This window comes from Leiobunum rupestre, chromosome 4 (assembly GCF_980474605.1).
Source record: "Leiobunum rupestre chromosome 4, qqLeiRupe1.1.hap1, whole genome shotgun sequence".
Classification (NCBI taxonomy): Eukaryota; Metazoa; Arthropoda; class Arachnida; order Opiliones; family Sclerosomatidae; genus Leiobunum; species Leiobunum rupestre.
Window position 1 is genome coordinate 9,128,345 of NC_143387.1, and position 72,089 is coordinate 9,200,433.

Here is a 72,089-nt window from a genome sequence, read left to right on the forward strand (position 1 = left end):
TATTTAATTGTGTTTTTTACCCAACCAAGCATTTATTTGAATAAAAGTGGTATTTATTTAAATAACCAATAGTTAAATAAAAATTGTTAAATGTTTAAATAATCGAAAGTGAACAAGCCTATTTTTTAAATAAAACAAACAGACTTTAGAGTTGATAAGATTTGTAAATATCATTTGAAACTAATAATTTTCACGCTTTATTTAAGTCAAGCAATTACATTTTTAAAAATGAAAGAAGTTAAACAATATAAAAATTTGTAAATATTGTAAATATTTTTAGGTAATAAAGAAATTAAGAAATGTTTTAATTAAAATATCTTTCATTTTCTACTACATTTTTAAAAATGAAAGAAGTTTAACAATATAATTATTCTAATATAATTTCAAAATCAGGTATTATTTAAAGTACAAATGCATAATTTAGTGAAGCAATTCTTATTTAAATACTTTTATTTAATTAATTTGTGTATCTGAAATGTATTTATTGAAAAATAAGTGGGTTTTACTATTTATCACGGTTTTTTATATATATATATATATATTGGAATTGTTACAAAAGGTTCTTTTAAACGTAACTTAGTACATAAATTTATTTTGGAAGTTCAAAACGTATTAAGAGCCCTTCAGAGTACTATAAAAGGATTTCATTTACAAACTAAATTAATATTTTCTTCAAACTTTCAATTCGTTATAATTCGAATTTAAATGAAAACATCATGGATTATAGGTGCGTAATCTACTATTAGACCGAACGGATAAAAAAATACTTAAAGTAAGTGGTTTTACTGATAAACTCTAAAGGAATTTTGGAATTTTCTAGAATAGCAAAGTAAAACTAAAACGTAAACCAAGTTTAAAACGAAACTAATAACTGGGAGAAAGGTTGAAGGGCTCTTAATACGTTTTGAACTTCCAAAATAAATTAATGTACTAAGTTACGTTTAAAAGAACCTTTTGTAACAATTCCAATATATATATATATATATATATATATAAAAAAACCGTGATAAATAGTAAAACCCACTTATTTTTCAATAAATACATTTCAGATACACAATTAATTAAATAAAAGTATTTAAATAAGAATTGCTTCACAAAATTATGCATTTGTACTTTAAATAATACCTGATTTTGAAATTATATTAGAATAATTATATTGTTAAACTTCTTTCATTTTTAAAAATGTAGTAGAAAATGAAAGATATTTTAATTAAAACATTTCTTAATTTCTTTATTACCTAAAAATATTTACAATATTTACAAATTTTTATATTGTTTGACTTCTTTCATTTTTAAAAATGTAATTGCTTGACTTAAATAAAGCGTGAAAATTATTAGTTTCAAATGATATTTACAAATCTTATCAACTCTAAAGTCTGTTTGTTTTATTTAAAAAATAGGCTTGTTCACTTTCGATTATTTAAACATTTAACAATTTTTATTTAACTATTGGTTATTTAAATAAATACCACTTTTATTCAAATAAATGCTTGGTTGGGTAAAAAACACAATTAAATAAGTTAAAATGATATTCTTTTTACCAACGTTTTTTAAATTGTAGTATTTACTACCTATATTTGCATTTCAGAAATCTATTTTAACATATTGAACGCCAAGAAAAGAGGCTTTTGTAGTATTTACTACCTATATTTGCATTTCAGAAATCTATTTTAACATATTGAACGCCAAGAAAAGAGGCTTTTGTAGTATTTACTACCTATATTTGCATTTCAGAAATCTATTTTAACATATTGAACGCCAAGAAAAGAGGCTTTTGTAGTATTTACTACCTATATTTGCATTTCAGAAATCTATTTTAACATATTGAACGCCAAGAAAAGAGGCTTTTGTAGTATTTACTACCTATATTTACATATTGGAATGTAATTTAACGTATTGAAGGTAGAGTATAGAGATTTTGTAGTATTTACTACCTACATTTGCATTTCAGAAATCTATTTTAACATATTGAACGCCAAGAAAAGAGGCTTTTGTAGTATTTTTCCTCCTATATTTACATATTGGAATGTAATTTAACGTATTGAAGGTAAAGTATAGAGATTTTGTAGTATTTTACTACCTATATTGGCATTTCGGAAGTATATTTTAACGTGTTGAATGTAGAGTATAGAGAGTGTTGTAGTATTTTTCTTCCTACGTGACTACACCGGAAACGTCTCTGTGTTATTCGCTTTAGTAATCAAGCCGACTCTGAACATATGTTTTACTCTTTATTCTACGAGGTTTAAACATACACCATTTCAGTACATTCTTAACTTATTCCATACGCTATTTAAAACACATGCGATAAAGATAACGAGGAAACAAGTTAACTCTGAACATATATGTTATGCTCTATACGTGAAGGATGTTGTAAGCTTAAATTCATAATGGTTAATGTGTAGTATTTTTCTACCTTTTTACATTTTATAGTATTTCTTTATCTATATTTGTGTATCGGAAATGTATTTTAACGTATCGAACGTAGAGTAAATTTTTTTTTATATTTTCTTTATATATTTGTGTATCAGAGTTGTGTGTTGTCGTATTAAAAGAAGAAAAAGGAACTTTTCATAGTGTTATTCCACCTATTTACATATCGGAAATGTATTTATATTTTACCGTATTTAAAATATAGGTAATTGTTTTTATTGGCTTGACTTAAATAAAGCGTGAAAGTTATTAGTTTCAAAATGATATCTACAAATCTTATCCACACAAATTTAATTTAATTTTAATTTTAGTGTTTTATAGTATCTTTCTGACTATATTTGTGTATAAGAATTATATTTTACCGTATTTAAATAGTAATAAAAGCGAATTGAAAGTTTGAAGAAAATATGAATTAAGTTCGTAAATAAAATCCTTTTATAGTACTTTGAAGGACTCTTAATACGTTTTCAACTTGAATAAAATTAAAAACAATAATCTAAGATACCCTTTAAAGTTAAATTCCTTTAGAGTTTATCAGTAAAACCACTTTAAGTATTTTTTCAATCCTTATACCTATATTTACATATTGGAATTGTTACAAAAGGTTCTTTTAAACGTAACTTAGTACACTAATTAAGTATTTTTAATTTACCGTAATTAAAATATAGGTAAGTGGTTTTTATCTTATTTTATACCTACGGAAGCGATAAATAAATTAAAGCAATAAATTTTTGGAGTTTGGAGATGGGTGGGAAAAAAAATAAGGCTCTTCGTTTTTCCAACTGCTTTTCTGATGTACCCAAAAATGGACCAAAATAGAACAAAAGTACCCTTAAAACGACCAAAGTCACCATTTTCGGCCCTATGTACCCCATTTCGGACCAAAAGTACCCCAAACTGGACCTATTAGCTTTATTGTAATGTTAAACTCCCATAGAGATTCCCCTAAAAGAAAAAAACTTGCGGTCCAATTTTGGGTACATGAATTATTTCGGAGAGGGAATCCATGTTTTAAATTCAAATTAACCGCGCGCCCGGGCAATCCGCGCCTCCCAGGTAATCCACGCCTCCCAGGTAATCCACGCACGCGCGCGCTATCTTCCTGCCTAGGTTATTAATCATACAACTTACATAATTACTACTTATTTCGTACGATAAAACGCGATCGAGATATTCGTTTTAAGAAATACTCGTGAGATTGGTTCAAGTTTCAAGCATACTACAATGATTTTAAAATGAAGTTTAAAAATATTTCCATTCTACTTTAACAACGAATATTCCATGACGTCAAAACACTTCAATTCAAATTAACCGCGTCCCCCGGGGTAATCTGCGCACGCGTCGCCTAGGTTATCAAATTTTTACATCATTTCAACTTATTCCGTACGATAAAACGCGATAAGATATACGTTCAAGTATCTTTCGAGATAAGCGTAGATAAATGAACAAGTTGGCCTGGACACAATATGTTGATATATGAGAAAACAAATCGTCGCGAGAAATACCCTAAATACATTGACTTTTCGACGATTTAACCCCCATTTCACCCCTTAAATCCCGGACCCCGATCCCGAACCTGACCCCGTCCCCGGGATCGTTGCCATACCCTTACTTTCCTTCTACTTACCTTAGATTTTTAACAATATAGTAAAGAACGAAGTGCTGGCAAAGGTTTTCGGAGTTTAAAACTTAACGGGGGAGTGCTGTCAAATCCTTACGAAATTTCACTAACACCCTCGTCGAAATTTCGATATTACAATCTCTGAAAGTATTTTTATGGGTAGAATCCCCTGCCATCTTTGGCACACCGAGTTTTGAAGTTAAAAATACCTGTTGCTGAACCATTATATAGAAAATTACCGTTACCCGGATCCAAAGGGTGTGTTAATAGTTGAGTTATGTTTTCACCTGAAACGTGCTTATCTTCATACCAAACTGGGAGTGGTCTACAGATTCTAAAGGGTGTTTTTAGATTCAAAATGACTAAATATCCTTTGTTTTATATTCTTAATTTAACCAAACTTACCCCCGCGTGTCAGTATAGAATTGAATTTTCCTTTTTCTCAAGGATTCGAATTTGACTTGGTATACGGATAATCCAGAATTCACGCCATGTTTCCACAACACAGTGTTGGTGTGGACCCCCTGCGCTGTTCTTTGGCTGTTGGCGCCGGTACAAATGATTCTCTTGTTAAAGTCAAAAGTACTCGCCATCAGCTGGACAAGGCTATACTTAGCCAAAATTGTAAATATCAATTTCTATTTAATGACGAAAATTTGATCATACTGTATTTTATACATGAATATAAATATACTTATATTCAGGATGCTTACTGGTTTCTTATCAGAAATCACACTACAGCCTAAGATAAGACAATTTCAATTTCGTTTTTAAAAATTAAACCAATTTTCTTTATTAACAGTCTTCACATCTTTCACGGAATTCTAAGGCTTTGAGTTTTTGGAAACACTTAAGCTCAAACAAATTAACTTTTTTTTCCTTTTGACAATGAATTAATGATTAACTTATTCTCATTAAATTTAATTTCCGTTTACATACCAACCAAATTTAACCTAATTTCCTATATAAAGGTAAAGTTATTTCATTTAACATTTAAAATTTATACTTATACCTAAGCTAAGACCAATGGTCTTAGACCTAAGTGGCCATTTAATTTCATTCACCTGGTTGTCGTTATGCTATGCGAATCTCGCTTAAGAGTTAAATTTCTCAACAGATAATCGTGGTTTTATCATCACGAATATTCTATAAACTAGAAACCCTCGAAATTTTATATAAAGTAAATTTTTACAGCTAAAATAAATTCAAAAGACCATTACCGTCAATAGGGATTTGAGGCAGGTTTGATTTCCAACTGATAAAATTATTTTTGAAATGATCAAACTTTATCCTCTCAGGCTTATGCATTTTAAGGTGGGGTGGCGGAGTGGTTAGCACTTTCGCCTCGCAGCAAGAGGAGCCGGGTTCGATCCCAGCTTGTGGCACTGGGTGAAAACTCGGAACAACTCCTTCCGCGTTGAGTTTGCAAGATCTCTCCCCACTGGTTTAAAGGGTTTTCCCCCGAGTTCTTCGGTTTCCCCTTCCATAAAAACTTGTCGAGGTTAACGGTAATAGTTAGTGTAGGGAGCTGTTGGCTCGGTCTCGTGGCATGCAGGGCTTGCCACCACCCTCCTACGCATTGTAACCCGGCCACCTGAATTAAAGGCTTCAAAAGTCGCTTGATGACTTAGGCCTAAGGTGGTGCCTTGGGTATTAGCCTAGCTGATTATTATTATTATTAAATAACAAAATTTTTCCATTTTTCCAAAGTTAACTGTGATTGTTTTTCTGAGAAAAATGCTAATAGTTTAAGTATTATTCTTAAAACGAACCCAGTGCTATATTATTTAGTAATATGATCTCAATATGATCTCAATAGCCAGAAAGATCCGAAAGTGTAAACGCAAATTACAAATAACGATTAATGTTCCTTGATGAACTGGCACGTTCCAGAGGGTGACACTATGAGCGCAAAATGAAGCGGAAGATAAAACAATTCTATTTGAGACTTCGTACGATAAGAAGTAGCAAAATAGCAGATGACAGAAGCTCTGGCGACGTAGCTCCAACTTCGCTTGTTTAGGTTTTAAATTCAAATGATTTACGGTGGAGTTTTCCACATTCCAATGGTTGAATCGCGTGTCATTAGCATTCTTGATCTGCATTGGGAGACATTCCAGGGTTTCATTTAGTTCAGATTGGTTCGAGATCCGTTTCAAGACGAGCTGTACTCGTTGAAGAATGTCATTCTCCAAATACTAGTAAGCCATTGCTTAAGCCACGGCAATGAACACTTACATTGTTACCAGACCACCGGAATTAATGGCTTTAAAAGTCACTTGATGGGTTAGGCCTAAGGTTGAATCGCGTGCCATTAGCATTTTTGATCTGCATTGGGAGACATTCCAGTGTTTCATTTAGTTCAGATTGGTTCGAGATCCGTTTCAAGATGAGCTAGTTAGCCATTGATTACGCCACGGTTATGAACACTTACATTGTAACCCGGCTAATAGCTTTAAAAGTCGCTTGATGACTTAGGCTTAAGGTGGTGCCTTTCGTATTAGCCTAGCTGATTATTATTATTATAACAGATGAACCGTCAGGTTTAGGAAAACTTGTTGATATTGATTCGCTGTTGCAATTATACTAAGTGTACATACGGCCCAGAAATTATATACCGGTGCACTTGGGATATAAATTAATTGTACATCTACTTTCGGACATATTTCAGAGCGGCCCAAACCAAGGGAAATAATTGTTGAAATTTTTTCATTTTGTAAAATAACATGGTACCTATTTTTGAAAAAGGTATACAGGAAAACTTTTTCCAGTTGTTTTCTAAAACTAACAAAACTATATTATTAACCTGCTGAAATAAAGTACTGTATAAAAATATTTACCGTTGCTTATTTGGAGTAATATGGTCCTAAAATTACCCTTAAAAGATATAAGAACATTTTTTAAGAGATAATTGAAATAAAGTGATTTCGACCATAAATTATGAAATAGTTTGTTTATATTGTGGTATACTTTATCTTTTTTATTCTACCGACTCTAATAGTTTTTCTATTTTCTAGGCAGTAGTTTTAATTTTGAAAGTGGTTTGCTCAGCGCATTTAATATACTCTTTATATGGAAATAATGGTTCAAATATCGAAACACTGGGATTAGTTTTGAAAATTGGTACATACGTAAGTGTCAATTAAAAATTGGGAAGAGCCACCAGTGAGTCAAGGCCCATCGTACGGTGATCGGAAAATGCGTTTCTAATTTTGAATTCCATTTCCTGATATTGCATTGAAGCAATGAGATAATGAACCAGTACATGTCTCAAAACAGGGTCTTTGGCAAGAGATCACTAATATTCAATCACCCTTATGGATTTTTGCATCCGATAGACAAAGGCGTTTGTATTTTAAGCTGCAATTATATACAGCTTTAGGCCATTTGTGACATTCATAAAGAAGTAAGACTCACACATTTAAGGCAATGCCGCTGGACTTAATGATGATGTCACCAGTAGAGCACCTCTGCCACTAACATAGACTTATTCTTAGCTTAAATAACATTTTCCTAAACCCTAAAGTAGCGCTATAGAGGTGGGAACTGGTCTTCTAATAAAAAAAACCAGTTGGAAAATACCCACCCGCCTCGTCGTTAAAAATGCCCCACCCGAGCCCGACTTCCTAAAATCACTAACATTTATACCCACCCGAGAAATCTCATGGATGGTCGCAAGTTGCTTATCTATAGAGTTTCATAATAAATGTATTGATACCCATTTGTCCTTTACAAAGACTATATATTTTTAAGATTAAAGTTTTGGATACGTTTGAGCAGATAATATAAAAATATATATAAATGAAACTTAATTATGGATCTCACATCTTTATGTCATCCAGAAAGAAACATTAATTGTCCTTAGATCCAATATCGGGTTTATCGGGTACCCACCCGCTTGTTACGGGTCATTTTGACTGTGGCCTCAAACCTCCAGTGTTCTTCACTCTGTTTTATTATGATTCCTAGTAGACCTAATTATTATTTTGTTATTAAGGTACTAATCCTTGTGCAACTATTGCTGGAAAGAAACCGATCTTTCAACCTGTCAAATGTTCTCATTTTTTATTGGTTTATTTCAACCGTTTCGGAAACTATTACCATCAGATGGCGCATAAAAAGTGCGATAGCGGAGGTGAGTTTTGAGAGATTTCTAACCATAACGGAGTATCTTATCGTTAAGAACAGCAAAGACCGACTGTTTGTCAGAAAAGTCTTGACCTACCTATCCTTTATCAAATAACATACAAATTGAACTCGTTTGTGAACCAAATTGGTTGATTAGAATAAGAATATATTTACCAAAGAAATTTATGTGTTATCAATCACATGTACATGGACAGTGACGCTACTGCAAAACAAATTATTTGGTGGTCAAGTACTCCTAAAGAAGTTATACAGATATTCAAATATCAAAGTTGGATTTAATCAAGCAGATATTGTTTATATGAAAAAGTGTTGTTAATTTTCCGGGAAAATAAAATGCAGAAAATTTTCCGCAAATCGGAAAATAAAAAATTTAAATATCAATTACTTTTTATGGGTTTTTAATGTTTTTGACTTTTTATCGATATAAAATGTCTAATATCAGTAACATACTACAAAACATTAATAGTGTTACATTGTTAATCAGTTTCAACTAAACGTTTAGTTTTACTTTTAGATTCTATAAAATTAGGCGAAAATTCCGCTTTATTTAAATTTGCAAACAATATATTAGACCATAAGTTTATAATAAAGCTTTATTATAAACTTATGATTAGACTAATCATGAAACGAAAACTTTTTTTTCGGAAAAATACGGAAAAGTTTCCGACTTACAACACTAATATGAAATAATAGTTTATTTTTTAACTTATTATGAAGATATTAAAATTCCCTTCGAATTGTAAAATTTAGAATCCAAAACAATTTTAGCGAATCGGCGATCTTATTGATGAAATCTATCAATTTTATCTTTGACATTGTTCAATTTCAAAGGGAGTTATTAAGAGGGATAAATTAATTAATTTAGATTAATTTGTTTTTATCTTACAAAAACGGTTGGATTTAGAACTTTTATGCTCAATTAAGTGATATTGGTGATCCTGGTCAATATATATATATATATTTATATCAAAAATAATGTTATTATATTTGTTATTTTTGATCGACGTTAAAGAATTGTAATCAGCCAATGGTAACGTTGTATCATTTAGTTGATAAATAAAACGATTTGATAGATTTAAAACTTTTAAAAAAATTATTTAGTTTTTATTTTAAAACTTGTAATTTAATTATCCTTCCACGAAATAAATCATTAATTTAAGAGCTGGAAATTTGTGCTGTCTTCATGAATGTGTTTTTAATTTTGTATTACAGAATGTGATAGAAGATCGTATCAGCTTCTCACTTTACATGATCCACTATTGTTTAATTTTAACAATGTTGGCGCTCTCGTTTCTAAACGACAAACAAACTTATTGTATTTATAAATTACAAATCGATGGCTCAGGTACTTCAAAGGTAAAAATATTCTTAAAACACTTTCTTAGGTAACGCGTTCTTATAAATCACGTTGAGAAGGGAAGCCAAAGCTTAAAATTTCGAGCGTCGATTGCCCTAATTATTGTAATAATAATTATAATCAGCTAGGCAACACCTTAGGCCCAAGTCATCTAGCGACTTTTAATGCCTTTAAATCAGTATACTGGGTTACAAATAAAAATTAGCACGTCAATAAATTGTTAGAAATAATTCGCTAACAAATACTTCGCCATCATATCTATTGCGTGTGAAATATGAATCTATTCCTCCTACGTAGTCAATTTGTCACCACATTCAATGCCTTCGACAATAGGGGTTTCCATGAAGGCCACTTTCCCTCCCCTCCTACGCGCATGCGCGTGAGTCAAGTAATAGGTGTTTCTATAAAATAAAAATAAATAAATGTATAAAATGTTTTTCACCGCGTCACGAGCTTCAGCTTTTTAATGCTTTATTGGCACGCGCGTTTCGCACGTCAACTTCAAATACCAAAATCTTTATCGACTCCAGCGCACGCTCTCTATCTTCAATAACCTTAGCTTAATGACGTAGAAAAAAACATTTACACGTGACGTTACGTACTTTATAGAAACACCTGTTAGTGGTATTTGTAAGGCTAAAGTTGGTAGCATTACATTTCTTCCAGGAGGCGCGTGTCAAATTCAACGTGCCCTTCTATATTGAAATATTAAGCAGCGCGTGCTTTTAAAAAACGCTTTTACAAGTATGTCCTGGCTCTCTGAATTACTACTTCTAGGCAATCGTTGAACAGGTTTAATTTAAGCATCTTTCGATAATATTATTTTACTTACAACACCCAAATGAGAGACTAGGCTTTCATTGGTGCTAACGTCAAAAGTCTCAAGATTGTGATTACCTTGATAGTTCGTAATTTCATAATAAAATTGGTAGGCTTTAGATGGGTATTTTGAGTTTTGTAGAAGGCAGATCAAAGCGAACGAAAATGATACATAAATGGAAATTAAAACCTTTTAATAAAAACGTTACGATAATCTTGTTAATAGCAACTATATGTGAAACGGTTTGAATATTTTATATTGAATTTATCGTAATTGATTGAACTCAGGCAATAAAAAACTATTAGTAGTTTTGCAAGAAAAGAAGTGTTGACACGAACTTCAATTATTAATTGGATTAACCTCGAGGAACGTTTTGTTCAGAGAGAAACTCTTGGGTGCTAGGGCGGTGGGAGGGCAAGCTTTAAGAAATAAATTTCTCAATTATTGCAACAATCTCGTGTTATGTTACTTTTGACCTTTAGACAAATTATTAAATAATATTATCTTTACATTTTGTCAGTAGCAATCACCGGAAGCAACGGCCTCAACTTTCGCCATACTGACTTTTTCTTGGCTTACTAAGTAATTTAGTTTGATTTCAATAAATAACCCTAATTAAAAAAAAAGATTTTTTAATTTACAAATCGTTGTTTCAGATTTATTTGGAATGGCTGGAAAACGCCCTTGGAGCCATCTGAAGTATTCGATCTACTGCACGCAGAGAAAACTTTCACAGTCAGTGAAACATTTAGAAAGTTTTGGAGGTATTCTCCAACAGAGCACAGGTATTTATGTAAATATTTCCTGAAAAGAATAATATTTAAGTGGTGACCAATAAATATATTTAATGAATTCAGAATTACACTATAAAAATTGCTATATCTCTGCTGGTGGCATTTGAATTAACCTTGGATCACACTATCCAACATTTCAGCCAATGTTGTTGGTGAACTCACATAGTCAGTTTTCAACTTAAGTTCGGAAATTTATTCCGTTAAAGGAAAACCTATTTCACCGTAAGAGCAGTTAGTGTGGGGAGCTGTTGGCTCGCGTGGCGTGTAGGGCTTGCTACCACCATCCTACGCATTATAACCCGGCCACCTGTTTAAAGGCATAAAAAGTCGCTAGATGACTTGGGCCTAAGGTGGTGTTTTGGGTATTAGCCTAGCTGATTATTATTATTATTATTAACAATAAATGGAGATAAATCTAAAGTTATCTAAGCAAAACAGCTGTAAAAGTCTAAAGAAAACATGTGCATAATTTACCATTAGAATGAAAATTCAAAATGTCTCAGCAAGGTTTATAAACTCTTAAAGCGACTTAATCAAGTGCAAAGTTAAATAAAAATGAGAGAAATGTGCACTTTCTAATTCAGTTTAGGTATTGAAAAAATCTTATTTTTTAAATCCGATTTGAAGTATGTTTAAGAAATAGCTTTTAAACTTCATAATCTTAAATACTTTGGAATTTTTTTATCGGTTGTGAGGCTTTGATAACATTTGAAATCGCGGTGATGTTCTTAATTTAACCAAATTAAAAACATTTTAGTTCATTTTTACATTATTTTATTAATACTTAAAACATGTACCTAATAAAAGTTCAAATCCGTGACCTTTCCTGTGTTCTGTTCTTAGTTTTAGTGACTAATAGTCAAATTAATTCATTTTAAATTATATGATTTCCTTTAGTATTTCCCTCGAAGAAAACGAAATGAAAGATTTGCTTGCTGAAACCAGGATTGAAAAGAGAATCACTTCGAAAGAACGCAATCCCGGAATTTCATCTTCGTTGTTCCGAGCGTTTCGATTTCTGCTTTTTCAAACCATTTTTCTCAGAGTGCTCGCCGATGTCCTGCTTTTTGCAAATCCACAATTTATTAGGTTAGCATAATTAAAAAATGTTATTAGCAATCGCTTCGAGCTTTGACAATCCCAAATACTTATATTTAATTTCTATGGTCGTGTGTTGTTGAGTGGATGTAAAAAATAAAAGATATTAATCAGATGATTTGTTGGGAATTAAAATAAATTGATAAATTTCATTCGAAAAATTTTCAAGGTTTTAAAACAACATCATTTTTTTTCAGGGTTGGCAAAAAACCGGCTTTTTTTTAAATTGAAAAATCCTGTATAGTTAAAACCGCCTGTAACCGGTGGTTTAAACCGGTTAAAACTATTCATAAAAAATGATCAAATTCCTTATATCAAGCCCTAATTGCTCAAATTTCCCGATTTAAAAATTACGTTTTTGCGCGTGACAGTACCTTTACATTGTGAGGTATAGCAGACTTATTTACCCGCTTTTATACCCAAACATGGCAGCGTATTTTCACGCGCAAAATTAATTTTAAGATACCCTAATTTCTTATATGTTAGCTCTCATTACTTGCGACAAAAAGTGAAGGTTAAGTTTTGTCAATGTTTCTAATTAATTTCTCAATTTTTTTTATAAAAAAAAGTGGTTTTAACCATGGATTTTTATTTGGTGGTTAAAACCGGCTTAAACCAGGGTGGTTTAATCCAGTCTGGCTGGCTCTTGCCAACCCTGTTTTTTTTTGGTCTTTGACCTTTTCGGAAATTTCTTTGTCATTTTTCCTTTGACCTTTTCAGTAGAATTTAGAACAGAAATATTGCAAATATGCATTAGCCAACATTATTATATTTTTTTAAAATCATGTGAAGATTATGAAACTAATAAAATGGCAGATTGCAGTAGGGTTTTGTCAAAACTTTAGGATTTTGTACCAAGGGATTGATATTTCGAAAATTTCGTACGCTCAAAGAAATCGATATGCAGCTATGATTTTACAAAAGCTACGAAATCATTAAAATTTCCACGGAATCCACCTAAATTAAAAAAAAATACATAAAAAATTACAAAATCCAGGAGCATTCTTTTAATGATTTTGAATGTTTAAAACCTACAAAATCCACGATAAATTAAATTTTTTTAGAAAGCTTCGAAATACAGGATTATTCGTCCAGAGATTTTGAATGTTTAATACCAACAAAATCCACCGAGTAATAAAATACCGTGGGTAAGATTTTTCCGGGATATGCAAAATTTTAAAAAATTCAACTGTATTTAAAAAAAAATGCACGGGTTTTTATTATTTGGTTAAATTTTCACTGATTTGGTTTCACAATCAAACCTTCTTTTTGATTTTTTTTTGTTGCGTTTTCGTTCAAATAAAAAAAAATCCCGCAGGAAAATCTACAAATCATTGAGTAAAACCATAGAAATCCACGAAACAAAAATACAAATCAAATACTTATGTTCTTTAACAGAATACTGATTGAGTTCGCATCAAACGAAGAACCTCTGTGGAAGGGCATCTTCTACGCTTCTCTCATGTTCCTCGTCAATGTCGTCCAGTGTCTCATTTCCGAGGCCAGTGTGAGAAAGTCAATTAAACTTGGATTGCAATTGAAGTCAACTTTAATGTACACTCTCTACCAAAAGGTAAGATAATATCAACGTAAATTATTAGTATTTGTATTTGTAAAGTATATATCATTTTACAAATTGAGTTTTATTTTAATAAAATGTGTTTATTTAAAAATATTGAATCTAGCGTATTAATATTTCCGGCGTTGCTATTTGCTCTCGAAAATTGGGGTAAATAGGCTAATCCCAGCCTCTACTATTTAGCACCGATTTTATCCCCGAAAGTAGGAGGTAAATAGCCTTAGCCCCAGCCTCTACTTTTTCCCACCGATTGTATCCCGAAAGTAGGAGGTAAATAGCCTAAGCCGCAGCCTCTACTATTTATTACCGATTGTATCAATTACTACTGCGTAGGACTTTTTCCTGGGTGTTAAATCAACGTGCTTTTAATCCCAGATGTAAAGAAATGTATTACAGACAATTAGCCAATGATAAGCTTCGCATTTTCTGACGTCATGCGTGCCGAGATGTCTGGAAATTCGCCGAAAAACTCGATTTCCACCATTTCGACTTCTTTTTATAATAATTCAAAGACCACTTAACAGATTTTGATGAAATTTTCTGTACTTGCTATAAAATGTTTGCTCTTTCTAATGAATCAATAATTAGCCATAGCTAAAATTTCGTGCAACCAACACTTTAAGAGTAGAGCCTAAACCCGAGTTTGAGGCTGAAGTAAGAACATTTTTCAGGGTGTCAAACGCTGTTTGATGCGCGGGGTCCATTGCCAAACCGCGTCTTTATGCAAAATAAAGTGAAGGGGTTCCGCGATGGCGGCGAATTTTCGTATGAACCGTCTGTAATAGGAAGCGGTGCCTAAAAAACCACGCAATTATTTAATGGTTTTAGGAGGGGCTTCATCGCGAATAGCGGATGTTTTAGCGGGGTCTACAGTCACACCTTTTTCATTTACGATATACCCTAAAATAAGAGCTTCGGTTTTTACAAAAGTGGGTCTTACTACCTTTAATTGTTAAACCAGCGTTGCTAAGGTTGGTAAAAACCTTCCTGGGGGTAGCCATACGCACGTTGAAATTTGACGAAATAATAACAATATCGTCAAGATAGGCGCTAACGCCCTCGTGACGCAAAGGTGCTAACAATTTATCGACCATTCACTGAAAGGTCGCTGGAGCCGTGGTGAGGCCAAACATGAGCACCTTGGGGCGAAAAAATCCTCTGTGTGTAACAAAAGCGGCCTTATCACGACTCTGAACATCAAGCGGAATTTGCCAATAACCGGAGTTCATGTCCAGGTTCGTGACATATTTTGGGTTTTTTAAGGAATCGAGGATGTCGTCGATTCGAGGTAAGGGGTAAAAATCTTTTATCGATATATTACTTAAATGGGTATACTCAATGCAAAGACGCGCACCACCATCCTTCTTACCGACAAGTACACAAGGAGAACTCCAATAGGAATTACAGGGTTCGATTAGATCGTTTTCGAGCATTTGGGTGATCATGCCTTCAATTTGATTACGCTAACGGGGGAGTAACGATATGGGGCGCAAGAAACTGGGTACGCCTCACTGGTATCAATATAGTGGGTGATAGTATTAGTAATGCCAAGGGTTTTTGCAAAAAGGTGTTTAAATTCGTAACGCTAGTACGCTCCTCGTCAGTGATTTGGACCAATGAAAGAGCTGTCTTAATATCAGCTTCGTCGGTTTCACAATCGACAGCTGAAACGCTAACCGCGGGTGAGGGGTGATCAAGAAAGTGAAGACAGAAAAAGGCCCAGGGGCGGCGATATAGGGTACGCAGGGTACGCAACTGCGTGGGGGCGCAAGAGGTTTGGGGGCGCATTTTTTCGAGGACTATTAAGTGAGTAAGTTTTATAGTTGGTGCCAAAAGTAGGTAAAGACTGGTTTAAATTTGATGTAGTTCAGTATTTAAACACAAGTAGTTTATTTAAATGCGTTACGAGTTTTACGCTACTTCATTTTAACTTACTCTTCGAAGAATTAGTTCATAACGCAGGGTACACGCCGGAGACTTTTTAGATTATCTAGTCGCGTTACGAGATTTACTCTACTTTACTTTACGTTTTACTACTAGGAATTAGTTCATAAAGCAGGATACACGATGGACACATTTTTACTCTATGTTACATTTCTATGTTGGAGAGCTTAATAAGGAGACGGGTTGTTTAAATTTAAAAGTAACATATAATGTGATATTCGCAGTGGCGGCACCAGGATACTTAATTCTTTAATTTGGGGGCCCCCCTTTACATACACTACTTAAACAAAACTGTGACCAAACCGGTTTATTATTAATAATTTACAAAAGAAATGTACATGACTGTTTAAATGTACTCGGAAGTTATTTTTTTAGTCGATGAGCATAACAATGCACATATGGGCAACATCCTCCAACAGCATTCTCCATTTTCACTTACAATTAACCTTTTCAGTTTACATAGACCCACGTAGTGGCAAATGCAAGAAGCTCATAAACTGCTGGATTTTCGTCTGCTAAGCAGACACTTTATTGAAAATTCGTCTGCTTAGCAGACGAAAATCCAGCAGTCCATGAGCTTCTCGCATTTGCCACTACGTGGCTCTATGTAAACTGAAAAGGTTAATTGTTGCAAAAACACTTGCTAGTAGCCACGTTTTATTTTATCTTTATTATGGAAATTGGAACTCGGAGAGTCGGAAAACCGCGCAATTTATCATCTGTCTAACGATGCAACACTTTTTGAAGTAGCTAGTTTAGCAACTACAACGAATCAAGGCTGTGTTCGAAAAAATATTAGAAATCACTGTTCAGTGTTCGCAACTTAAAAACGGCAGGCTTTTAATTCGGATTTTGATATTTCTAGTTTCGCAAATCATTTTAGGGGGCTGTTCGAGGCCCCTTAATCTAGATTTGAGGCCCCTACAAGCGAAATAAAAGTAGGCTGTAGATTACGTAGCCTACCCCTGGCGCCGCCACTCGATATTCGATGTAGTTTTATCTAATTACCGTCACATTACCCTACATCATTTTTGTCGAAACAAATTTCCAAGCCTTAGTGTATTAACTTTGAGTCCGAAACTGACCTTTTTTGCTCCCCAAAATCCTGAAATTTTCGACAAATTTCTCTCCTCCGTAGGCAAATCAAAGCTGTAGTTTTATTCCTAAAATAGAAGGAACTTATGTGGAGGGATTCTGTTTACTTGTAGAAGTTTTCAAACCAGAGGTTTTTAATCATAATATTAGGCTTATTATTGAAATAAAAATATTTTTTTTTTACGCGCGCGCTAAGAAGAATTTACAAGGAGCCTTCGGTTTCATATCGTTTTCTACTACGTAGGCTTGTGTATGCCTATTTCAATTACTACTACGTAGGACTTTTTCCTGGGTGTTAAATGAACCTGCTTTTAATCCCAGATTAAAGAAATGTATTACAGACAATTAGCCAATGATACGCTTCGCATTTTCTGACGTCATGGGTGCCGAGAAGAATTTTAGAAGTCTGGAAATTCGCCGAAAAACTCGATTCCCACCATTTCGACTTCTTTTTATAATAATTCAAAGACCACTTAACCGATTTTGATGAAATTTTCTGTACTTGCTATAAAATGTTTGCTCTTTCTAATGAATCATTAATTAGCCATAGCTAAAATTTCGTGCAATCAACACTTTAACAGAAATTCTTTTATATTGTTATCGGTAAAACTACCGGAGCAGTTAGGGAGAGTAACGGGTTTTGCCCACGCGTTGGGCACGACCACGGCGGGGGGTGCTACGTTACGCTGGTCTTGCAATAAAGCGGTCAGTTGAGCAACCTGGGTCTGAAGTGCTAAAATAGCCGCGGCATTAGGGTCAGCTTGGTTGGGTGTTGCGCTATTAGGCATATTGGCACACAACTGGGAAGGTCCCCTGTTTTCTAAATCCCCTATCACTATTTTGAAGAGAAAATTGAAGCACTCATGGCAACTATAAAGCTTTCCTAACTGGGGAGAACAACCGCGTGTATGCTTGTCCCTAAAATCAGTCGTGAACCATCAAAAGTGCAGAACTACCCAAAAACAATGAGAGCATGCCAAAACGGACAACTAAATTAAAATAATAAGATGAGGGAGCGTAAGTCACCAACCAACCAGACAAAAGTTATAAACACTCCTAGCGTAATTAAAATCATGAGACGTTACTGAATGAAACAATTGGAAAACCTAAGCAAACATTATCTATAAAAACTGGTAACGCGCAATTCCTAACATAATACGACCAAAAAAGCTAAGCCTATCGAGAAAAATTATAAATTAATTATCCGCGTCCTAACGTAACATTGAAAATTACAGTCCAAAAAAATCAGTAAAGTAAGACCATTTATTTAATGGGGTTTTAATTAGATAATCCGAATCCAAATCCCAAAAGTTAAAAATTTTATCCCTTTTGGGAAACGAGTGGCAAGGCACTCTGGTTAAAGAAATTGTTCTTCTTACGGTTGAATCTCGATGAGATTAGTTTGATGGGTGGGCGTCCGAGGCTCTTCTCCGAAAGGTGCAAAGCGCGGAACATTCTATTCACGGAGTTGAGCCGAACTTAACGTTGAACTGGAACTGGAATTGGCTGCGAAGCGGAAACCGCCGGTCAGCTTCTTGACCTCATCGTCGAGCGGAAAGCAGGAGCTCAAGAGAGCGAAACCCCGCACGTGGCCCCACAGGCGGTCAAAGGAGACAAAGGCCACTACAGGTCCACATTAGTCCTTCCCAAATTGGAAAGCGTTGAAGAAGTTCGCAAAAAGGTATTGCGGGGGGTTACGAATTCGAGAAACGGGAACCAGCCACAGGGTTAAAATATAAGGGGGTCATTTATAAATGTTCTATTGGTAACGGAACGTTACAAGCTAAATTTTTGTCCCGCGACTACCAGATTTCAATTGAACCTCTAATTATTCCCAATTCAATGGTTGTATATTTCAATGTCATCACTCGCGGTTCTAGCGTTTGATCGATGCTCCTGACCACGAAATCTAGGATTGATATTACCAGTGTTGTTGAAGTCTCGAACAACTCGAACAACGCTGGTGTTTATCAGTTTACTTGTAGAATAGCGTCCTGTGAATAGTGTTTGAGAGAAATAGCCTGATCGAGTAAGTTAAAACACCCTTTTATATATAAAATCAATATTTACACTATTAGTGGCTTCGTGCTAGGGACAGCAATTGTTAAACCAATTTCCCCAAGCTAGAATAATTTGGAAAATACCTTTAAAAACATAGGTACAAACATAATCCAATTTTGAACTCCTATGGGATTAAACAATTTATCGCGAAATATTTTCATTGGCGTGTCTAAATATATCATTTTATTTAGTTTTGAAAGCCACTAGTGTATTATTATTAATTAATAATACATAATTAATAAGTATGCCTCCTTATTCTTGTGAACAGCAACCTTTTATGGTAGAGTTTTTTCGTGAAGGTAACAGTAAGCCATTTGATAAGAAAACGCTGTCCTTAAATTAGACCCAATGATCACAATGGTGTCCGAGATGTTCGCGACTTCACCGTCATTGCTTCCCAGTGACCCTCCATCAAGCATTGCCCAGCGACCCTCCATCTATAGCAGTTCATGATGGGGATCTGGCTCAAAGATTTGACTTTTATAACTTTCTCATTAACAAAGTTTACTGATAGTGTCTGATGAATGTTCTTTCTAGAGAAATTAGCCAAAGTGCAGTTTAGCATAAATGTCCGAGCAGTTTTACTTAAGAGCGTTAGCAAAGGCTCCAAAGCCTTCTCACTAAACCTGGTTGGCCGTACAGTTTAGCAAAAACGTCCGAGCTGTTATACTTAAGAGCGTTAGCAAATGCGCAAGGCCTTCTCACTAAACCCGGTTGGCCGTGCAGTTTAGCATAAACGTCCGAGCAGTTATACTCAATAGCGTTAGCAAATGCACAAGGTCTGCTCACTAAACCTGGTTGGCCGTGCAGTTTAGCATAAACGTCCGAGCAGGTATACTTAAGAGCGTTAGCAAATGCACAAGGCCTTCTCATTAAACCTGGTCAGACAACATCGGTTCCTGCAGCACATCAATAACGTCATATTGTTGAACATATAAACGCAGTTTCCTCAGCGATGGATTATTCGAAAGGGTTCTGTTCATTGACCTACAAAAGGTCAGAATTGAACCCACTGACTTCTTCCTCGGAGCCTGTATATATGATGTCGATCACCAATCTTTGTAATTTGTGCGATAGAATCAATTATGTTCGCCGTCTCGGAACTCCTGTTGTGATCTACAGGTTATTGTGAAAAATACGTTTTCATGCCGAGACTTGCATCGCAGCAGGAGGAACAATTATTGAAGCATAAATATCTTGAGCTTTATTTCGTTAAAAATGTTTCATGAAATGCAAATAACATAATTTTTTTAAATTTTTCATGACGTAATATAATAGTGAAATTATGAAATTTTGGACAGAATGAAGTTAATTTTTAGGTTTTAGATGATGACTTACACATTCTTACCAAAACATTATGTATACCACCTTCCTATGAAATTTGCTTTTCAAAAAGGTAAAAAAAAATTAATAAATAAATAAGGAAAATTGTATAATTTTATGAAAAATTGTTTTTAAAAAATAGTCCTGACAGATTAAATTGAAAGAAGCTGTATACAATTTTCGTAACCAATTTTCAGTTTAAAATTTCCAGGGAATTTCAATTGATTGGTACCCTATTCTATTCAATGTTTTCTTTTTCCATTGCAGGTTCTTCGTATTTCGTGCACGAATAGAAAGAATTTAACTGTGGGGCAAATATTAAACACTATGTCCGTGGACGCATCCAAGTTTGACTTGCTTGTTAAACAAACGAATACGGCTTGGTCGTCTCCTTTTCAAATATCCATCGCCTTCTACCTGTTGTGGACCGAGATTGGTGTCGCTACCATCGCCGGGTTACTTATTATTGCAATTACTATACCTGTCAACACTGTAGTGGCCAAGAAAGTTAAAGTTTTACAGGTCAGATGGATATATTTTATTAATTGAAGTTTTCTTGTTAATCTTGCCACATCATGCCGGGATTTATATCTAGTTATTTTAGACCAAATTCTTCACAATCTAGCTAAATTAAAAAAAAACCTTTTATAATAATATGTTGTTTAAAGGGTATTTCATACGTTGGTTAGCATTGAAATGTAGATATTTATAGAGCGGCGGAACATTTCGAATAGATTAACAATGGTGCTGATTTTTAAGGGATATCCGTTTTAAAGGGATTATAATTAAACTGAACTATGATTTAAGGGTTTCGCACCACCTATTGGACATGTATTTTAAGATAATTGCCCATTTTTAGAATTTTCTTGACGGGAACTATGTTATAACGATGGAAGATTTAAGGGAAATATACTTTAAGATTTAAGGGAAGTTTGTTTTAAGGGATCTAGGCTTCAAAGGGTCTAGTCTTTAAGGAAACAGATCTACGTTTTCTGCAAGATACTTTACCCGAATAAAGTGAAGACGGGTCGTTAGAAACTAGACGGCGCATGTGGCTCGCGCATGACGGAGCTCCAGCTCATCGTAGTCGTAAATTAGTAGCTCATCTGTATGCAACATTTCCTTTGAGGTGGATAGGTTGACTTGGGGCAGTTGAGAACCAACAAGATCTCCAGATTTAAAACCAAGTGATTTTCCTAAAGAAGCTTAAAAATTAACTTTTGATACTCATTATCAAATTTTTCGCTGATAAATTTAAACTACTGAATAAAATGAAGAAAACAAATTTTAATTTTAAAACTTAAGCCCGACTAGTTTTAGCCGAGTGATTTCCATTTATTTGAGTTTTAAATAGACAATACAAAAAGGAGAAGGGCTAAGTCAAAAAGATGACTAACGCCGTCATCAGGGGTGTGACCCATTTACACCTGATGACGGCGTAATAACTCGGCTGAAACTAGTCCGGCTTTACTTTTAATAATAATAATAAAAATCTTCATTTTATTCAGTATTTTTGTACAATTAGCTAATACATTTTAATTAAAACTACTGAATTTAGGCAAACAATTTGATTGATGCAAGAATATTGTTCATCAGTTTTAGGCTGTGTATTCCATATATCTGAAAAGACACACTAAAGGTCCCATGCTCATTTTACATTATCTACTCATTGGGACTTATTGAACCCTTCCCAGAATTTTTTGCAATCTTATCCGTAACACTCAGTACACATATATGATATGCTACTGCTTTGCGGAGTTTAAAATAATTCAACATGAAATTTAATCAATAAACAAATGCAACAGTAGAAATATAGAAGGTTTATTTATCCCTTTACCAAAAACATAATATTATTTTTTCGTCTGAAAGGTTTGTTCGATTTTAGATTGAAAGCAACATTCTTAGTTAAAATCTCTCGTAACTGCTGCATCCATCTTAATTTCTGTGTTTCAGCACAAATTGATGAAAGTCAAAGACAAACGATTGAAAATAATGAGCGAGATTCTGAATGGAATCCGGGTCTTGAAAATGTACGCTTGGGAGAAATCCTTCGAGGACATCATTTTGGAGTTTCGCCAGAGAGAAGTCGGTATTCTCCGAAAGCAGTTATATATTCAGTTGGTGACAAGAACTCTGGTCGTTATAACGCCAATCATGGTTTGTCCTATTGATTTAAATATTAGTAGTTGATTTACATTAGGAAAAGAAGGTTTGATAAGAGCACCTGTTCTTCACTTATAAACTGTGACGTTTACATTTTAGCGGTCCGTTATAATGCAATTGAATTGGCTAAAATTTAATCGAAAACAGCCCATTTATATATCACTTTCCCCAATTAAGTAACATTTCTTAAATTCAAGATAATATTTCCAAATTAAAATTAATTTACTTACCCAATCGATAGCATCATTCTTCAAATGAAAATTAATTTTCACAATTGAAAACATTATTCCTTAAATTTAATTAATTTAATCGATTTAAAGGATAATTTTTAAAATTAAAATTAATTAACCACATTGAAAGCATAATTCTTCATTTTGAAATTAATTTAGCGTATGGAAATCATAATTTTTAAATAAAAATTAATTTGCCCAATTGAATTCATAATTTTTCAAAATTAAATTTATTTACACTATTGAAAGCATAATCCTTCAAATGAAAATTAATTTACCCCATTGAAAGCATAATTATCCAAATAAAAATTAATTTATCGAATCGAAAGCATTAGTTAACCAAATAAAAATTAATTTTCAAAATTGATGTTATTATTTTGCCAATTAAAAATAATTTACCAAATTTAAAGCATAATTCTTCAAATTAAAATTAAATTTACCAATTGATAGCATAATTCTCCAAATTAAATTAAATTTACCAATTGATAGCATAATTCTCCAAATTAAATTAAATTTACCAATTGATAGCATAATTCTCCAAATTAAATTAAATTTACCAATTGATAGCATAATTCTCCAAATTAAATTAAATTTACCAATTGATAGCATAATTCTAGTTATTTTAGACCAAATTCTTCACAATCTAGCTAAATTAATTTATCGAATCGAAAGCATTAGTTAACCAAATAAAAATTAATTTTCAAAATTGATGTTATTATTTTGCCAATTAAAAATAATTTACCAAATTTAAAGCATAATTCTTCAAATTAAAATTAAATTTGCCAATTGATAACATAATCCTCCAAATTAAATTAAATTTACCAATTGATAGCATAATTCTCCAAATTAAATTAAATTTACCAATTGATAGCATAATTCTCCAAACTAAATTAAATTTACCAATTGATAGCATAATTCTCCAAATTAAATTAAATTTACCAATTGATAGCATAATTCTCCAAAATAAATTAAATTTACCAATTGATAGCATAATTCTCCAAATTAAATTAAATTTACCAATTGATAGCATAATACTCCAAAATAAATTAAATTTACCAATTGATAGCATAATTTTCAAAATAAAACTTAATTTACCCAATTGAAAGCTCAGTTCTCCAATTTAAATTACATTTACTTAAACAATACATAATTTGCGAAATTAAATTACATTTATCCAAACAATACATAATTTGCGAAGCTAAATTTAATTAACTCAGTTTAGGTTCATTAAGAATCATTCATCCCGTTTTTATTCAATTATCGTAAATACCAGAAATTTACGTTCCACATTGATAGATCATTTGACGAGTAGGCTTTTATACCTGATTTCAATATAAGTATTTTTATTTATTAGGTTGGCTTGTCAAGCTTTGCACTCTTCTTATTGATGGATAAAACCAATGTCTTGACGCCCTCCAAAGCATTTGTGTGCCTCATTTACTTTAGCATCATGAAAGGCCCTTTAAATGCGTTGCCAGAAGTTATAAGTAAATTTATAATGGTAATTAAGTGTCTTAATTTTTATTAATAATAAAACATGTTCAGCGATTTGCCTAGAAGTAGTATCACAGAAATCAAAATACTTGTATAAGCGATAAAGTTTAAATATTGCCTTACAAATAAAACTAACATAAACAAGTGACTCACGCATGTGCGTATGAGAGGAAATTAACAGAGGGCGGTATTCCTCAAACCGCCTCTCGCCACCTCAAACCGCCTCTCGCCAAATAGTCGACACCAGAATCATCATCCAAAGTAAAACCTCAAATCTTACTTAAAATTCAATATTGTCCATTTCAATTCTTTCAATTACAAAAAACCTCTAAATTGTGTCAGAAACGCTTGATTTTTCAATGGTAATGAAACATTGAGAAAATAGTCCATCAAATTTGAGGTTCAATATTTTTCAAATTTGAGATTGTAGCTGAAGTAATTGCAGATATTTTCAAAAATGTACCCAATATTGGTTATGCTTAGGGGAAGGGTGAGGGTTGGAAAACTTACTTTATACATATTTTCGTAAGTCTATGATTATTAATATTTTTGAGTTCATTTTCCTCAATCCAATTTTTTTTTAACTTCATTCTTTTTTATGTTTTTTTAAAGGCACAGGTGTCTATTCAAAGGATAAGTAAAGTTCTGTACTCGAAAGAATTTGAAGATTACACATTGAAGAGGAACATCAATCAGTACGGTAAGACATCAGGAAGACATTTTATAATAATAATTTGTGGTAGTGAAGGTAATATATAACTTACAATAACTTTCTTTATGTACGAAATTATCGGAGTAATTGAAATAAGGTTCAAAGCGACACTTCTTAAAATCTTTGAATTTGGGATTTTCGTTAATTGAATAATTAATAATATCTTCTGCGTGATACACTTTTTTAAAATTTAAACTTATAATGAGTAAACTATTTTTACTAGACTGCTCTAAAAGCGTAAAATAATTGTTTTTATTCGTTATGAGAAGGGTGCTCCTGAATTACAAATAATCCTAAAATATTTAGTAGTTTTCCACATCAGTATCTAACAATTTTCACACTCAAATATTTTACACTTCTGTAAATATGTTTTTCTACGTAGACATTGTCGTCGAAGAAGCAAGTTTCGGATGGGGAACAGGGATGAAACCCACGTTGAACGACATCAGCTTTTCCATTCCGAACGGATCGCTGGTGGCAGTTGTTGGGCCTGTTGGCTGCGGCAAATCCTCCCTCTTAGCATTTCTACTTTGCGAGATGAATAAGCTTCAAGGAGAAGTCACGATTCAAGTAAGAGCGACATTTGGCATTTTTTTTAAAAGCTAGAGGGTCTCGACAATATTTGAAATATAGTCGCTGACCGATTGTGACCCAGCAAACAAAAAATAGTCCCATGGATATCCAAGAAGTATCAGGTTAGGATATCGCGATATCCCTAAGATGAGCTTAAGATCCAAACTGTGAACTATTTGATGTACTGGAGATGCCAAAATGTCCGAAAGAAATCGAGTTGCGCTAAGTAGGTTGGCCTTGGAGGCTATCTTACGAGACCGTTCCTTCCAATCCAACGCTTAGGGAACCCAACACTGAGATATTTCGCAACATGAAGAGCGACTGTAATTAGCCAGAGGAATGTCGTCTAACACATAAGCTTTCGTTTTGAACGAACACTAGGTAGTTCGGTCCATTGAGGAAGAAAAAACTTGCCAATTACACGATCAATAACTAAACCTGCCCAGATGTTAAGTCTAAATTGCACGTGGTGGTGAAGATGAAATCCCCAGTCAGGATTTACGTCATTCCACGTGTGGTGGTTTTGGTCGTTAAATGTCCCATCTCTCGATCACGAACATTCATCGGACACTAAGAGCTGATTGAGAATATCAGGTTTTCCGTCACAAATGAGGCTAAGCCAGTTGCAAAAATCAAATAGACGTTCCATATCTCCATCATGAAGAGCTGGCTAGGAACGGATGGAAGTGATGACTGCGAAGAATTTTCCCACATGATCCCTCTAGCGCTTGCTGGCGGGTGTACTACAAAATAGACGAAGTACAATTTCGTCCATGTTGATGTTTACCGCGGAATCTGGGATTGCCATTTCCATTCTCGTTGAAGTCGCAAACAGCTCTTGGGCTTCTGTTAGGATAGCGATCTTGAAACCAATAGGCACACACAAAGAAATTTTACACATTTTTAAATAAGGCTATTGCCTCATATTACCAACATAAAGTTGTGAAAATCGGTCTTTTACAACCAAACCAACTATATTTCTACATTTTCAAGTATGCTCTACATTTTTTTATTCAAAGCTTTCGTCCATCACCCACTGGTCAAAAATATATTTTTGAAAAACAAGCAACTCTTTTTCAATTTTTCTGAAGTTAAATTAAATAATTCCCGACTTAATACGTCTTTATAAAACATTTTTCTATTGAACTTTTGGCCAAACACCAGTCGAGTCATACATTTAATTAGAGTATATCAATATTATTTCACCATTGACACTTAAGAGTTAGAATGCAACCATATTGTAGGGATGCGTTTTTCGTTTGCAGATTTGGGCACAAATATGTTGGAAGGTGATAGCGTATTTAAATGTAAACTATAATTAATTTGATGGTGTGAAATAGCCATTCGGTTGTAAATGAGATTACTTTATTAATATGAAGGAAACCTTAATTAACACATTTAAGTGGCTAATTGATTGCAAAATGGTTTTTACTAAATCCAAACTAAAACTTAAACTACAGGTAAGATCACTGTAAAATGTTATCAATTGTATTCATAAAATCTATACTTAAAAGACTGTCCGTGTAAAGGTAATTAATCAGTTATTTTGAATTCATCCTTGTCCTTAATTTTCCTATAATACAGCAGTTACTTACTCATTAATGAATATTAAACAGCTTATTTCATGATCAAATTACAAACAAGTAGCTATTATTAATTTGACCTATAATTAAAATCATTTCTCTAATTTATTTCACGGAAGATTGATATTTACCCTCAGATTGACAAAAATATTTTTTAAAGGAATGCATTTTTGAACTTAGGGCACCATTGGATACGTTCCGCAACAGCCGTGGATTCTGAACCAGTCATTTCGAGAAAACATTTTGTTTCTGAAGCCGATGGATGAGAAAAGATACCAGGACGTGATCCAGGCCTGCGCGTTGGAAGTCGACTTGGAAATGATGCCTGCCTACGACCACACTGAAATAGGTGAAAAGGTAAATGCACCCAATATATATTCCGATCATTAAAATTTCAAATACAGTTATTTTCTTAAATTATAATATTCGTATTAGTTGTAGATAAAAGTAGAAAGTGTTTACGTTGATATGATGATTACAGGAACTTTAAAACAAGCAAAAAATACCAAGCAAAAATAATCAAACCAAACGTGCAGAATATGATTTTTAAAGCCTGCATTTGCATCCAAAAATGTAGGCTTTGTCCCTAACAGCCTTTCCCTTTACTTCCGAGTGTTATCTCGTTGTTTTGGGCCATCGCTGCTGGGGAAGGTAGGGATGACTCACTCTCACTCGCGTCGTCCACTTTTGGAATTCTCCGAAAGTGACGACCTCTGACCCGAAGGGTTAAGAGCAGGGTAAAGTTACCGGTGACGCTTACTATTGCACCACAGTGAGTGCGCAAAGTTTTCTTGCCAGACTTTCTTCTCCAGCCAATTAGGTTGGAGACCGGTAGCGTCACCCGAGGGGCTCGCTATATAAGGGACGTCGGGACACTGCACCAGCTCTCTTGGTTACGGACTCCGACCGAACCAGTTAAATCTTTTATATTCTATCTTCTAGAGAAAGTTTAGTTGACATGCTTTGTTACCGTTGGTAAATAAATATATATTATTAATAAAGAGTATTTTATAGTTTGACTCTCGTACATGGTTTAGACATAAGCCTACAATTTGCAGGCTTCACAGATTATATTAGAAAACGGGGTCCTACTTGGTTTTTTAAACGATTATAATGTTTTATAATACGCAACGATTTCGAAATAAGAAGAAGTTAAAAAACGCGCGTTCAAATGCATTCGTCCTCGGTAAAACATTTCCTCTTTAGTGTCTCTAAATCTGTAGTCGATAAAAGCAACTGAAGAGATGTTAATATTATAAATCAGTCCTTACTAATTAATTAATCTTTTATTATTAATTATTATAAATAAATAATAATCAGTTATTATTATACCCAAGGCAAAACCTTAGGCCCAAGTCATCTAGCGACTTTTAATGTCACCTGAATTATTTCAATGGATAGACCGATACCCACTTTGCACACTGCCGTGGGAATAAAGTGTCTAAAATTTCATTGATTTATCTATCACAATCCCTCGAAACTAACATTTTAAGACGGTCGGCCGAATTCCATTTTTAAAACCATGTTGCTGGTCAATGATTTCATTTGTTTTATTACAAAAACAATGAGGGTAAATAAAAATTTATAATTGGAAAAATGTAATCACGCAAATAAGAATATTGCACCAAAAGATCTTTCACTTTTGATATTTTTTGACAGTCGTGCCCGCCCTCCGCTGAAGTGGTCTGACAAAGAGGCTGATGAGCTTTTACTTAAAGTACAACCGGCCTATGCTATTCTCCCACATGGTTTATTATAGTTGTAGGATAATATTATATCAGGCTGCCCAAAAACAATAAATCCTTCTGTTTTCTTACAATGCATTGAACGCGGCGACAATTCTTTACTTAAACTATCTGATTCAATAAAAATTAATTAAAATCTGATTTTGGTATGTAATTTTTTACAACTTAATGTTTAAAGTTTTGTTCGGCATATTTTTAATTTTGACTTTATACGTTTAATGCAGGGAATCAACTTGAGTGGAGGTCAGAAACAGAGAGTGAGTTTAGCCAGAGCTGTGTACTTGGACGACGATATCTATCTGCTGGATGATCCTTTGGGTGCTGTGGATGCTCACGTTGGTAAACATATCTTTGACCACGTTATAGGCGCAAACGGACTGCTCAGAGACAAAGTGAAATTCTATCTTAGTAGCACTCAATTTGAAAAGATACCGACCATTTAAATACCTTTTTTATGTAGACTCGAATCCTGGTAACGAACAACTTGACATTTCTGCCACAATTAGATCAAATAGTTTTCATGGACAGCGGCCGAATTGTCGAGAAAGGATCGTTTAATCAAATCATGAACACTGACGGCATTGCTCGCGACTTTTTCATGAATCATATGGATGTGAATTCAAGCAGACAAAAAAACATAGAAAACTATGAAGAGCCACGCTGGTATGTAATATTTATAAGCGGTTATCAAAGAACCAAATGTTCTAATGGGAAACTACACTACCGAATTAAGATATATCGTTTTTTAGAACCCATTTTCCTCAACAATTTTAATTAAATTATCCCACTTTCTCTTTACACTTTTGACTTAAAGCTCTTATTCAAAACTTGCTTGTAGTAGACTTACTGAAATCACCCCGATGGTGTCATTCTTCATTGTCTGAAATCAAATTATCTGTCTTAGGGTTAGTCGTGCCAAAGAGAAGCCGTTAAAAGTACCAAAATTAGCAAACGAAGAAGGGAACAACGGTGAAATTATTTTGAAGGAAAACATAAAGAAAGGAAAAGTAAGACGAGCAATTCCTGGAAAAAACGTTTTATCTCATTTGTTATTGGCTATTTCGATTTTAGGTGTCATTCGTCGTGTACCTCAAAGCTGTTGGAGTTATCTGGATATCGCTTCTCCTGGCTTGTACCATTTTCTCCAATTTAATTTCCGTGTTTTCTTCATATTGGTTGGCGTTGTGGAGTGAAGACGCGAAAATTGGCGAAACTCTGGACACTGCCCAAAGAGATTTTCGTTTGACCATCTACGGTCTTTTAGCTTTCGGTCAAAGTTTTGCGTATAGCTTTGTGATTATAATATTCGTGGCAGGAACTCTGCGCGCATCCCTGACATTGCATTCTCGGATGCTGAATAGTATCTTTCATTCGCCAACAAGCTTCTTCGATACGACGCCAGTGGGAAGGGTGCTTAATCGCTTTTCCAGGGACATTGATATCGTTGACAATGAGCTACCAATTTCGTCAAGAATAAGCCTAGTCACGTTTTTTGATTTCGGACTTACCATAATAGGAGTGTGTATGGGAATTCCAGCTTTTATAATAGCTGTCATTGTGGTCGTGTCTTTGTTTACCGTCTTGCAGGTAAGATATTTATTTATTTCCAAAATTTTCCGTCAAGTTAAAATGTCTTAAGCGTATGTTCTTGGCCATCGGAGATTAACAAGGGTGAGAAAATCGTTGAGCTTTAATAAAAGATTATTGGTTTCTTCAAAATGTTGAGAAGCGTTATCCGTCTATAATAATGCAAATGTAAATATCTCACTATTTTAACGAATAAATGTCCTTCTGTAGTAAGACCAATACCAGAAAATATTAAACCTATTAGCCTGTAATACGCTGCCGGGAATTACCAACGCCTATTTTTATTATTTTCGAATTTTTCAACGTAATAATCAAATGACAATTTATTATTTTTTTAAAAACGTATTATTTATAAATAAATTTGGTTGAGATGTATTTATTTAATTGAAAATTATTATTACTAAACAATTGTATTAACGTTAATTATTTAAAATTTTAACTAATATTTAGAACTTAAGGGTAAGTTTTAATAATAATTTAAAATTCGCGCAACAAAGATTGTAGAATTATACGCCATTAGATGGCCTCCTAGGATGTAGTAGGATATACATTATTTAAGCTCAGGGGCCTTGTAATTTGTTGAAAAGTAGAAACTCTGACTAGCTTGCTATTGAATTAAAAAGAGTTCCAAATTTAGAATATAAAACTGTGACTATAAGTGAAGATAAGTCACCAAGTGTTAAGGTATTTTGTGAAAATAATTCGGTTAAATTTGCAGTTGAAAAGCCAGTCCTTTTATTCAGTTTTAATATATTTTAGACTGTAAATGAAGGAGTGACAGCAATGGTTAAAATTATAGTGGGCACTGATCAATTTGACCCCATTTTTGTTAACAGTGTGAGGTCTCAGTAGTTTGTTTCTAATTGCAGGATTTCTGGTAAATTTACAGTAGAAAAATCAACGAGGCGAGTCCTATACTTCAGTTAAAATAGATTTTTATAGTAGAAATTAAGTTATTTAGTGAACGAGTGATACTAATGCATAGTACCATTGCTAAGGAAGCAAAGTACATGTACATTGTAGTCCACAAAATACTTTATTTTTTCAAAGACATTCCACTCGTTCTTTAATTAACTAATTTAGAGACTGAAAAAATTACTTGATTAAATTGTGTTTTTTTTCAACTGGAAATGTTACTGAATTCTTTAAATTGTTTTTTAAAGACAAGACCGAATCTGGTAAATTTTAGTTGGAAAATGCATGAATCAAGTATTGAAGTTAATGATTTGGTTGTGCAATGTGAAATGTACTAAATTTAACTACACATTTGGAAAGGCATGAACCAAGAATTAATATTGTGAAATTTATGATATCTCTGTAGCTCCTACCTTTAATTGATACAATTTTAGGAATTCTTATGAAATTGAAACTCTAGTCTTCAACATGTTTAATATTGCTTCTTTAAATTTTGGCTTGAATCAAAGTGTAGGATCTGTCATTAACAAAACTAACATTTTTTACTATAAAGTGAAAAGTTATAAAACTTCTAAAAAAAAACTGGTATGACCTCCGAGTGACCGGAAATGACAATTACATAAATTGTTTATTCAAAGTGACCTACAAATTACTATATTAAGTTATTGATTATTGGATCTTGTAACTGAATGATTACTTATGGCTTATATTTACAAAAATAATTTCTACGATAAATATGCCCTGTAGGGCAGGGAAAAGAGCCAGATATTAATTAAAAATGCTTTTGTCAAAGCAGTTTAATGGTTATTTAATGGGTGGGGGGGGGGGTGAGTTGGTACCTAGAAAGGTACAGATATTGCTTTAGATTTTAAGATATATTTTTTGCAATTACTTTCAAAAGCCAAATATATTTTATTACATTTCATCAATTTTCCTCTCCTTTTCACAAATTGATATTCATATTTATCAGATGGAAATGTATATATTTTAAAACCCTTTCCTTAAATTTGAGCTTTGAAACTGTAACAGGAAACTGATAAAATATTAAATTACAATGGATTACATATAAGTTGACCATTTAATTTGTAGCAACTCACCAAAGAAAATACACTATTAAATCAGTATAAATGTTTTGTAATCTACCTAATCAAGAATATTATCAACTACATAGCCCCTAATTTGATGATTAATTTAGTATTGATCTCCACCCATTGAGATGTGAGAGAGACTGCAACTATATAAGAAGAGTGTTATGTTTTCCAGTAATATCCAGAAAAATATAAGAACTGATCAGGATTTTTATTCTAATAATAATAAAAATAATAATCAGCTAAGCTAATACCCAAGTCACAAACCACAGGCTAGCACCCTGTTAGTCATGATTCAAACTCAAATTTAATGTGAAAATATTATAAATTTAATATATATAGTTTTCAGTATAATAGTAAACTGGAGTTAATTTATTGGGTAGTATAGTACAACAAGTTTTAAGCAATATCAAGCCCTAAAAATAACAATAAAAACCAAGTGCCACTTCATTTTTAAAATATTATAAAATGCAAACTTACAGACATAATTTATAAATTAAATGAAAGTAAAAATCGCTTACATATTAATTAAATACAAATAAAAAGCATGATAATTACTTTACAATAACTGTGTACTTATTTATTTATTCAAACTAGTGACGACACCGTAGCAGACGACTGTTTTAAAACAAAGGGCCAGGGTTATTAAAGTAAAAATCTGCTTCCTATGAGTATGAAGGTTTCGTTATTTGGAATACGTGTTTTTTTCTGTGTCTCTTTTCGTTATTTTCTTATGGAAAAAGCTCAAACCTTTTAAAAGTGAGTGATTTCCAATATAGTCCCCCCTCCCCGAATAGAAAACCCTGGATGTACACTCGTACTCCTTTGCATTTTAATATTTTATCAGTTTCCTGTTACAGTTTCAAGGCTCAAATTTAAGGAAAGGGTTTTAAAATATATACATTTCCATCTGATAAATATGAATATCAATTTGTGAAAATGAGAGGAAAATTGATGAAATGTAATAAAATATATTTGGCTTTTGAAAGTAGTTGCAAAAAATATCTCTTAAAATCTAAAGAAATATCTGTACCTTTCTAGGTACCAACTCACCCCCATTAAATAACCTTTAAGCTGCTTTGATAAAAGCATTTTTAATTAATATATAATGTTGCCGGAATTTCATTTACTTTTTTGAGGAAATTAAACTAGCCTCAATTCTGAAATATTTTGCAAACCGCTATATCCTCCTTTACGAACATTGGACAAATCAATACACAAAAAATTTACGAAATAATGACTAAAGTAATAAAACTACTGATGCTAAAATTTTATCAAACTTTGAATAGAAAGGAATCAAGTTCCGATCCATCTTTTATACAATTCCGATTCGTTCTTACCAAAATTCCGATTTGGATTTTGAATAAATTCTTTGCGTCCGATCTCTTTAAGAACAAATTCGCGTATCATTTAAAATTCCGATCCAAGAGCGATCAAGAGAAGTTACATCATTTACATTTAATAAGCTAAGGTAAGGGCTAATACGAACTAAAAGGTGTGCACAGTTTGATGACCCGACATTCACCTTCAACAAAAAGTACTTATTTTTAAAATATAAAAACAAAAGAGAACATTATGTGCAGAAGCACGGATGGTATTTAATTTGAAATTGTGTGTGAAACGGAGCTTCTAGAATTGAACGCTTATAAAATGTTAGCTTTAAAATATTTTAGGTCAAGCTTTGCAAAAGCTAATGCTAACAATGGTGTCTTTAATGTGTGGGACTTGTGTTCCCGATTGTTACATCAGTGTCTTATCAGTATTTCTCTAATAGCGATTTTACGCCGCAGTCAGTCGACAATTGAAGAGAATTTCATCGATAAGGCATTCTTTTGTGGTTTCACACTTCTCGACATCTCTGAGTGGCTTGACTATCATCCGAGCTTGCAGGGCATCTCCCAGGTTTTTGATCCAGTGTCGAAATCTCATCGACAACAGCAGCGCAGTTTTCTATTTAACGGAAATGACCGGAAGGTAAATTGGTCATTGAAAATTTGCACTGTATACTTGACCGGATGCCTTGGGTACCAAGCAATAATTTGGGAATGTGTGAATAAAATGATGAATTCGAAAGTCAGGTCAAAGGGGGAACTCTACTTTTAATTTGAAATCTTCCAAATATTTGTGCTTCTAAACGTAATAAGCGTGATATTCGACATTTTTTCTAGCAGGGTTCTTAAGTGTATTGTCTAAATTGCTAGAGCAACAGCACTCGAAAGGCACCTTCATCTTCAATACTTGGATTAATTACCACAAACATATTTTTAGTTCATCGTTCTCAAGCAAGAAATTCTTCGGAACTTAACGAATCCTCGAATGTTAAGGGACTTATACTTCAAATATTAAACCCTTCAAAAAGTTCCATACCCAAGGTGGATGACGTTTTCTGGAAACGCAAGTAATTGGAAGACCGTTTACGAATTTTGATTAGGTCGTTGAAATGTTAATTTCTGAAAACCCAACGCCTACTGGGCATTTCCTCATTAGTCAATTTATAAATCTTTTTATTTTCGTACAAAGGACGTGGAAATTCAATCTTTTTTGTATTTTTACTATCGCTTTTCTCCAATAATCCAAATGTGTTTCAGTGTTTCTGATCAATAAAACTTTGGTTTGGTAAATTCTTCCCAAACAACTTGATCTCCAGTTAGACGCTTCTTTACAATCAATACTACTAAAATTATTTAATACAAATTGTGTCAAATTAAGAATTTTATCTCCAATAAAGGATAAAATATTTAAAACTGCTTTATTAATCAAGTGTTTACTCTTTTTGGAAACTTGAACTTGGATTAAAAGACCATCTTTTTTGTTAAACAGTTGGCTGAACATAAGAGTGGCAGTCGTAGGGAGTTTACTTCTGTATTTTGCAGCAATTTTTGCCGCTATCTCTAAAGGAAGACTTTCCCCGGGAGTTGTTGGCTTCCTCATCTCAAATGTTAATATCGTAAGTGGTTGCGTTCAGAGATTAACTTTAGCTAGAAACTCGTAACAAATCTAATTTTTTTATTAAAATTTAATTTGTAGAATACATTATTTACCTTGATTTGTTCTGGGATTTTGTAGTAGAAGAGTAACTCTGTGACATCAATTTACTCTGATTTTGTTGTGGCGAATAGTTCGAGTGACCGTTTCGTAGATAATTTCTGGATAAGCTGATGATTTTTACCTCTCCTAGGAGGGGTTATACAATCACCGTGTCTGTCTCTCTGTCTGTGTGTGTGTCTGTCCTGCGAATGCGTTCGCATTATCCGTGCAAAGGTTAATCATTGCGTATGCAGTTTCTCGAAATTTCTGCGTTCGCTGTTTCTCAAGGGGTTGGCAAAACCACCATGTGACGGTGATTGTTAACGGATTAATTTGCGGTTGGGTTTGGTTTGGATGGTGTTTTTTCGTTAACGCTCACCGTCGTGACGGTTTTAACTCAGTTTGATTGAGTATTTCTTTATTGTAATGTTTATGCGTAGGTTGTGAATGTTGAGTTCGTGTTATGACGGTTGCGGGTGTTGAATTCGTGTTATGATGGTTGTGGGTGTTGAGTTTGTTGTGTTTGTGTTATGGTGGTTGTGGATGTTGAGTGTGTTGTGTTTGTACGGGCGTTTACTCTCCAACTTCTTCTTAATGACTTTGGGACGGACCGAGTGCTGAGTGTTATGCAACCTCTCAACGTCCAATGGCAGGGTTTCCACCAATTGTTCACGGTATTCGTCTTAGTATCAATTTGTGATTTATTGGCGCCGGCCGGGAATCAAACCTGGGTCTGTCTCGTGCAAGAGATTTACTCTAACCACTCAGCCACCAACGATTGTTAAGTTACGGTGTTTTTCTAAAAAACAGCTTTGGCGAATGTCCTTTACAAAGTTATAACGTTATAGGTACTATAATTTATTCTACATCATTTTAAATATTTATAAATTATATTAATCTTATATTTAATGAAATACTTATAAATTATATTAATCTTATATTTAAAGAAATATTTATAAATTATATTAATCCTATATTTTATTAAATATTAATAAATTATATTATTCTTATATTTAATTAAATATTTATAAATTATATTAATCTTATATTTTATTAAATATTAATAAATTATATTATTCTTATATTTAATTAAATATTTATAAATTATATTAATCCTATATATTATTAAATATTCATAAATTATATTATTCTTATATTTAATTAAATATTTATAAATTATATTAATCCTATATTTTATTAAATATTAATAAATTATATTATTCTTATATTTAATTAAATATTTATAAATTATATTAATCTTATATTTTATTAAATATTAATAAACTATATTATTCTTATATTTAATTAAATATTTATAAATTATATTAATCTTATATTTTATTAAATATTAATAAATTATATTATTCTTATATTTTATTAAATATTTATAAACTATATTAATCTTATATTTTATTAAATATTTATAAATTATATTAGTCTTATATTTTTAATCAATTAAGTATTTTTATGTTAAATTTCACCGTGATCAAGAATTGAACTCGGGTCGCATTGTTACCACGCGGATAGTTCACCGCCGAGCCATTGACTTCCTTAGGGAAAGTGTTAAAGTAAAGGAAACATTATGATAAGGCGGTTTTTTTACTAAACGGATTTATACAATATCTGTGGATATTTTTTATTGAACTTTGTTTTTTTATTTTTGTGAACTTGTTTTTATTTCGTCGGGAATTGAACCGGGAGCGCGGTTTTAGGACTTTGATTCGTTGCCGCTGTGTTATTGTTTCCTGTTACGTTGTGTTATAAATCTGTAATATATTATTCAATGACGTTGTAAAACTGTTTAATTGTCAGTAGGTTTATTTTTTCGGATAGGCTTTTTTGTTGTGTTTTTTAACTGATCCAGATTACGTTCTTTTTTGTGTTATCTTTGGTATTGTTGGTTTTTTCTGTCTTATATTTGTATCTACTATTTTTAAGTTTATTTCCTTTTTCCCGCAAAATCGTCCAGTCTTTGAGGAACCTTTAAGAGCGTAAGTCATGCCCTAAAGCTTATCCGGTTCTATTGCTTGATTTCTAAGTATTTGAACTAATTTATTGCTTGACTGCGTTATAATATTTTTCTATGAATTATTTTGATTCTGAAGTCTGATTGCTTGACTGCGTTATAATATTTTTCTATGAGTTTTGTTTCTGAAGTCTGATTGATTGGGTTGTTATTGTGTATTGTTCTATTCTTTATTTTTATTTTTTGAAACTCTAATATTTTAAACTGGATATAGTATAACTTTACTTCTTCGTATTTCGAATGTGCGTGACGTGGAGGGTATTTTCACGTTTTATTACGATCAGTTTTTTTAATTTTAAATATCTTTCGTTTTATTTGTATTTTCTTTCGTTTTTTCAGTCGTATATTTTTATCGAGTTGTATACATCGTGCGCTTACACTTATGTTGGTCTGGTTTTTAACTGGGTCGTCATTACTTCGTAATTTATTTTAAACGTTTTCTCGACTTATTAAGATGTTTAATTTGAAATAAAATGAGCGTTAAAGATGTGGCAAGTATTTCGTAAGCGAGAAAAATACAAATACCCTCTGTAGATATTTATTTCATTAAAATTGGCTTCGTATTATATTTAACTGATAAACTTGTACCGTAAATAGGGTTAAATTCAATTGTGCATTGTTTTAGTACGTCTAACTCGCTGTTAATTTATAATATTCTGAATAAATTATACTCGGTTGTTTCGTCTCAATTATTTTAATCATAATTAAAATTTTATACCGGGCGGGATTGAACCGGGATTACGTTTTTAGTAAATAACTCGGAATTGCGGAGATATATCTTTAAGAGTCATCTCGAAAAATTAATACCGCTAGGGACAATTCTTCCGAGGAGAGGTATATTTTGGCTTGCCAACTTGTATTAGTTAACACTTTTTACACCTCCTTAACAGGAAGAGTGAAAAGTGTAGCCTGAGTACGCTGACCTTGACGAATAGTTCATTGTGTAGAGTCAATCTCTCCCCCCGAACAAGTGAATATTTTAATTCAACATACAAGTTGTACTCATTTACAGTAACAACCTATACTACTACTTTGAACAGTATTGGTTAATTCTATTTTAATTTTGGGGCGTGGCTTTAATTTGATATTAGCCAAACGATGAAGAAACCTTGACGAATTTGGGTTGATCAAAGACTCAATCGATCAAATCATTATCAAAGTTGGATCATATTCTTAGTAAAATTTTAATAGAACAAATAATATTGAACAACAATATCATATTTTAAACATGGTTTGATTGGTTCAATTTTATTTTAAAACATTCCACTAAACTAAATTTTCGTAAGGGTGCATATTGTTAAATAGTCTTATTAGTAGAAAACCAAAATTTTTAGATCTTACGTACAAGGGCTTGTTTTCGAAAACTTCTTTTACCGAATAACAGCAACTAAATGTACTTTCATTGATGTTTAATTAAAATCGGAGGCTGATCTTGTTGATTAGCGCACCTTCGGAAAAAATCATGATTAAATGGATCAAATCAAGATTAAATTGATTAAATCAAGATTAAATTGATTAAATCAAGATTAAATTGATTAAATCAAGATAAAATGGATTAAATCAAGATAAAATGGATTAAATCCAGATTTGATGAATAAAAAAATGATTAAAAGGATTAAATCAAGATGTAATGGATTATATCAGGATTAAATGGAATAAATCAAGATTGGTTGGATTAAATCAAGATTAAATGGATTGAATCAAGACTAAATGGATTAAATCAAGATTAAATGGATTGAATCAAGATTAAATGGATTAAATAATTATAAACACGATTAAATTATGAATTAAGGAACACCTTCCGGTATACTGCCCTGCCTATCGGTAAAAACTATACCTTTTAGAGAAATGTAGTTCTAGCTAGAGTAAAAAGTTAAGTTAATACTGCATTAATTACACTAAATTCTTTTGACATTTATTATTTCAGATACTTCAAACTATTCCGAGAATAGTGAAAAGTACAATCAACGTTGAAAACCAAAGTGTCTCAGTGGAGCGCATTCACGAGTACTCCCATTTGTCTTCGGAAGCTTCCTGGGAAACCACCAATCTCGCACTTTCTCCGTCATGGCCAAAGGAAGGACGGATTACTTTCCGACAATGCAGCGCTCGATACAGAGAAGGACTAAACCTCATCTTGAATAACATCTCCTTCGAAATACGTTCCAAGGAAAAGGTTTCTATGAATATTGTTAATTTTATTAATACATTGTCTGTGACCCAGGAGTCAAATTCTGAACGGCCTTGGTCGTATAGCTGTTATGATTCATGACAGTTACAATGAGCTCATTTTTCATATGCATATAAACTGAGTGTGCATAGGTTTAAAACGAGTACAATTCGTTTTTCAAAAATTGGTTTATGTGACTGTGCCCATTTAATGGGATTCCAAAAATAATAAAGAAAGTTCTCCTTTTTTTGGGCACCACATGTCCCCATCGGGCGACTGTAATGAGATAGCCTAAAATATATAAAAAAAAATTAATGTTTTAATTATTTCAAAAAAAGGTTGTTCAAAACTCTGGTGATGATTATTTTACTAATGAGGATACTAAAAGTATCTTCGTTCTTTTTATTAATGGTGTTCTTTAACCATAAAATATGATGTGTCAAACAATAATAATACCATCATTTCTTTTAAACCGTAAAACAACAACCGGGTGTCTTCAGCAGAACAAATACCAAACAAACCTTACGGGTTGACTACTTTTGGTAATGTTCGGGCGAGACAAAGCAATTCCTGAGTTTATCCTTGACTTTACGCATCCTGGTTAAGGCAGTGTTGGAAAACGGTCTACCACTTATAATTGAGTACCCGAAATCAAGATTTTCGTTCTCATAGGTTGGAATTGTTGGTCGCACTGGAGCTGGAAAGTCATCCATTACTATGGCATTATTCAGACTAATCGAACTCTCGTCGGGTCAAATCCTGATCGATGACGTGGACATCGGCAAAGTGGGCCTGTACGACCTCCGCTCCCGATTGACCATCATTCCTCAGGACCCCGTTCTCTTCTCCGGCCCACTGCGACTGAATCTGGATCCTTTCAACAAATACTCGGACCAAGACATCTGGTCGGCTCTGGAGCACTCGCATTTGAAGACATTCGTCAAGTCACTGGAAAAAGGACTATCTCACGAGATCACTGAAGGTGGAAATAATTTGAGGTTTGTTAATCTGCACGATAATGTTTTTTAGGTTTAAAACTATTATTCTTAAATGGCAATTAAAGTTAAATTTCATTGGGACTTATATCATTCCAATAAAAGGAAGTGAAATAAGTTTCGGTTGAAGGGTAGCATTAAGGGGTTGCTAAATCCCAAGGAGCAGATATTGAGAAAAGGTTTAGTTGTATTTAATGAATGTTTGTGAGTAATTGTAAACGCGTTTTCTCTCCTTTCTGCAAATTGATTCCCGTTTTTATCAGTTGGAAATGCATTCATACAGGTCTTTCATTGACTTAAAGCGGACTAAGAGACTTCTTTGTTCGCTGCCTGTATTAAGTAGCACTCGAATAACAAAAAACTTCTGGATATTTTAGACCACATCTGGTCAGTTGCGAACCACTTTCAGCAAATTGGAGGTTACTTAATCGGGTTTTTTGTGGCCCATTACCTGTTTTTTTGGGGGGTCTCTTTCGGTCATTTTCCATCACTAGCTGAAAACCAGCGTTTCTTAAGGGCCAATATTTTGGGCATGTCCTGGAGCTAAGAAGTTGGTATCTCCGAACAGTTTAGAAAGTGTGCTGTTAATATTATAGTGATTATCAAAGTACTTATCGAGAAAAGTTCTGAATCGTTCTCTGTCGTGATAGATCTGACACCAATTGGAAGAGGAATAGATCATATTTCGAAGATTCCACAATTTTGTTCTCGAGTTAAAAAGGAATATGCGAAAAAATTTCAAATATTTATTAAACTGTTTTACTTTCAGTTTTAAATTTGAAAATATAAAAATATAATTCCAGAATATTGAAACGTTTTAAAGAATAACTTTACGTTGCTGTTTAGAACCATTCCTTTTCAATACACTTAAAATAATAACTGAAACGTAGAAGTCCGTTATAAATTTTTAATGGTCCGAATTTCTTTGATCGAAACTGCATCCGTTCTCTATGGTTTTCTGTATGCTTCATTTATGCATTTACAATAATTGTGTTAACAATATTATATTTCATTTTGGTGATTGTTATGCCAAGGATTAGTCTAGGCTTATTGAAAATGTGTTTTACACTAACCTGGTAGTAAATTTAATAATAAGGATAAATTTTTATTTAAATTTCTGATAACGCAATCATTAACCAAAATCGTTCAGTGTAATGGGCCCTTAAATAAGTCCTTCTCCCAGGAAATCACCAAGAAGTAATATTTCCGAGAGCCAAGACCCGCAAGTACTGTTTCTATTGTGCTTTTTGAAGTTATGGAAACTTTTTACCTACAAACAGAACGTCGTGTTTTTGCTAAGCCTTATATGGTCAGAAACAGCTACCTGGTTAAAATGGAACACTTGTTGCATACCGTACAGATGAAAAGTTTCCATTATTTTAACAAGCACTATATAAACCGTGACTTGCAGGTCCTGGCTCTCGGAAATATTACTTCTTGCAAAATTCCTTGAAGGTGTTTTATTGAAGCTTTTATTCTATTGTGTTTTATGTTTCTTATGGTTATAATATTAATAAAGCTTTGCCTTGAAAAACTTTTTATTAAAATCACTGTAATGATTAAAGCTCTACAACTTTTCTTTGCCGTAGTGTGGGTCAACGCCAATTGGTCTGCTTGGCCCGAGCATTGTTGCGAAACACCACAATTCTCGTTTTGGACGAAGCAACTGCTTCTGTGGACCTAGAAACAGATGAACTGATACAAAACACCATACGTAAAGAGTTTGCGTCTGCTACAGTGTTGACCATTGCACACAGACTAAATACCATAATGGATTATGATAGGTTAGAGAAATTTGTTTGGAATTACAATATTGTAACCTCAGTACAATGCATAATGTTTTCTTTTTCGTAATATCTTCAATTTCCTCGGTCGCCTTGTTACTCGTAGTTTACTTTCCATTTTCAAAACTTTAAAAAGAATCTTAGTAGTTAATATTGTACCCTCATGTGATTTTAAGAGTAAGAAAAATTTATTTAATTTACGTATAATTGTAAAAAGAGCTACTCCATTTCAAAAATTTTACTTTTATTTGGAAAATTTTGTAATTAATCTCTATTTAAATATATTATGTTATTTTACTTTCTTTTGCAGGGTCTTAGTGCTTGATCGCGGCACCGTTGCGGAATTCGATGCTCCGAATACTTTGTTACAAAGAGAAGATTCAATTTTCTATAGTCTAGCCAAAAGTGCCAATCTTGATAACGAGTTTTGATAATCTAAGCGTAGAACTGCACTTCCCGCTTTCATCCAAGATTTGACCAACAAATAAAGAATGCTGCACTGAAAAGACTATGTTATGTATATTTTTGCAACTGCCTATATTTTTCCGAATGAAAAGAGAATCAGGTGTTTAGTACTAGGACAGAAACAAAATGTACGAGTAATAATTGTTCCCTTTGAGTGAGCTAGGCTTATCGGCAGCGCTTGCCATAAGAACTGAAACTCCACTGGCAATCTTAGAGCGCCTGCAAACCATTGGTGACTTGCCTCAATAGTAGCCGCTTTCAGGAGTTCTATAAATGTTATCATATTTTACACGGAAACTCACTCAGTCTCGAGAGTTGGTAATATCTCCAACTTGAGAGCGATTTGAGCGAGTTTTCAGAGCTTCGCATCTGAAATCGCTATTAGTCAATGATAAAAATTCAGTACACAATTTTGAAATTTTTTGGTTTTGGTGGTGTTTATGGGTGAATCTGTGTGGTAACATTACCTAAACTGTTAAAAATAAAAGTATATTAAAGGGTACAAAAAAAAAATAGCTATTTTGTATTTTTATACCTTTATTGGGGTTTCTCTCCAAATGATTTTAAGTAAAAATGGTACTGTTTACATATAAGGTATTTATTGAAACTCTTTTGTGTGTTGTCAAGATAAGTACCAGAAAAATCCTTTTTAGGTGTAAGCCTATAGTGGTAGGGTGTAAGCCTATAGTGGTAGGGTGTAAGCCTATTATGGGAGGGTGTAAGTCTATAATGGGAGGGTGTAAGCCTATTATGGGAGGGTGTAAGCCTATAGTGGGAGGGTGTAAGCCTATAATGGGAGTGTGTAAGCCTATAATGGGAGTGTGTAAGCCTATAGTGGGAGGTGGTAAGCCTATAGTGGTAGGGTGTAAGCCTATTATGGGAGGGTGTAAGTCTATAATGGGAGGGTGTAAGCCTATAGTGGGAGGGTGTAAGCCTATAATGGGAGTGTGTAAGCCTATAATGGGAGTGTGTAAGCCTATAGTGGGAGGTGGTAAGCCTATAGTGGTAGAGTGTAAGCCTATTATGGGAGGGTGTAAGTCTATAATGGGAGGGTGTAAGCCTATAGTGGGAGGGTGTAAGCCTATAATGGGAGTGTGTAAGCCTATAATGGGAGTGTGTAAGCCTATAGTGGGAGGTGGTAAGCCTATAGTGGTAGGGTGTAAGCCTATAGTGGTAGGGTGTAAGCCTATTATGGGAGGGTGTAAGTCTATAATGGGAGGGTGTAAGCCTATTATGGGAGGGTGTAAGCCTATAGTGGGAGGGTGTAAGCCTATAATGGGAGTGTGTAAGCCTATAATGGGAGTGTGTAAGCCTATAGTGGGAGGTGGTAAGCCTATAGTGGTAGGGTGTAAGCCTATTATGGGAGGGTGTAAGTCTATAATGGGAGGGTGTAAGCCTATAGTGGGAGGGTGTAAGCCTATAATGGGAGTGTGTAAGCCTATAATGGGAGTGTGTAAGCCTATAGTGGGAGGTGGTAAGCCTATAGTGGTAGAGTGTAAGCCTATTATGGGAGGGTGTAAGTCTATAATGGGAGGGTATAAGCCTATAGTGGGAGGGTGTAAGCCTATAATGGGAGTGTGTAAGCCTATAATGAGAGTGTGTAAGCCTATAGTGGGAGGTGGTAAGCCTATAGTGGTAGGGTGTAAGCCTATTATGGGAGGGTGTAAGTCTATAATGGGAGGGTGTAAGCCTATAGTGGGAGGGTGTAAGCCTATAATGGGAGTGTGTAAGCCTATAATGGGAGTGTGTAAGCCTATAGTGGGAGGTGGTAAGCCTATAGTGGTAGGGTGTAAGCCTATTATGGGAGGGTGTTAGTCTATAATGGGAGGGTGTAAGCCTATAGTGGGAGGGTGTAAGCCTATAATGGGAGTGTGTAAGCCTATAATGGGAGTGTGTAAGCCTATAATGGGAGTGTGTAAGCCTATAGTGGTAGGGTGTAAGCCTATAATGGGAGGGTGTAAGCCTATAGTGGGAGGGTGTAAGCCTATAGTGGTAGGGTGTAAGCCTATAATGGGAGGGTGTAAGTCTATAATGGGAAGGTGTAAGCCTATAGTGGGAGGGTGTAAGCCTATAATGGGAGTGTGTAAGCCTATAATGGGAGTGTGTAAGCCTATAATGGGAGTGTGTAAGCCTATAGTGGTAGGGTGTAAGCCTATAATGGGATGGTGTAAGCCTATAGTGGGAGGGTGTAAGCCTATAGTGGGAGGGTGTAAGCCTATATTGGGAGGGTGTAAGCCTATAGTGGGAGGGTGTAAGCCTATAATGGGAGGGTGTAAGTCTATAATGGGAGGGTGTAAGCCTATAGTGGGAGGGTGTCAGCCTATAATGGGAGGGTGTAAGCCTATAGTGGGAGGGTGTAAGCCTATAATGGGAGGGGTAAGTCTATAATGGGAGGGTGATTCCTCTGAAAAAAGAACCTCTTGGAAGGATGAATCAAAGAATTATCGCCTTTTTCGAAATGTATGTATTTTTCTGTAGTCCAGTGCTAGCTCCACCCTCACTCTTGAGTGACTCTGAATCTCTAAATATCACTTGTAATTTCGTGGTTGTCGGGAGATTGTCTTTTCCGAGTGATTAAGGAAAATTTACATATCTTACGGAGCACTAATCAATATTTTCAAGGTAGATATGTTTAATTATTTTCTTATTTAAAATTGAAGTCCAAATGAACAGACCTTTTGTGTTTTTATTGTCATGTAATGAAAATTAAACAATTTACAGCTAGTGTATGATAAAAAATTTTATTAGTAAAAGACATCGCTAGATCGTTAAATATTATTCCACTGGTCATCATCCATAAAAAATGGTAAGTTTGTTATACCATTTGGTACCATTTTAATTTGGTATATCTTTATACCTTTTTAAGATCGCTGTGTGGATGCAGCTAATTATAACCTTTTTGGTATAAAAGTTAAAAAAAAATTAACAGTGTAATGAAATAAATGAATTTTTTTAATGAGCTCCATCAATGTTTTATGAATAATTCCTGTAGATTACTGTCGAACATCCCAAATATATCTTCGCTCTGAATTAAATACACTATAAGTAATAACCAAACGTATCTCTGTTATTTGCCTTCCAAATCCTAGTGTAAATTTTATATTAAAATAATTTTGAATAATGTTAATATAGTGATGGGCATATTCCGCTCAATTAAGAGCCGCTCTTAATTGAGCGAAATATGCCAAGCGGGTAGGAGCTTTTGGGGTCCAAATAAGCTGGAAATTTTCAAAGAATGCAAATATCTACCCCTTTATTTAGTTAATGTAATTTGCAAGATGAACAAGAATTTAGATTTAAATTTCTAGTGGGAAAACTCTGGCGGATTTGGTAAAAATTGTTTTTTATCATCTTAATGATTGAATTTTGTTCGTATTTCATTAAACCGTTCTTTTTTATAACTCTTTTTATTTATATATTTCGTTTTAAGTGTCTTATTTTTGTGATTGTTGAGTAAACGCGATTTTCAACCTACATTTTATTGGCATCACCAAGGAAGATATATAGTGTGAAAAAACAGCCGAAAGAATCAGGGTTGGCAAAAACCCAGCAAAAACCTGTAAAACTAGTAAAAACCGGAAAAAAGGTGGAAAAAACATTTTTCATGCTAAAATAATCATTGTTATATCTATTAAGTGATTAATTTGGTCATTGCAATTAGGAGATATGAAAAAAGGCCAGAGGAAGAGTGAATAGAATAGATTAACATACTGCTTTTTATTGAATTTTGCCACTAGAGGTTGGAAAAACCATAGAAGTACGATTTTCTACATATTTTTAACAGGAAAACAATAAGTGGAAAAAACCGCGGAAAAATCTTGTTTTTTCCACCCGGAAAAAACCGAGCTTTTTTCCACCCTTGGCGAAATTGTGCCAACCCTGGAGAGGATACGCTGGCGCGAACTGTCTGTAACTGCTAGTGACGTAGTATATTTCAAACGTTGGTGTTAACTGCGCATTTTTGGTGCGCATCATGTGGCTACATGCACTATTTACAAAACTTTCCTTGCCAAGAGCATGGATGTATAAATGAACTACGTAGTTCACAACATTTCACTTTCAAAGTGATTATATTATTTCGCTAAAACTCTTTAGAAACGTAGAGCACCTAATTTAATTTTCATTTAGGACGAAATATACCAAAGACGTGTTTTCAATATACGTTTCTCAAATCGTTTCGGTGAAAATGTTCGATAGGGGTGTTTCCTTATCAATCGAATAGCGCCAATCGACTACCTTAAGAAATCATATGTATTGACATTTACCAAAAATTTGTTTTGAAATCATGGATTTTGCGTTGGATTTCTTGATTTCTTGCCGGATTTCATGATATTGCTCCGGATTTGGGATTTCTTGAATTTATTTTCGGATTTTTAATTTTTACCGAATTTCTGGATTTTTTACGGAATTCTTGTTTTCTTATCGGATTTCTTTTTTCTTTGGTTTTTTTATTACGACTGAATTTGGTTAATTAACGAATTTAAGTTGGATTCCCACTATTTTATTAAGAATTTAAACAAGTTGTTTTCTTATTTAATGAATATTTTCGACTTATTCCCTTTAAGGAGATTTTCCTAGGATTGTTTTTGAGAATTTTTTAAAGAGGAACTTTTTCTAATTGGAACGTCCGTTAATTAAGTTAAAAATAGCCCAGAGGCAAGCTTTTGTTATGCTCTTTTTTAATATTACTAGAGATGCTAGCCTAAGTTGTGTTTTTTTTAATCTTGTTTAAACAGATCTCATCTCAAAATTATTTAATGAAATGAAAACGCGGGGGAAAAGTTTAGGTTTGAAATGTTTTTATTAGGAACTAACTTTGAAAGACAGGTTAAAAATAGTTTTCACTAAATTAATTTTCTTTTAACATACTTAAAACACTAAGAAATTTCGCTAAAATCTTTTTAATAATGTACATTTTGGAATCTGTGAATAAAATACTGTAATCTGAAAGACTGCATATATAATATTTAAACTCACAACACCCGTGACTAAAAACTTCACACTATTTTAATTCAGTTTTATCTGAGGCATAATCCCTACTTATATTACGGAGTGTTGCATACCAATTGCATAAGACCCCAATTTTCTTAAAATATATTTTATTGGCATAGGACCCAGAATAGCTTATCAGGGCAGCCATTTTACTAATGAGGTAACTAAGTGAAGGATACGCCCGATTAAAAATGTTTTTCATATTTCAAAACGCGCAAGTGCCCGACGTGAAATTCGTTAAGTTAATTCGTAGTGGCAGGCACAGTACCATTATTGATAGTCCCCGTTGTTGGTTGATTCGATCTATAAGAGCTTCATACGCAAACTAGGCTATCGTTGGATAATCCTTCAGCTGACAGTGAATAGCGCAAATGGTGAGGAGTCTTCAAGTCCTCGGGTATAATCGTCCTCAAGTCTGGTCTTGATGAAACCAGCGTTTCTCCGAGTGTTTCGCGAATAATTTCATACTGAGGAAGTCCAACACTGCCAGCTGTGGTTTTAAAAAATCTCCAGCCGCCTTTCTCGTTTTCTTTACTGAGAGAAAAGGCAATAGTTTCCAAGTCTTCTGCTAGGTCCTTTATGTCCTTGGTGATATTAGTTAAATCGACCTTAGTGTTTGATTCTGCCGATTCGGTTATAATAATCCAGTAATACAAGTTCTTAAGCACCTTTCGAAACGCCTTTTTTAGGCATTTTTGGAAACAGACTGTGCAGAAATGCTTTATCGGATGCCTTAGTTACGTCCGTCATTCCTAGCGACGACAAGGAATCTTTAACTCATGCTTTCACTAACGCTATAGCGTTAGTGATATCTTGGACACTTGGTATGTTTAGGACGTTGCTGTTTGTTTGTTCAGAGAAACAATTGCCGCCCTTCTTTTCTTTCGTATATCTAAAGAAGTCTTCACAGGACAATTGGGCTTGCACGTCAAGACGATGAAATCGTCGTAAAAACTCCAATAGATAAAAAAATGTTATCGTAGAGGAAACCATGTTCATGCTTCTCGCCGCTCGAAAAAGTTTTTCACGGACCCGGTTAAATAAGTATGCGGGACAAAACGGCAGTTGTTGTCGGTCAGACATTGCTTAACGAGACTGTGGGCACTTAGTTCAAAACATGCATACATACTAATTTGAAGTTATAAAATTGTCGTTTACATTGTAGAATTCAGACTTTTCTTTCTAAAGTCGCCAGTACGAAAACGGCCCACCAGATTTGCTCTATTCGTTCAACAAGGGATGTTCCTTTGTTGAGATATGCGGTAATTGAAGTGCTCATAATTTCCAAGAAGATAATGGTCCCTTGACTATTTGGTACTTTCTCTGGCAATAGCTTCTGTTTTTGAAGTGACATAAGTATTTCAATCGCGGTGTAATTTTGTTAATCCTTCGGTTTAGATCCGATTTTTTAAGACCATGGTGTGCTTTGTTGGCAGGATGAAAACAACATTATTAAATGACACATTGTACATATTTCCCTTCCCATGGGCAACACAATTGATATTTTTAATAGTTTACACCGCAGTTTTGTAACCACGTGAATATGGTTCTGGTAGAACATAGGTGGCTGAGGTGAAACGTTTAGATACCATTCCCAATCTTTCGGAATAACTGATTGATAAGTTTGTTGATTTATAACGCGTTCAACCGAGCGTTGCCCGTCAAAGAGTCCAGACTCGCTCACCATTGCTCTAAAAAGCCTTTGATCTTCATTGCTCTAAAAGGCCTTTGATCTCCATTGCTCAAATTAAATACCACGCTTATATCCATTTTGGAGTACTCCGATATCAATTGGTTCCACCGTTGATTTACAGTCAAATAATAAAATTTATAATAAGATCCAACTACACAAAGGCTACGTAAACATACGCGACGTTGGCTTTTGTCTCGCTTTGAAAATATTCATCGTCCATCTTTTAAGTGGAAAAGATCGTCTATTTAAGATTTGGGAATCCTTGTTTGTTAATAAAACGAACGAATCGTAATCTTTTTTCTGAATAATTCGTGTTCCATCCTCACTGACAGCGACAAATTTGTGTGGAACTTGATATCTTTTTATGTGTACCAGAAGCGCTCTGGCTCGTATTTCGCCTTCTAGGATTGGTTGTTTTTCTTCGAAAAGGTAGCGCCGAACTTGACGTAACGAGGGTAAGGCAGAGGGCACATATAGAGACATAAAGGAATACACGAATGACCCAGCTAGTATAAAAAAAACGCCACACTAAACTTCTTAACGCTTTCCGTGTGTCTTTTGGTTTTCGACATACAATTATGCCATAGTGTTTTTAAGAAACCACCGACACTTTCTTTGGTTTAATTGGAGCTAGCTTTCGCTAATCATTTGTTGGGGTGGGTTACCACTGTTTTTCAGATTTATATTAAAAATGTCGATTATTTTTTCGATTTGGATAACTTTACAGAATAATAGTCTGATATTTTTGGTTGTTTTGTATCTTTACTTTCCATTTCTGGTTAGCTTTCGAGTATGACACCCCTTGTCAAGCGTGAGTCTTTAACCATGAAGCATCCGTCGTTGATTTTAATTTTAGTTTATACATCGAGACCATGGTCATAAAATTTAATTTATACGATTCCATTTCTGACCTTGAATAGTTGTTCCGTTTTTTCATTGCACTGGAAATTTTATCTTCATTTTCAATGTTTTAAACTTATTGTCCTCCCATCCATAGTCCTTCGTCAAATGTTATTTCAGAAGGGAGGGACTCCAAAAATCTGACTGACTGGATGTCGTGCTGGAAGTTGAATTTATCAAAATATTGCTAGAATTTTCCCCGGGTGAGGATGGCTGGAATGACGGTTAAGTTCGTGACTTGGCAATTGAAGGATGAGGCGCTGTCTTGGTATCCAGAGGTGGGCAAAAATTGTACGCGAATTCCGAAATGAACGCCCCGCCGTTTTTAATTTGAGTGATCAAGGGAGCGAGTGCTCAATACAGGTGACGCTATTTTATTTTTCTTCAACTGAGCCAGCTCAGGCTGAGCGCCAAAACGTTATCTCAATCACTGATCATTCACGGGGCGTTGAGCGAGATCGGCTGATCGACGCGTTAGCATGCTCACTTCTGAGCACCGCGTCGTCTAGCGGATAAATAGTTCGTTCATTAGAAAGCGCGGCTGCAAAGTCGAGAGAGATCTACCCGAGCGATTGAATTCATTTTTTAAAACTGATGGATCTCAATCACGCTGAGCAACCCGATAGTTTGATTGACCACATCCGCTCACTCGGCGGGAGGCCTACGTTTATAAATTCTTAATTTTATTTTATCATAACTCTTTTTTTAATTGTTATAATCAGTGACGGGATGAATATTTTTCTTTAATTTTTCATCGATTTGTGCGTTCTAAAAATTAAATAAAAAGCGGAACAGAGGGTGCTTAATACTAACTGTAAAAATTAAAAACAATATTTAGAGTAATATAAAGGAATACGAAAAACAATTGGATAAAATAAACCGCAAAACAGGGATAGGATCTGTAAAATCTTGCTGTAAAATTAGACTTTCGTATCTACAGTATATTGCACTATTTTATTATACTATATATCATCCGACGAGATATTAAACGACGAAACCCCTTTCAGATTGAATGTTACCACCGTATGTAACAGGTTCATCGAAATCTCGGGGACTCGATTGAAGTTGGGCACTATCAAACACGAGTTTTGACCACAATCGAAAACGTCGTGTGTTCCGTCGTCTAACCTTAAGCTTGCTATCATTCAAACCAATACATTTACACTGTTTTGGACGGTGCTATTAGAGTGTAAAATCTATTATAATGGAGCAAGAAAACATTATTATTATCAAGTTCTCAATACCATAGCAGAGTATAAGTCTTAGCGCCAGTTCCGGATAAGACGATAGAAACTGGTCATTCTCTCTACGACGTTAAGTAGTAACGATATTATTAAAATTGAAAACTAGCTTCTGATTTTCGGAAGAGTATGTTCGTTCGGCTATTCTTTCGAACGAGTGAAAACATATATCTATAATATTGTTGACTAAGTATGTATAGTTAAAAATGTGAATATAAATATACGAATTGTGAAATAACAATACTAACCTAGTATATAGTTTGTTAATATAGGATTTATAATTAAATTTGTTTTCGAGGTTTCAACCGATTAACTCTCGTTTACATTCAGAACTTAACAATGTAGTTTCACTCATCTTGGAAAAAAGTGAAAAATATATTTCAGAAGAACAAATTTTTTAGGAATAATTTATTTTGCGCAATATTTCTACCCTATTGCGGCAAGTACCTTAGGTAGCGCGTGAAAGATTAGGCCCTCCTCAGTTCTAATGTCGAAATGTTCGAACGGCCGCCTCAATGTCATGGAGACCACCTGTGTCGAGATATGCAAAAAGCTCGAGAAAAGTAGACCACTGAATTGGAATGCATTGGGTAGGTGCAAGGTACATTGGGGAGTACAAACAATCACGGAGTGAGGCGTCCGGACGGAAAGCGTTTATTACTGAGGCCACATTGCCTCTCTGCACCGCCATGGCAATCCGTTGTCATGTTCCTAAAAAGTTGAGAATGGTTAGCTCTAGAGCTTTGAAATTTTAACTCAATGTTAAGGGCCTGATTTCTAACTAAACGCGCCTAATTCCAAATAGTAATAAATTACTATATATTTATTTACTTGACTTTGGACTTTCACCTCTTTGCTTCTCTTATCTATTTTCCCGGTTGGTCTCGGCGGTATTTTCCTGGGCGCGTCCATGTTTGGTTTTCCACCTTTCAGCCCCATCCTCCATTACGGATACCCTAATAGTGGATACTAGACTCCCCGCTGGTTCTGACTTGCACCTCTTTACTTCCCTTATCTAAATTTCGGATTTATATTTAAAATGTCGCGTGGTCACGCCGCGCCGATATTTGTTTTAAAACGTCACCCAGTTTGTTTTCCACTCTTGAGTTCCTTGCGCCCGTCCCGACCTTTAAACTTTTTAACGGGTTAGTATTAAAGAAAGGGACTTGGTAGAAGGGGAGGTTTAGTTGGGATTTTTAAGTAGTAGGACGTTTTGCTACGCGTGTTACGTGTGTTACGTTTTTGCTACGCGTTTTGCGTTTTTGCTACAACGTTTACCTTTCTTACGTATAAAAATCAGATCTTAAAACTAAGACTTCGGGCGAAGCCGGGTATTAAAGCTAGTACTTCCATAAACAATGAGCCATTAGAAGTAATTATTGATAGTGTGTTCATAAATAAAAATATAAACTATTTGAACGGGAAATAATTAGCTAAATTTGGTTGATTTTGTAAGTTAATAAAAAGATGAAACGGAAATGGTTCTGTTTTAGTTTGGCAAATGACATAAATCTGTAAAAACCAATTGAGAAAATTAGTGTTATAAAACCACATCCAATACTACATTAAACAGTAAAAGCACTAATAAAAGAAACTCAACTTACCATACACAAAACATCAATTAACACTTTATAAAGAGTGGGCTTAATAATACAAAATCCGTCAGAAGACTGTTACTTGAAAAAGTAAATAATGCCGTAAAGGCAATTAGGTCATTTGTAAGAAAAACTTAATCCAAATAGTTTTAAAAACCGCAAATATTCATTTTAAACATGATAACATGCCATAATTTTTACATCATATTATTTTCCCAAAAACAGCTATTTTATATCAATAGAAACAAATACCTTAGGGATTGTAGGTAAAAAACAATAAAGTTCCAGTGAAAACGAATTACCCCCGCATTTCTTTGGCGCAGAATTTAGTTGATATTGTAATTGGAACGTTTGGTTTGCAAGCCCACGTACGAACGCGACACTTAAGTGGACACGGCCTACACGTCACTTGGTATAGAGTTCAAAAAGTACCTTCGTAAGGTTTTATATCGCCCTTTTCCCCAAGGAAATAAGAGGTGTTTGTACTCCGACTAACCAGCGGGTGGTCCTCCGCCATATCCTCAGCTCGACGGCGACCGTATGCCAAACCCATAAGCCGTCCAATCAAGTTCCGCCAGGGCTTATGAAGGCAAGCGACATACCAGACCCATGGGATGTGATATCACTTGATTTAAAAGGACCTCGTTTTATAGGCCCATTTCGTGTGTCTCAAAAGTTTTAGAAACGCTAAATGAAAAGCAGTTGACCGGTACTTTCCATATTAGGGATTTAAAACCTTATGTTGAGAGAGCGAGCCACAAGTTAAATGAATCAGATTTTATTTCACAACCTCAAGGAACGGATAAGCCAGGGGAGGAGCTGACTGCTCCTAGTAATTTTGGTGGTCGTAGTTTAAGACCACGGGATCCTAATACAGGGCGGGTTAGACGCTGAATATTTTTTGTGTGTTTTTGTTTAAAAAAACCCTCACATTTTTTAAATTATTTGTCGACAGCTTTAGTTTTAATTTCTGGACTTGAGTCCCCTATATTTTAGTTTACCCTTGGGCACTGTAATTTTTGAGATGTCTCTGTATATTAGTTAATTAGTGTTTTCCACCATGCATTTTCCCATTTCTAGTTTATGTACATATTTGAGGCAACCATTTTCTTTTTGTTAGTTATCATAACTTTTTTGTTTTGGGTCTCATGAGGGCATGAGACATTAGCCAGGGAAGGATTGTAACGTAAAATTCAGACAAAATTAAATATTCAAAGCTATTGGTCTAGGCCTATTTAATTTCTATCCAAATGCTGGTCATTTGGAGAGAGGTTTTGGGTTTAGCCCTTTCGGAGAATTTGCGATTATCTGGCCAGGTGCGTCGATTTCCTGTGGCAATGGTGGTTTTCTGGGGTTGACAGGCTTTCTTATTCTATTTTCGCCTACGAGCCACCCCCGCCCCCCTTGCATACTTTTAAGATTCCCTTAAGAAATATAGGTTGCCAAGCGTTTTTGAATTCTGTTGTATACATGTATATGTATATAGACTGTAGGGTTATTGTGTATGAATAGAAAAGTGGTTTTACCCGAGATCGAGTGCGCGAATAAGACACATCGGTATGGTGTCGCAATAGGCCGAAATCCCCGGTCCAACGGGAAAGGCCGTAACGTAGAGCCTCTTTCCTGGAAAACGGAAAGAAGGGGACTGATAATGAAAACCGAGGTGCGATGGGTTTGGGATGAACTCGAGAAGGTCAGAAGAGCCATGCTCCAGCTAAGAATAAGTTATCTCCGATGAACAGGTAAAAGTCTTGACCACGCCTAACTTAAGGTGTTCCGCAGATTTATAAAATCCATCGTCGGCGTCATTAATTTAGCAGTCGCGATCCTGCAAGACGCGACGGATTCCAGTGGTGTTCGCTTTCCGTTGAATTGTTCAATCAACCGAGCCATCGAGAACTTCAACTAATAAAATAATATTAAATCTTTAATTATCTTAATTCTGTCGTAAAATTTTATTAATGTTGGTTCATTCTTAAATTACTTAATTTTAGTTAAATTTCATTAGAATCAATTTCTTATTAATTTGTCGGGAAATGTTAATAGATTTAAGGTAGCTTAGGTAATTGTTTAAATATTGGGTGCACCTTAGTCATAGGATTTACTATCATAAGTGTTTATTATCCTCTTAATTAAACGTTTCTTTGGCAACCTTCATATGTTTAATAATTTCCTATCGCTAAACATACCCCTAGACATTTATTTTTAGTCGCAGGCCCCAATAGTGAAAGCCTGGCGAACATCCGGATCTTATTACCTTTTGTAGCAGTAGAAATTTAGACTTATATTAGGCACACTTATTTATAAGTCGTACGAAACGCTACAATCTCTCCATACAGTACCGTCTTAAGGCATGGGCTAAATGGGCTAATGGGCTACAGCCCAGGGCCCCCACCCAATTTTGGGGCCCCGGAAAATCCAGCCATACAGCCTCTACTCTAGGGATAAGGGGTTTGTTTGTTAATATTATTTACGCTCATTTAATATTATGTATCTGTTAGTTACGTCTAAAGTAATTTGACTCATCGCCATATCGCGTATCATACGGTACCAACAATTTCTAAGACCTAACAGAGAGTCACTGCCATAAAAATCTTATTATCAGTAGCTCTATGTTATACTTTTAAAATTAAAAGTTTGGTTTTGATTATTGTGTAGTTGAATTTAGACAACGGACATCAATAGGTTGACCGTTGGGGATCGCAAAGATCTTAAAAAATAATTTATCCCGGGGCCCCAAAAGGTCTTACGACGGCCCAGTCTCCATATAGGCTAATATATAAAACCAGACATTTCAACTTTGTGGGCAGTCTGCTAGACTTAACGTATTAGAATTGGGAAAACATATTGAAGGCTTTCAATAATTGTAAACGCCTTAAAATAAATTATTATATTATAATCGTTATTTCCAGAGGCGTCCCTTAGGGGATGTGGGAGGCTCCCCCCAAAGTTTTGAATAGTCGGTAAACTGAGGTCTAGTTTGTAACATGAAAAATATCCGGGTAGACTTGGTAAAACAGCTACTCCCTCTTAAGGAATTAGAGTGTGCGATAACTGGTGGCTTTACTGGGTAGTCGGGGTCCAGCTCTTGTAACCCAAAAGGGCGGTGGCGCACTGTGAGATGTTAGCTCTGATGAAATGGTCCTATCTCCACCTCCGACTTGGGTCAGGTATGGACTGGAAACTGAGTCTGGGCTCAGGCTAACGGAGAGGGTCCGTGCAAACTGGCCGCCTCTGAGGATTGGGTAGCCTGCTGTGGGGTGGCGGGCCTCCGTATGAGGCGCAGTGGTCCTGTTTCTCGGCTTTTTGGGGCAGACCGGGATCTCCGGTGTCAGCTGTGCCGGGTTATGTGGACCGCTATGTGCACGTCGTTCCCCTTTAGGAGCTCTTTTTGAAGGGTGTGGCTCTCTACCTATGAAAGTAGGGTGTCGGCTGGAGTTGCTAAAGCATCCACTCTTACTCCCACTGCTGTGAGTGAAATGGGAATTGGTCCACCCATTGCTGCGCCTTCTGCTGGGTTTAGTGGCTTGCGTCACAGTTGCGACCATCAGTAGTAGGGTACTAGTACCACGAATGTATTCATTTCAACGATGAATATCGAACTACATCATACCCTTTCTGGCTTTTCTGCCATCTGGGGCTGGAATGGGTGGTGCCTTTCTGCGTTTTACGTAATCATTTGAACCAATCAGAAGACAGGCGTTTGTCGTTGAGTTGATCCACAAAGCGTTTCCGGAATTGCGCGATTTAACTGGCGAAGAAAATGACTCGTGATTCTTAGAAAAATAACTGTACTCTATCCAAATTACTTGATAATCATAAATACACGAAATTATTATTAATATTATCACCTATTTTAGTTCAATCAAAAAGATGTGTATTAAATTTTTAGAAAGTTAATTTCGCCCTAAGCCTTCGGACTAAAAGATAGTCAAGTTTCTAAACGTTGCCCTTGAAATAAGCTTCAATACAATTTTTGAGCGTTGGCGCGTGACAACCGTCATAATAACTAAGCCCCTCCCATCATAGCGACGGAGGCAAAACTAATTAATGCAGTTCGATATTCATGGTTGAAATGAATACATTCATGTTACTACCCATGTTCGATTTGTCACCTGTCCGGGCTGTGGACGCTGGCGTAGGGCAATATCATACGGACCTTCGGTGGTGTGCACTCACGACGTCAGTTTTGATACACTACTCCCCCCCCCCAATCCGACCCCTTATGTACGCCACTGATTTGATCCGTAAACAATAAAAACTACTCTTACAAAAATTGGGTTTCTTAAGGGGTGATGTGACAGATCCGGCAGAATGACTAAAAACCCAAATAATTTTCCAGTATAAAACCAGGATTAATTAATATCGAGAGAAAAATGTTTGCACCCCAGATTTTGATGAACCTGTTACTTACAACGGTAACATTCAATCTAGAAGGGGTTAGTCGGTCAATATCTTTTATAATAAAATAGTGCCATATAGATATGGATCTTAGGAAGTCTAATTATTTATTTTATCGAATTGTTTTTCGTATTCCTTTATATTACTCAAAATATTTTGTAATTTTTGCAGTTAGTATTGGGCACCCTCTGTTCCGCTTTTTATTTAATTTTTAGAACGCACAAATCGATGAAAAATTAAAGACAAATATTCGTCCCGTCACTGATTATAACAATTAAAAAATATGTTATAATGAGAAAAAATTAATAATTTTGACACGTAGGCCCCCCGCCGAGTTATCGGATGTGGTCGATCAAACTATCGGGTCGCTCACCGTGATTGAGATCCGTCAGCCTTAAAAAATGAATTCAATCGCTCGGGTAGATCTCTCTCGACTTTGCAGCCGCGCTTTCTAATGAACGAACTATTTGTCCGCTAGACGACGCGGCGCTCAGAAGTGAGCATGCTAGCGCGTCGATCGGCCGACCTCGCTCAACGCGCCGTGAACGATCAGTGATTGAGATAACGTTTTGGCGCTTGGCCTGAGCTGGCTCAGTTGAAGAAAAATAAAATAGCGTCACCTGTATTGAGCACTCGCTCCCTTGATCACTCAAATTAAAAACGGCTGAGCGTTCATTTCGGAATTTGCTCACAATATTTGCCCACCTCTGCTACAGGTATCTACCTGGCGTTGAAAACCTGAAACTTGAACGGAAATCCCCCAATACACCTTTTTGCTTTTTATTTCGCGCATGCGCTTACGGTCCAATGTTTCTTTGAAGCAGACGACGCCATCTCTCTCCGTATGTTAACCATGGATAACGAATGTTTAGTGAAACTTATAATAAAACGTTGAAAGTGTTATACACAAGTTTAGGAATTAAATTTAAATAAAAAAAAGAGCGAAAACGAGACAATATTACATGTAAGTGGTAACAGGTACTACGGTTTGCCGGACTTAGATCATGATGAAAATCTAGGCCTTGACGAAAACGTGGATGTTGTTCGGCCTTCTATTTCTACAGAAGTTGGAAAGCACATAAAACTATTTTGTTAAAATTTGAGGAAGCTCTACAATTTTTTGAAGAATTTGATATGTGCAATGGTTATTGGAGGAATGCTCTTGTAAAAGAAAAGCTCCAACTACAATATCAAAGGAATCCAAAAAGAACAAGCCTGAAATTTTGCTAGGTAGTGGTGTTCATAAGTGTTTCCAAGGTAAGTTGATTAAAAAAAATACTTCTAGGTTTTAATAACTTAAAGCCACTGTTGGCTCTATCATTGCCACCTGTATTATGGAAAGGCCCCTGTTATTAGAGATGGCCATGAATCTATCCGAATCTTCAAAAAGTGGAGAGCGTGGAGCCATCTATTAATGGGAACGGAAGCTAAAATTCAAAATGGCGAAGCAATAACGTCGTCGTCAGAGAGCCATTATAGGGTATTATATTTAGGCAACTTTTACTCTTCTTAGTGAACTTTAACCTAAATTATATATCCTATATAAAATATATTGTAAACAATTACTATAATTGAATTTATTGACAAATTTACAAACGAACCAATCAACGCGAAGCATACTTTTATGTCCCGCCTTTTGGGTCAAAATGTAGCTTCAGCATCTTGTTTTGATTTCGACGCTAGCGACATCTGTTGAAAAAAGAGCTACTTCACCTAGAGCCGACACTTGCTTTAAGTCATTAAACATTTTCTATCTTTAATGAATAGATTTATGCGGGAAAGATGCCCCACAACCAGATAAATTATTCTACTGGAAAACTCGTACCCTTCCTTCAACTCTACTACAAATTACATCTGTTGAAATTTACAATTATATGAAAAATTGATCATTGACAACAACAGCAATAAAAATTTCAAAGGTTTTGAAAAAGCAGTGGCCATCTTGAAGCGAACGATATTATCGGCGGGTTAGAATCGAGTGTGGTGAGTTGATAGTGATATCGGTTAATTTATTCCTGCTTTAATTCGTGAAAAAATTTTCATTCTAAATAAATAAATTTATGGGCAGTTTCTTATCATCAAATCAAGATGTTACCTTGTGGTTATGGTACTTGACCCAGAGGCGTACTGTGGGTAAATGGTACACGGTTCTAGACAAAACAAATTATAAATAGCTTTGATATCTTAAAGATAGGAGTGTTTTTGGCGCCTCGGACTTGACAATTTTTATAGAACTATTTGTGGTGGGGCTGGCGATTTGGGTATTGGGTATAATTGTGTTCTTATATTTTCTTTAACTTATTAGCAAGTTCTAAATTTTTTCTAATGGTTTATATATTTTTTGTATATTATAACATCAGAGTCATCAACTCACCACACTCGATTCTAACCCACCCATAATATCGTTCGCTTCAAGATGCGCCACTGCTTTTTCAAAACCTTTGAAATGTTTATTGCTGTTGTTGTCATGTAGGTGCGCTAATATTTTACATGGAAAGGTACACCAGAGTGGAAAATTAAGTGATATTATTTACTCAAAACACTTCATTTGGATTACTAAGGATTTAAGTTTTAAGAGATTGAAAATTCTAAACTCCTGTATTATATTTTTATAGGAAATTTAAAAATAATTTCAATGTGATATAAAATTATACAGCTAACTAAAACAAAGTTCCTTTCTAAGCTCCTTTAGTTTTTTTTATACATTAATATTTGACTCAGATTAGAATTGTGAGATTTCTAACATTGATTTTGTGAAATGGAAATGTAAAATATATTCTATTTTTCTATGGTATATTGTTGGTGAATATTAAACAGCTCCTGTTGTAAGTTAGAAACCAACAAATCTAGAAATTTAAAAAACATTTTTGAATAAAATTAGTTGATTACTTCGTAATATCTAAAAATGTTTAATTACATTGGTACTAATTTTAAACATGATTAATTTTTGGAGTGATTCTGACTAATATAAGGCTCAGATTGGGCTCAACTGCAAATTGTAGACTCGGAATAAATTTAAGACTCGAATGGGACTTTCAGTCTCATCATGACAGCGATAAATTAATCCACAATAAAAAGCTTCCTTTTTTAAAATAATAATAAAACTTTGTCATTTCATCATTGTTTCTTATTTTTTCTACTCCCCAAATCTTCCTTGCTTCCTCTTTCAGTGCTCTAATTCTCTCTCGTAAAGTTCAGTTCTCAAATTCAGGTTCATGTAGTCTGCCTGGGTTCCTTTACAACAAAACTTTAATCGAAAAGCCTCGGGTAGTAGGTTAACTTCCGTAGGCACATCACCATTCTTTTCTTAATAAAATGTTCATGCAAATTCTCTATTGGTAATATGGTTGTCTTTTTAATACTATCTTGAGGTTGTGAACGGTGGAACGAGTTTTCAACTTCTTTAGAATAGTTTTCCATATTATCTTCAATGGTTATATCTCTACAAGTGACATGTAATTTTTATGAAAATTTAGTGAAAGTCTTTGCTGGTGAACCGATTCATTCATAAAAACTTTATACCGTTCCTAGAAAGAAGGCAAAATCGAATAATCTCTAGAAATTTAAGTTACAGGCTTAAGTTTAGGAACCAATTTCATTTAATATATCGTAACTAACCAATTTCATATTTATTCTTAGCTAGCTGCCTTTTCCCCCACTAATTCACGTTTTGATTGGAGTATTATTATACTAGAAGGTAAATTTAGCGTTGGAATCCAGTCAGTATCCTTAGGCTCCGAAAATGTCTGCTACAAACCCGCAAACTCGGCGTTGGGCTCCAATTTTTTCTGTGTTTTATTCTTGCCCAAAGGCGAGTTCTCTTCTTTGGAAAGCGATTAAATATCATTCATTGAGCTCCATAAATACTTTTACAAACCAAAGATGCTGCACCAAACCATATTTCATTTAATAATTTGTGTTTCGAAGTTACCGCTGAATTTTTCAAATACAAAATAGCTGGTGCGATTTCAAATATGGCGTCTGAAAGAAACAAGAATGTGTTTGGCGCATGCTCACGTCCCTTCCCTTTTCCGCCCCATTATCTGGCCAAAAAGGAGTATGCATGCTACTGAGAACTGCTTCATAGAGAGGTGCTAGGGGTGATAGGCGGTTGGGAGGATATGCTCCTTTTCACCGCCAGGTAGCGTATGATTTCTCCGGTGCTTGTCTAGTGCTGAATACATGGGCTCAAATGCCCAATTCAAACTTAGGAGGCCTTGATAGTCTTATGGATTTACGGTAATAATAATATTTATTTCACAACACTAAGTTTAATAGTAAGCGTATAGGAAGCTCACGTGGCATTAAAGGCTTGTCACCACCCTCCCACATACCCCGGCCACTGTTTATAATTAGCAGGTTGACTTAGGCCTGCAGTAGTGTCTTAGGTATTAGCCAAGCCGTTCATTGTTATATTTTTATTATTAATTGTAGGAGTTTAAAATGATTTTCCTGGAGTATAACTGGTTTTAATTGGATTTGAAATTAAATTTGATTGATTAGTTATTTCATAGAGATTAACTTTCCGTGCAATTTAACTAGTTTTATTTGGAATAATAACTACTTTTATTTGTATTATAACAGTTTTTTGTAGTGCAACTTTTAGTGAAATATTAAATGACGATCAGCTTGCCTTTTTTCCCAAAATATTCATTTTAATGACGATTAGATTCATTTTTAAAGGAGTTTAAAATTGATTTTAGTTACCGTCAAATTTATGGCGCTTAATTTAAAAACACGTATTGATGCTTTTAACTCAGATAAATCTAAGTTTATCGAAATTGGTTAAACAAAGTAATTTGGATACAAAATATAAAATGAAAGAATTTGGGATACATTTAAAAAAATAAAAGAAGCAACAAATTTAATTAAGTGAAATGCCAAATAATTTTAGGTATTTGGAATGAAATTCTGAATGTGTAAAAATAGGTGAAAAGATCTAGAAAATTGGATGAGGTTTCATAAGTTATTTCAAGGAAATAAGTTGGGTAACATTAATGAAATTGGCAGCATTGCTTAATTTGGGTAAAATTCATAAAATTTGCTTAAAACTGAGTAAATTAATGTAAAATTCTAAAAATTCGTGTGGAATTGGAATTTGTATGCAAATTAGGTAAAAGTTTTGAATGTTGGAAAATTCCCACTTTTTCAGATCTATTTAAATAGGAAAATCTAAATTGTGAAGATTATTAAAAATTTGGTATTTGAGCTTCTCTTAATACCGATAAGCCTTGCAATTTTTAGAAATACTATAATTTTTGAAGAACTCAAGAACGATATAACTAAAAAAGAGTCCAATTTTAAATATTAATTTAAATAAATGTGGCTTAGTTTCCACGTTATTCAGTTTCCACGATATTCAGTTTCCACGTTATTCAGTTTCCACGTTATTCAGTTTCCACGATATTCAGTTTCCACGTTATTCAGTTTCCACGTTATTCAGTTTCCACGTTATTCAGTTTCCACGATATTAAGTTTCCACGTTATTCAGTTTCCACGATATTCAGTTTCCACGTTATTCAGTTTCCACGCTATTCAGTTTCCACGTTATTCAGGTTTTACTAACTTTTCCACGTAAATCAGGACGCACGTTATTCAGTTTCCACGTTATTCAGTTTCCACGATATTCAGTTTCCACGTTATTCAGTTTCCACGTTATTCAGTTTCCACGTTATTCAGTTTCCACGTTATTCAGTTTCCACGATATTCAGTTTCCACGATATTCAGTTTCCACGTTATTCAGTTTCCACGTTATTCAGTTTCCACGATATTCAGGTTTTACTAACTTTTCCACGTAAATCAGGACGCACGTTATTCAGTTTCCACGTTATTCAGGTTTTACTAACTTTTCCACGTAAATCAGGACGCACGTTATTCAGTTTCCACGTTATTCAGTTTCCACGATATTCAGTTTCCACGTTATTCAGTTTCCACGTTATTCAGTTTCCACGTTATTCAGTTTCCACGTTATTCAGTTTCCACGATATTCAGTTTCCACGATATTCAGTTTCCACGTTATTCAGTTTCCACGTTATTCAGTTTCCACGATATTCAGTTTTCACGTTATTCAGTTTCCACGTTATTCAGTTTCCACGCTATTTAGTTTCCACGTTATTCAGGTTTTACTAACTTTTCCACGTAAATCAGGATGCACGTTATTCAGTTTCCACGCTATTCAGTCGGTCCCCTAAAATTTCGAAAAAAACTACGAAGAAATATCGTAAAACATCGTCAAAAACTCAAAAAAATCGTCTAACCGGGGCGTCGTGCGATTCCTCGCTGCCAACTAAAACTGACTTTAATTTTAAATGAATTTCGATTAGGCTTAAAAAACTTGATTTTTGGTTTCGGTTTTTCTTCAATATTTCCGAAACCACTTGTCCGATTTTGAAACCGAAACCGGTTATGGAAAGGGAACAATTTCGCGCGTCGTATTTGTCACGTGCACGAATTTCTCAAATTTCTATTGGTTGAAAAGGCGATGTTTTAGTGTTTTAAGCCTTGGTCGAATATTTCTTTAAATTTAAAAAAATGAAAATAGCCTTATTATTCTCCGTTTTTTAACCTTTCCAAAGGGGTATCGTTCGACGTTCTCATATAAGCAGTCTTAAAACTATTTGAAAAAGTGTCCAGAAACGTTTGTCCTGGACTGTACTTGCGTTGTAAATATTTGAAATTCGTTCATTAGGACATGCGACATCAAACGATGTTGGCGACTTTGAACGGTTTATTCGAATCTCCATTTTGGGTAAGTGTTCAATCATTTCTTTGTTATTAGTAAAACATTTTATCAACACTTCAAATTATAGTTTGACTACGTATACGATCGCTTACAGCGTCAAAGTGCGAAATCTTAGATGGGTGATAGGAAAATATTTACAAAAAATGTTTTCAGATACCCGGGCGGATTTTAAACTTTAAACTCGTCTAGTAACTGAACTTCAACAAGCATTTTCACTTTGTTTGATAATTGAGAGTCTTTGCTCTCGTATTGCACGGAGTGAGAGTGATCAATTGTTTACAAATCATCTTCCTTGTTTAAATCTTAACCGTTTGAAAATGATGCTCATTATTCAAACCTATACGATAACGTAGCTGCGTACAATTATGGTTTTATAAACTCCTGTTTTCATTTGCTTAAATTTGGTTTCGGTTGCAGACCTTAACGTAATTCCAACTGATTTAATAATAACACTAAGAGTAACAATAATAATAATAATAAAAATCATCAGCCAAGCTAATACCCAAGGCACCGCCTTAGGCCCAAGACATCTAGCGAATTTTAATTTCCCGGTTAAAACTAGGAGCACCAAACACAAGGAGAACGCAGCTACCCTTTAAACACTCTAACGCAGTGTTGTTTACAAATTTCATTGGCCGAATGTTTACGCTGAACGTTTTACGGGCGGGGGAAAGACAATTTCCGATTTTTCCTCTTCTGGATAGTTGAGACTCAATTTGTTGAGCCACTGCAAGTTGAATTTTCCAACTGCACCGTGATATTTTGGGGTTTTAAAGAAAAATATGTTAATTTCAGTGTGGTATGGGTACTACGAGCCCTTGAACTATTGTTCCCAATGGACAGGTTGATTGAAATATAGTTCCCAACGGAGAGGTTGATTGGCATATTGTTCCTAATGGAGAGGTTGAATGAAATATTGTTCCCAATGCACTGGTTGATTGAAATATTGTTCCCAATGGACAAGTTGATTGAAATATTGTTCCCAATAGACAGGTTGATTGCAATATGGTTCCTAATGGACAGGTTGATTGAAATATTGTTCCCAATAGACAGGTTGATTGCAATATGGTTCCTAATGGATAGGTTGATTGAAATATTGTTCCCGATGTACAGACTGATTTAAATATTGTTCCTAATGGACCGGTTGATTGAAGTATTTTTCCTAATGGACAGGTTTATTGAAATATTGTTCCTAATGGACAGGGTGATTGAAATATTGTTGCTAATGGACAGGTTGATTGAAATATTGTTCCCAATGGACAGGTTGATTGAAATGTTGTTCCTAATGGACAGGTTTATTGAAATATTGCTCCTAATGGACAGGGTGATTGAAATATTGTTCCCAATGGACAGGTTGATTGAAATGTTGTTCCTAATGGACAGGTTGATTGAAATGTTGTTCCGACCCACTTGGCATATTTTGCTCAATTAAGAGCGGCTCTGTATTGAGCGGAAAATTATTTGTATAAAAATTTTACACTTGAATTTGGAAGGCAAATAACAGAGATACGTTTGGTTATTACTTATAGTGTATTTAGTTCAGAGCGAAGATATATTTGGTATGTTCGACAGTAATCTACAGGAATTAGTTTTAAAACATTGATGGAGATCATTAAAAAATTTCATTTATTTCATTACACTGTTCAATATTCTCTAACTTTTATACCAAAAAGGTTATTATTAGCTGCTTCAACACAGCGATCTTAAAAAGGTATTAAGATATATATAGCCCGAAAACGAAAAATGTAATGCTAGTAGGACATTTTTGTACGTTGGTGTTGGGACGTTCATTGAGTTTTAATAATCTTTGGAAACAAATTAATGTGTAACTAATTTAACGTTACATGAGAAAGTTTTGTTTTCTCCAGTAGCGTAGCGTGGAGGGGAGGGAAAGGGAGTAATGGCCCCGGGCGGCTTAGAAGTAAGGGGCGGCCTGGAAAATAGTTGGGGGGGGGGCAAATTAATGGTTTAACATCGATGGGCCCCGGGTAGCAGAAATGCACGCTACGTCATTAGTTCTCTCCTAAAACCTTACTAACCAAATAATCTAATACCTTTCCCTTCTTGGCCGTAGTGAACCGATAAAAGGGTAGCTATATATCCCATTTTTCTCAGCGCAGCTGAGCTTTTTCATATTATATATGCCCCTTCTTCAATACTATAAGGGAATTATACCAATACTATTATTTGTCTGTGTACTCTCTAAATTTAGAACCTTTTAATTTAGAACAAGCATTTTGCCTGGGGAGAGGTACACGTCTCAGAGAAGTAACCCCCTTAGCGCAGCATTCTTTTTTATCGGCAAGAAAAGAACTGGCAGCCTAGGCATGGAAGTTTACAGCGAGGTCATAATGGTCACGTTAAGATAAAAAAAAAAGCCGAGCACGTGGTGAAAATTTTAGCACGCTATCTAGCGGCGTTTAAAAGTTATTAATGAGACATACATACTGAAGTACACACTTGAAGAAATATAATGTAGATATACAAGCCGAACTTAAATTTTTAACACCTAATAAAATTACATCTTTAAAATAATAAACAACTAAAAGTAGCATGTTATCAATTTTTATTTCATTTCTCTTTTTGTAATTGGTCACTTCAAGACAATTTGTACATTATAAACAAATTAACAAACTGATTTGGTGAGCGCGTAAAAGAGTGAATACATGTACATCTTGGATGAGCATTAATGGTTGAAATTCAGAGTTTAACCAAGAATGTATTTATTTATACCTAGGGAGAATGAATATCTCGAGACGTTTTTTAACGTTGCTCTTAATACACCCGTTGCCCCCCCCCCCCCGTACGCTCCTCCGCTTAAAATACATTAAATAGTCATTGGCTCCGTAAAATTGAGGTCACTCGACACGATGGAATATTCGCGGGAACGTTTTGTCTTCCCCCCGCACAATTCGGGAGAAAAGGCGCTCAACGTGCCCGCCGATTGTCGCGACATAATCATTCTTCCTAAATATAAATAAATAAATACCTTCTTGGTTTAACTAAAACGTTCTCAAACTGTTTATAAAATCAAAAATAAACGCGGGAAAATTCTCCGTAAATACAAAACTATAAATAAGAAATGTGTTGCACTAAGCTTTATATAAATTAATTCAACAAGTCAAATTTAAACTTAAATTTATTAGTTTCTTTATTTATTTATTTATGGAAAATTTATTTGATTTACGAAAATATATCAATTATGTAAAAGAATGAACCACATTTTCAATAAACCCTTTGATTTTTTGTAGCTTTTACAATATTTATACAAATTGTAGATGCCTCTTTTCGGCAAAACCCTAAATTTTCGATACTTTCAATGTATATATTAGAACTGGATATTAATTTGCCTGAAATTTGCCATAGAATATCTACCAAATATTAGTTGCACCTTAAATCGTGATCAATGTAACTGAAGGTTGGTCATTTGCTTACTTTTAATTTAGCTACGCTTTCTAAAATACTATAATAAGGAAAACTGATAAATTTAATCGATTTCGCGAATTCTTCTGTTATGAATTATTTCGTGGTCTCTGACCAATTCTTTGGTCCCCCACAACCGCATGAGTGTTTGGTTTCTATCGTTGACCTCTTGATGAAAACAATATATCAAGTTAGTTCTTGTCCTTGTGCTCAAGATTTTTCTACGATAGTTAAGGAATACGCCACTATTCCGCCGAAGATAATTCTTTCGTGGTTTTTGCCGAATTCTTTGATCCCCACAGTCGCTTGGGTGTTTGTTTTCTATGCTTTAACTCTTGGCGAAGATAAATATGTCAAGTTAGTTCTTGTCCTTGAGCTCCAGGTTGTTGCACAATAGTTAAGGAATACGCCACTATTCCGACCAAGAGAATTCTTTCGTGGTCTCTGCCGAATTCTTTGGTCCCCAACAGCCGCATGAGTGTATCGTTTCTATAGTTAAATTCTTGACGAAGACATTTGCGTCAAGTTCACTCTTTCCTTTAGCTCCAGATTGTAGCACTGCTAGTTGACGCCGCTGTTCCGATGGATAAACTTGTTTCGTTACCTCTTTTTTTTACATATATCCGACAGTTTCAAATAGCAAATTTACAATTCGCTTTAACTTCCTTTTAAATGGTCCTATATAACAGGAATTCTAAAACTATCTTTCATTTATCATCTAAAATAATTGTATAAAACATGTTGATATCAGTGTAAAATAGAATAAATTAAACAATCAGTTTCCATTTACAAAATAAAAAATATAAAATTATATTTATAATCTAAAAGGGAAATAACTGCAGGATCTTTCAAAAAAGGCCAAAATAAAGCTAAAACATAAAACAATGTAATTCATTTAATTAACCCTAAAATAAAATAAATCATAACTAATTAATAAAGTCTAATTTTAGCCATTTCAAATAATAGCGAACTTTTAAAAAAGTCGGAAGAAATTATTTAAAATAATTTAAAGCGAGTGCGTACCAAGAATCGTTATGGTGGATTACTATTTCCTTTTTTTGTCGCTAGTAGCGATAGCAAGCTCGCTTTTGTAAGAAAACGTGTATGTAGTACACGATTTAGTACTGCTCACAGTGTGCACATTTTCGACGAATTCCGGAAAAATGATAGTCAAAAAATAATTTAACTATAGAGAGCTTGTTGAAAACTACTATAGTAGTATATTGTTCTTTTTCTAACTGAGTGAATTATATCTCGAAACTAAATGTAGCTTACTAAACGACTACATCCAATTTTTAAATTCCTTTAATAAATTATTTGCAATTCATATTGTACTAATACATAAATTTCAACATTATTTTACTAATGAAGGTTTGGGGTGATGGTCAGTATGATTACACTAAATGGCGTTGTCTATGAATTTCTTATGCGGTTAATTTAAATGATATATATTATAGATATAGAGTTAAAACACTTCATGATTAAACTTGATATTTTACATTGCAACCCGTTCTACCGTTTTAATAAAAAAAAGCATATAAATAATGTCTTAAACCTTCATGAGTAAATATAACCTATTATCCGTACATAGAATTGTATTGTGATTGATTTAACAAACTAAAAGAAAATTGTTTTTCTTAAAAAAATCAAACTTTTTCTAAAAGTAAACAATACACGTCAATTAAATTACTAAAAAACCTTTTTCTTTGAGTTATTTTTTTGTCGTCGCACAATGTCCATCCAGATCCAGTCCCTGGGTTCCTTAAAGCAACAATATAATGACCACCGTCGCAATCATATCCCAAATGAACTACGGCAGCTTTGGTTTTAAAACTTATGCTATTAATTTTATTTTGTCAGCAACGAATCCTTTAATTGGAGTGTGGATTTTAAACCATTCAGTACCTCTAAGAGAAAACCTCGCCAAATTTAAGAAAAGGTACTTACTAGAAAAATGTAAAATCAAGCGACGTTCTTTCGATTCATTTTGACAATGAACGCATTTTATCACAAACAATTCCCAATGGCCCAAAAAATCGTGAAATTTTAAATTGGATCTGTCGGCAAGTACATTTACGATGTATACATAACCCTATTCGGGGATGTGGTTCAGAACTACATCTGGAGAACAATTTGGACATCTGTCTTGATATTTAATGCGACGTAAAAATAAATTATCAATTAGGACGTTTTCATTTTTAAGTTTTTGTAGAAGATCAATTAAAAATTCCACAGGATCCTCTTGGTTGATGCCATGAAATCGATTATCAAGCGTTCTTCTAACATTAATAGTTCGCAAATGAGGGATAGTGATATCTGATCGCCCAAATAATATTTCTTTCAATGCGCAAGATGTTGGCCCCGGAGATATGACTTTTTCTTGAATATTTCTTATAAACTCGGGAACGTGAAACAAAGCTTGTAAAATGCATATAGCGTAGCACGAATTATCATTATTTAGAAAGGCTTTCACTGTAATAGGCATTGTTTCATTCCGAATACTTATTGGATTCTTACATATCGAAGGCTTGGAAATAAAGGTTTATAACGTACTCCAGCTTCACTACACTTATCAGTTTCGTTGATTATTTCAGCTGAAACAGCTGTACATGCATGAACATTTGATGGTTTTTTCTTCCTATGTATCAACTTAATTTGTGGCAAAACTTTCCTTAATTCATTTCTTAGTCGATTATATTCTATTATAGCTTTCCAGTCGGCGTATATTTTGGAAGGGTCCAAATCAAGTAAATGAAGATCATCTAACGATGTATTTCTAGAAAGAGCAACATAAGCCATTCCACTTTGGAAAACACTTGTTCCTATGTTTATCATAGCACAATCTGTGCTCATACCTTGACTCTTATGTAAAGTAACTGCATACGCTAAAATCACAGGAAATTGAAATCTTTGCACAAAAAAGTTTGTGACAATTTCAAACTTCACCTTAACTCTTTCAATTTTCTCTTGAACAGCATGGCCATCGAACAAAACCATCAACTCTGAAATAACGCCATCTGCGTTCTCCATAAAGCTTTTCACCGTACCCATGGTTCCATTAACATGACCTTTCTTTATATTTAGATTTCTTCTTAACATTATTCGAGCATCAATACAAAGCAAAAGTCGATAATCCAAACCAGCTGCTGTAGCAGAAACATTTTTCTCCAATTTCTTTAACTGATCTTTAACGTGTTTATGCATTTCTTGGTGTCCATGGACTTTATCGACACTCAGTATTTCGAAAATAGGATTGTTACATTTTTGAAGCATTATGTTGTTAATAGCTTCGCACATTTTATTGGTTGGTAACAAACAAACCGGTCTTTTCTTTCGTGGCATAACTTATCATAATAGTTTGCAATATTTTTCACATTACTTGCTTTGGGAATTAAACGTGTGTTCACTTTGACATCTGGCTCTGTAACTTCACCGACGAGTATTCTAGCAAACATTTCTCCATAAGCGTGGTCACTTTTTTGCCGCTTGTTAATTGTCAATTCATCAAACTTAAAATATTGTTTGAATAAATTAAATTCGCCAACTGAACCAATAAGTTTTCTCGCCTCTTGGTGACTTAGAGTAGAAAAAACTGGGTCACCCTTGACAGGCTGTAATTGTAACAAATCCCCTAAAGCTAAGACTGAAATACCACCAAAATATTTCTCTTCGCCCGTTACTTCACAAAGTCTCAAATGAATATAGCTCAACAAAGCCGAAGAGACCATTGATATTTCATCAATTATTAACAATTTTACAAGGTTGAATGAGTTTCGCATTACTTGCAAACTTTCGGAACCCAACTTATGATATTTTGCTATTTTCCCTCATTGCACGGGTAACATTAATAATCTGTGCAGAGTTACACCTTCTATATTACACACAGCCAACCCGTTAGGTGCTGTTAAAGCTACAGCTAAATTATTTTTAAAATGACTGCAAATAACTTTTTCCAGTGCCACCATATCCACTTACAAACACATATAAGCCTTCATCAGAAGGATTTGCACCGCAGAAGTGTAACTCTTTGATCTTCTTGCAAAGCTATAAGCTCACTGAATAGACTTTCGGGAGTTAATATCAAATTTTCATTAAGAGCTGCTTTAATTTATTCCATTGCATTTTCGGCTTCTCTCACTTCTCTGCCTTCAATAGGGTTATCGGCAGCATCTTCCATAAATTTATTTTTAGAAATATGTGGTGTATTTTAAGCTTACGCTTTTTCCAAAGATTTTTCAGCTTTTAGTAAAGCACTTAACTTTTCATGATAC

The 72,089-nt window shown here is 34.4% G+C and overlaps 1 protein-coding gene across 1 annotated transcript; it reads left to right on the top strand.

Moving 5' to 3' along the window:
• Window positions 1–4,545: 4,545 nt before the first annotated feature.
• Window positions 4,546–42,797, top strand: LOC149946014 (ATP-binding cassette sub-family C member 1-like). The gene is made up of 22 exons (XM_090170705.1): window positions 4,546–4,678; window positions 8,052–8,189; window positions 9,416–9,518; window positions 11,037–11,165; window positions 12,072–12,263; window positions 13,671–13,845; window positions 20,542–20,796; window positions 22,228–22,431; window positions 24,022–24,168; window positions 24,774–24,861; window positions 25,256–25,443; window positions 27,210–27,386; window positions 28,999–29,166; window positions 29,235–29,437; window positions 29,679–29,781; window positions 29,846–30,361; window positions 34,139–34,338; window positions 35,164–35,311; window positions 39,345–39,593; window positions 40,260–40,585; window positions 42,172–42,366; window positions 42,677–42,797. The coding sequence occupies exons 1-22, from the start codon at window positions 4,546–4,548 to the stop codon at window positions 42,795–42,797; spliced, it is 4,158 nt and encodes a 1,385-aa protein (XP_090026831.1).
• Window positions 42,798–72,089: the final 29,292 nt, after the last annotated feature.

Bases quoted from the DNA above. Each gene is read 5' to 3' on its own strand.
- LOC149946014 (XM_090170705.1), top strand. From the start codon at position 4,546: ATGTTTCCACAACACAGTGTTGGTGTGGACCCCCTGCGCTGTTCTTTG. The intron at 9,519-11,036 runs GTATTTATAAAT...TCGTTGTTTCAG, and splicing joins AAACGACAAACAAACTTATT to ATTTATTTGGAATGGCTGGA. The intron at 34,339-35,163 runs GTAAATTGGTCA...TTGGATTAAAAG, and splicing joins TTAACGGAAATGACCGGAAG to ACCATCTTTTTTGTTAAACA.